General features: G+C 33.0%; 6 protein-coding genes across 6 annotated transcripts; 4 read left to right on the top strand and 2 right to left on the bottom strand.

The window, feature by feature from the left end:
- Nucleotides 1–28,560: 28,560 nt before the first annotated feature.
- LOC147068167 (larval cuticle protein 1-like) lies at nucleotides 28,561–30,746 on the top strand. The gene is made up of 3 exons (XM_085952754.1): nucleotides 28,561–28,613; nucleotides 29,938–30,065; nucleotides 30,292–30,746. The coding sequence occupies exons 1-3, from the start codon at nucleotides 28,605–28,607 to the stop codon at nucleotides 30,509–30,511; spliced, it is 357 nt and encodes a 118-aa protein (XP_085808880.1). The 5' UTR covers nucleotides 28,561–28,604; the 3' UTR covers nucleotides 30,512–30,746.
- A 2,719-nt stretch (nucleotides 30,747–33,465) lies between these two features.
- Nucleotides 33,466–34,843, top strand: LOC147068166 (larval cuticle protein 1-like). Its single transcript, XM_085952495.1, has 3 exons — nucleotides 33,466–33,513; nucleotides 34,002–34,123; nucleotides 34,356–34,843. The coding sequence occupies exons 1-3, from the start codon at nucleotides 33,505–33,507 to the stop codon at nucleotides 34,564–34,566; spliced, it is 342 nt and encodes a 113-aa protein (XP_085808621.1). The 5' UTR covers nucleotides 33,466–33,504; the 3' UTR covers nucleotides 34,567–34,843.
- A 4,756-nt stretch (nucleotides 34,844–39,599) lies between these two features.
- LOC147068165 (larval cuticle protein 1-like) lies at nucleotides 39,600–43,164 on the top strand. The gene is made up of 3 exons (XM_085952236.1): nucleotides 39,600–39,646; nucleotides 40,966–41,084; nucleotides 42,706–43,164. The coding sequence occupies exons 1-3, from the start codon at nucleotides 39,638–39,640 to the stop codon at nucleotides 42,914–42,916; spliced, it is 339 nt and encodes a 112-aa protein (XP_085808362.1). The 5' UTR covers nucleotides 39,600–39,637; the 3' UTR covers nucleotides 42,917–43,164.
- A 4,971-nt stretch (nucleotides 43,165–48,135) lies between these two features.
- On the top strand, nucleotides 48,136–49,679 carry LOC147068164 (larval cuticle protein 1-like). The gene is made up of 3 exons (XM_085952235.1): nucleotides 48,136–48,188; nucleotides 48,864–48,985; nucleotides 49,183–49,679. The coding sequence occupies exons 1-3, from the start codon at nucleotides 48,180–48,182 to the stop codon at nucleotides 49,391–49,393; spliced, it is 342 nt and encodes a 113-aa protein (XP_085808361.1). The 5' UTR covers nucleotides 48,136–48,179; the 3' UTR covers nucleotides 49,394–49,679.
- Nucleotides 49,680–53,428: 3,749 nt separating this feature from the next.
- Nucleotides 53,429–56,448, bottom strand: LOC147068163 (larval cuticle protein 1-like). Its single transcript, XM_085952411.1, has 3 exons — nucleotides 56,396–56,448; nucleotides 55,886–56,007; nucleotides 53,429–53,931 (listed from the first exon to the last, which is right to left on the bottom strand). Exons 1-3 carry the CDS (start codon nucleotides 56,402–56,404, stop codon nucleotides 53,721–53,723), a joined length of 342 nt encoding a protein of 113 aa, XP_085808537.1. The 5' UTR covers nucleotides 56,405–56,448; the 3' UTR covers nucleotides 53,429–53,720.
- A 6,314-nt stretch (nucleotides 56,449–62,762) lies between these two features.
- Nucleotides 62,763–64,169, bottom strand: LOC147068162 (larval cuticle protein 1-like). The gene is made up of 3 exons (XM_085952613.1): nucleotides 64,117–64,169; nucleotides 63,388–63,509; nucleotides 62,763–63,219 (listed from the first exon to the last, which is right to left on the bottom strand). The coding sequence occupies exons 1-3, from the start codon at nucleotides 64,123–64,125 to the stop codon at nucleotides 63,009–63,011; spliced, it is 342 nt and encodes a 113-aa protein (XP_085808739.1). The 5' UTR covers nucleotides 64,126–64,169; the 3' UTR covers nucleotides 62,763–63,008.
- Between the last annotated feature and the right edge of the window lie 7,920 nt (nucleotides 64,170–72,089).

The raw sequence follows: 72,089 nt of genomic DNA, 5'->3' as shown, positions 1-72,089 counted from the left end.
TTGTTTGTTTATGTGACTGTAGTCTGTTGTGAGTACTAAAAAGATCAAAATATATAGAAATGAGAAGACGGATTCCAATAGCTAAAATTGCAATGTTTAAACTGAAAAAGATGTGGAACGATAGACACATTTTAATGTTGAGTATTGATTTTACCATGTGACTGGGAATGGTATGGGATTCGGGTGGCAACTTAGAGAAAAGAGGAACGGCAGCCAGTCGTTGGACCGATACAATCAAGAATGTGACAGGATCACCGTTGGTGTCGGCAAGCATTTTAGTTTAGTCAAGCTAAGCTGAGAAAATATTTAAATCTGACATGTTGTTACCTATTGATCTACATATTTAAGAAAGGTGAATACCTATTACTACAGCAACACACATTCACACTTTTAACCAAAGTTTATTATAGTATGTAATATGTATGTAGTTGAAGATTTTCTTTATAATATTTTTTATTTAAAATAACATTTAGTTATCGGGTGAGATTCTATATATTTTACAACGTTTTTCTTAGGTCGTATTCTTATTTGTCCGGTGGTTGTTTGTACGGTACAAATCTTGTAATCGATTTATAACTAACTCCCCGACTAGCTAGACATTTGAAACTTTTAGAATATATCAGAATACGATGCCAATGCAATTTTTAATACTTTTAGCCATCTTTCAGTAGAATTGAATTAATTTTTAGTTAATTCTGTTTTGTATGAAAAGTTATTTCGATACCATTATTGGTTGCTAGGGGGTCCTAACAACTAAATTATTAAATAATATATACGTGCATTACTATGGGAATCAATATGAAATGACATTAAATTATTCAGTATTTCTATCAAGTAAAACTTGTTTGATCGTTTAAGCTAGTCAAGTCAAGTTTATATGATTCAACAGAAAATTTAAAAACATTGTAAGTATATAAAAAGTTCTTTTTATCTTGTAATTATTTATGAATAAATATAATTATTATTGATAATATCAGATAACAATATAAGTGCTTACTGGTGTATTGGAAAACTGAAATAATATATTGATCAGAAGCATTGGAGATTATAATCGTTAGCATAATATTTTTTTTCAAAAATGTGTAATGAATCATAAAAAAATAAATAATAGATAAAATTATTGTTGAATAGAATATATTCATACACATTGACTACAAATAATATGCATTTGCGATGCTAGGATGTGACTTTCACTATCAGATTCCCGAGGTTTGAAATGTCAAAAGGTTACGGCTTGACCCCCGAAGCATGCTATGCCAGTATTGAATGTTCATACATGTATGTAAATGTACCTCCCATTCGGTTTACAGCTCAGTAGTGTGTATACAAGACATGTTAGGTACAAATACATAAACACTGAAGATTCACGCTATTATTTAATAGTAAAATACAGTGCAGCACTTACTTACTTAGATACTTACTATGATGTTAGGGTCAATTTATTCTACGAAAACAATTCTTGACATTTTCATAAGCGTCGCAATTTATAAGACTTAATTATATAGTCTATTATATCGCCCACGATAGCCGAGCGGCTTAAGCGTCGGTCTATAACGATGAGGGTCCCAGGTTCAAATTCTGGGTCTGACAAATACACATATTGTTTCTCAATTTGTGTTTAAGTCAGAGTATGGACCTAATAGGTTGGGCAAGTAGCTAAAATCCTTATCTCGTAAAAACAAATCTGTTATTACAAACTTCCACTCTGTGGAGTCCCATATGATTTTATTAGGTCGGACATGATCAAAAAACAAAATAAATATATATATATATTATACTCATTATTCACCCCGACCATGGCCGATCCCAATAAGATCATATGGGCCTCCACAGAGTGGATGTTTGTATTAGCAAATTTGGTTTTTACGAGAAATGGATGTCAGCCACTTGCTCAACCTATTGGGTCCATACACAAATTGAAAAACAATTTGTGTTATTGTGAAACACCTCTACAAGAAAATGAGATTGTTTAAAAAAAGTAAGGATTTTGTTTAAATTACAGGACTTTCACAATTATGATAATATCACACTAGAAATCTCTTCGTGAGTCGTAAAATAATCCAAGAGTAAAGGGAAGATATGATACCAGTTTGACTGATGATATGGAGAATCAAAAACTGGGAAAAAAGGTTGTATTATACAATTTGTGTACTTGGCAGCAGCCACGGTTAAAATATGGATTTATAACGTTTTGTGTGTATGACTATATAAAAATAAATGGATTGTTGGAAAGTTGGAAAGTTGGACCGGTCAAAATGACCATACTACGCTAAGCACAAGTCGAATATATCTTGAGGAAAAATATTTTTAGATGCGATGTATCTAAAGCTCTCTAGAATTTATTATGGAATAACAGTAGGCAGTATGTTTCTGGGCCGCCCCCAGAGGAGATGTATGGACAACATCAAAACAGATGCAGAGAATCTGGTTTAACTAACTCGAGAGAGATACCTAGAGGTTTACAGATCATGATATATTGGGGGTCGTTCTGGACGAGAAGCAGACCTTTTTGAAAAATGCTAAATTGTGGCTAAGGCTCACTCAGCCTATCAGAAGGTTGCTCGCTTGGCGGGCAACAATTGGGGCCTAAAGCCTCGGGCCCTGAGAATCGCCTACGAGGCTATATTCATAGGCATCGCTGGCTATGCCTCCAGCGTGTGGCACACTAAAGCCTCGCTGACAATTGTGAAGAGGGCTCTGCTTAGCGGACAGAGAGCTGCTCTGATTGGGCTTACTAAGGCCTATAGGACCACATCTACGGATGCTCTGGCGGTCCTTGCGGGGGTCTTTCCCCTCAACTTGCACGTTCAAATTAGAGGATCGATCACTCTCCTTATGAGGAGGATCAATACAACTCTCGCCGGTGTCCGTCTGACACCGCCATCGAGAGTGGAGGGCGTGAGCTACAGAACGACTGTATCTGAGCTGGTCTACAAGACCGCATATGCGGCATGGCAGGCGAGATGGGTGGCCTGACCCGACCCCATTCAGGCCCAATAGGACACGCGGACATGGTGGCAATCGAGGCCAATTTTGCGGCCTTTACTAAATTCGCCAGAGCGTACGGGGAGCGGGACACTCTCGACTCCCCTTGCGACTCTTCAAATTAAAGTCACTCTGATAGTTGCCATATAAATTAACATCATTCATTCGCACTTCGGTGCAAGGTTGCATCACCAGTCCCGTGCGGCTCTGCTCGGGACAAAATGAGGGTTTAAATTCTTTGATCTGGCACACGTAAGGATTATGTTAGCCAGCCGCGTATGACGTGGCTGCATATACATAACGGGTGCGGAAGTGGGAGTTTGACATACCATGTTCAGATCATAATATAAGTTATGTATATATTTAATTATGAATCGATCGAAAAAATCCTGGTTATATTATATAATAATCATGTTTATAATATTTATAATATTTCATTAGCACCATCATCATTATTCGGTGTTAATACACTGTTGAATGAAGACTTCCCCAAACTCCGTTCACTCTAGTCGGTCTCTGGTTGTTTGCTCCCATGTACTTCTCTCGAACTTGATGAGTTCGTCGAACCATCTCATTTCAGAGCATTCCTGAAGTCATTCAGTGTCAGTTGGGTACTAGATTTAAATACTACTCTCATCTGAGTTATATAAATGGCGATCTATATTTCTTTTTTTTTATGCTTGCTATGGTCAACTAGATTTTGTGAATTAATATAAATTGTTTCATAGTATTTATGTAAGTATGTGATTATTTTCATGTAATAATGAAAAATGCAACTATAATCATATAAATCGTTCTGAAGATTGATTTTTGAAAATGTATTATATGTAAAATTATTCTGTTTTTGAGTTTTGCTATAATATGTTGATGGGCGAAAATTTTCTAGATGCGTTTCTGTCTGGTAATATATCAGATAATGACTGGTAATATTAGTGGACAAACCTAAAAGGTAAGCATGCATTTAGGTTGAGAGGTAATTATTATCCAATGAAATTGATATAGTCGTTCCAATTATCCAAACTAGAGGCCGAACGTTTTTGCAAGCAAATCGCATAAGTAACTATTTGATAAGGCATCTGTAGAAGTACATTAGATATATAAAGATATACTACACATATTTTGTTAATTGATATTTAACTTTTTTATTGAGTTTATGATATTGTTAACAACCACAAAGACAATTTATACGCGAGGATGCTATTTATATGAAAGTATGGTAAGCTGAGTAATCCCGAAGTTTAAGGTATGGTACGTTTAAATGCGTAATTACGTCCACCCTTGAATATAAAGAAGTTTTTTTGAGCCCGATTAAACTTGAAATTGTAAAAAAAATCAACTCTCAAACTTTTTTTTTTATTCGAAAGAGTGGCATTAACATTTCAAAAGAACTTCGGGCATGTGGCGTCCGCGGCTGTTCCTGACAAAGCGCATTCTGGACATCCGATGTTGGGTCACGTTTTCGAACAGTGATGGACGTACCTATATCACGAATAATACAAACAATGTTGGTTTCCAAGGCGTCAAATGTTGCTGGTTTATCAGCATAAACCAGTGATTTCACGTAGTGCCACAGTCAATAATCCAGAGGTCCAAATCGCACGACCTTGGAGGCCAATTGACTGGTCCATTTCTCGAAATCAACTTATCGCCAAATTTTGATTTTAATAAGTCGACGGTCGCCATATTGTATGTAGGGCTATCCTATTAAAACCACGGATCAATGTCATCAATATTTTAAAAAAAAATCATTGATAATGGTCCGGTAATAATTTTCATTAATTACGTGAGCCCCGACCTCATTTTTGAATAAATAAAGTTCGATAATACCACCAGCGTGTAAACCACACCACACGGTGCATTTTTGTGGATATAATAGAGTCCGTAGGGTTTTTTTCTGGATTGATCTCACTCGGATTTGGGTCAAAATCCCGAAGGCCGGAATCCCGAAGGCCGAAATCCCCAATGCCAAAATCCCAAATGCTGAAATCCCGAATGCCCGTAATCCCGAATGGCCGGAATCCCGAATGCCCGTAATTCCGAATGGCCGGAATCCCGAAAAATAAAAATACAAACAGTAATAATTCTCAACAACTACGAACTCGAAAGCAAAAAATACTACTTTTTATAAAAGAAAATGCAATAATAATAATAATAAAATATATATTTTGACAATTATTGAAATCTTAGTTTCCATTTTTCTATTTAACTATACTGATTTATACTCTTAATGTAGATGAGCGTGGACAATTATTAATCGTAGATGAAAGAAAAAGTTTTAATTCTAAGTTTAATATCATAAACATTTTTTCTATTTCGCGGTGAAAGAGTAATACTTTGGTAAATACTAAAGCTTGCGTAGCTGTCCCCGCGTCCTAGTACCAATGTAGATTTATAGATTAGATGCGATAAATGTAATATAATTAATTTATACCCATAAACCATTATTAATTTTCTTGTAGCCATTTCAACACCTACTTTTAATAATACATCAGTCATCAGATAAATCTTAGTAGGTGATAATGGAATTCTGTTTAAATTGTATGTATATTAGGATGAATATATTCCGCTTTGAATCGGCCTCTAAATTAAAATTTATTGTGTAAAAATGTTCAAGTATTAAAAATATTTGTTACTATGGAAAAGTCTAGTATTAATTATGTAGATTAGATTATTATATTGTTTGATTTGTAAAATGATAATCTCTTGTGTTAGTTTCCTTTACATTCTCACTTTTAACGAATACTTTCCTTGATTTGATATAGCTCGTGTCCAGGTGTATTTTTGTGGATATTTCAAGTCTAAAACAATCAAGTTTTTCAGGTTTTATATCTTTCATTGAAATTTGAAGTAAATGTCACTAAAATACCGGTTATAAAAAAACAAAGATGCTCTTTATAGCGCCAGATATTATAAAAAATCGTAGAATAGACAGAATAAATAATGAAGTAGTATGTACAAACGTATTGAAAATAGCAATGTTCATTGCATTTAAAACAAACAATTTATATTACCATTAATTGTGCTAAGTGAAAAAAACAAGATTTATTGGACAATTGCATAAACAGTACAATTAAATTCGAATACACGTAGGTATATTAAAATATTTTGTAATAAACTGGACATAATAATATGTAGTTAAAAGTTCAAGGATTCATAGACGGCAATCAATGGCATCATTTCTATTTTTGAATAAATATTACATTGATTCGGTGTCACTATACAATTTCTGTTTACCTCTAGCTTTACTTGATCGGTAAAGTTTACCCGGCCAGGATGAGCACGAAAAAGCTATTAATTTTAGTATCATCTTCCGGATTTGATTCATTAGGTACTGTATACTTGTTGAAAGCCAATAGGTTTTTATTTTAAATTTAATTAACTTATATCTGTGAGAATAAATGATTTATTGCAGATCCTAATAAGAATACAGAGTATTTGAAAGAAAAACCTTGTAATTGTCGTGAGAAATATGTAGGTAACAGGTGACCAAAGCTCAAGATCTGTAGCATTACATATTTTAAAATGGTACATATTTCCAATTTATGATAATCAAAAAGAAGAGTTTGAACCTTTAATTTCCCTTTGTAAATTTATAAAACAACTTTAAATATTATACAACTAACCATGAACCACATTTACCAAGTAATTGAGACCAAAATGTTGAAGGCAATGATGGAAATTGCCATATGATCCAACGTTGTATAACGGTCAGAGGTGGCCACGCAGCAGATATTATTAAAAAAGGATAAAAAATGTAAATAATAAATAAGCAACGCTCTTTCTTATTTTTCGAAATAATAGTTGACCCAATAATGCACGTCCTCAGGAAAACCAAGCCGGGTTTCTACCTGGTCGAGCGTGTGCAGACCAAATCCACAACCTTCGATGTCTTCTCCAGCAGAGCCATGAGTTGAACAGTCCGATGGCTTGCTGCTTTGTGGATTATGAGAAGGCTTTCGACAGTCCGCACCGCCCCTCCCTCTGGATGATACTGGGAGCATACGGGATCCCTCCCAAGATCATTGCCATAATCAAAAGCCTGCACGAGAATAGCGAATGCTGTGTCAGAATTGGAGACACTGTCACGGAATGGTTCGGGGTCACGACCGGAGTCAGACAGGGTTGTGTCCTTGCACCGTTTCTCTTTATCATTCTCTTTGACTTCATACTACGGAAGTCAATACCACCTGACCGAGGCATACCTGTTACCCCCACGGTGAAGCTATGCGACCTGGAATACGCCGATGATGCTGTCCTATTCGACAACTCAATCAAGGGCATTCAAGAGACAATCGACAGGTTGCATAATAACTCCTCTCGCGTTGGTTTGAAAATCAACGCGAAGAAAACCAACGTCTTGTGCAATAGCACCTGTCCTGATCCAAATTTCCCTCTGATTAGCGATGGACAAAGCATCGAGAGCGTCGACAGCTTCAAGTATCTGGGGGTACACATCACGGGAGATGGCATTTTGCAGAAAGAGCTCGCTATCCGAATGGGAATGGCTGGAGCAACATTCAACTCGATGCGAAATGTCTGGGACTCACGATTGTACTCGGTCAAAACCAAATGCCGCCTATTCGACGCTTGCATTCTGACGGTGCTGCTTTACGGTAGCGAATCATGGCACCTTACGAAGGCTCAGAGCAACCGTATACTGAGCTTCGAAAACAGATGTTTGCGACGAATACTGGGTGTGCGGTGGTATGACTTTAGGAGCAACGAGGAGATAAGAGAACGTACCAAGCAGCCTCTCATCACACTGAAAGTGAAGAGGCGACGTTGGACCTGGCTCGGCCACGTGCTGCGGATGCCAGAAGAGAACTTTAACCTGGCTTGCCTGTTCTTCAAGCCGACCGGATTCCGGCGTCCTGGAAGGCCGCTAAATACAATCTACAGAGTGTATACGGCGAAGCTACGGGATGCTGGTTTGACCTGGAACGAAGCAAGAAGACTGGCGAGCGACAGGGATTCTTGGAGGCGCCGCGTGGTGTCCATATGCTCCAGCTAAGGGGCGGATATGGGCAAAGAAGAAGAAGATAGATAATGACATTTTCGCCAATCTATTTATATTGGATTGACCCAATGGAGATCTTCTCAAAACGTAATTAAACTATAAACCTACCGATGTTGTAATGGCGAATTTTAGAGTTATCATAAATATCGAACTACCATAGATATAATATTAAAATTTGTCTATAATAACTGAGATATAAGCAACTAAAAGAATTAAATTTAGAAAAACTGCGTGTCCCTGAATATGTCGGATGTTTGTATTAATTCAATTGTGTATAGATACGTCATGTAAATGATGGTTTAATTGATTTTATAAAAAAACGTTAAATAAATATTTTATTGTTGACGAAAAGATAATGTTTTTAAATAATTTGAAGAAACTTAAATATATTTCTACAAAAATAACTTCTATAAAGCAAAAAAATGGCCTTCGAATTACCTCTCAAGGCATAAAGGAGTAATATAATTATCACCTTATATTTATTAATTAAATGACCAACTCATACTTATGCTAAACATCTATTTTTTGTACAAATACTCCTACGTAAATATCATACAATACAATTTAATGTTAATTATTCATTATATCGGTAAATTACAATTTTATGTTCCAGCGTGGAGCCTTCTTATTACAATTATTTTACCAATACTAGTTTTTAGTGATTCTTTTCAACCCATTTGCATATTTATATTTTTAAGGATTACATTATGATGAATAATTACAAAAAATCACTAATTAATAACAGTACCTACGACGTCCGAACATTTCAATACGCACATAATACCTACTATTATATTATTTTCTATGGCTACCAACTCAAACGTTCTGACATTGTCATAAACTATAAAGAATTGTAATAAAAATATTTTAAATAAATTTCTCTAAGTATAGTCCAAACTTTGTGCTGCCTGTGTATATTTATGGACCCGAGAGCTGATGTGACTTCGTAACAAATGCAAATTTTTCAACAGAGGTGACAAATGACATTACATAATGTTTCATTGTTTTTCTTCGCCATTCACTTATACAGCGTTAAAAATGCCGGCCTTTTACATGTAGGTTACCTTGTTAGATACGCATTAAAAATGATTTGATGCGCGTTTTAAATGTTAGAATTTTGTTTTTACTTCAACTGAAAAAATAGGATTTTGATTGAACTCACATTATCTGTCTATTCCAGATTTATAACCAGGAATCAGTGGCGCACCCAGGGGGGGGGGGGGGGCAGGGGGCCTTGCCCCCCCCATAATTTGAAAATCATCAGAATGATTTTACACATTGAAATCGAAAGCCAATAAACTGATGGTATTCACTGATTATGTGTCGTCAGTACTAGATAGAGGCAGCCAGGTTGACTGTTCTTACAATGATTTCTCGAAGGCATTTGACAAAGTCGATCACGATATTCTAATGGAAAAACTCCAACTTATTGGATTGTCGGATCGATTTTTGAAGCTATTCGGGAGTTATTTTAGGAACCGTCAACAATACGTTTCGTACGGCCTTTATCAGTCACAGACCTTTTACACATTTTCTGGTGTCCCCCAGGGCTCAAACTTAGGGCCATTGCTGTTCACGATTTTCATAAATGACATAGCATTGGTAATTAAAAATGCTTTGTTTTTGTTGTTTGCTGACGACTTGAAACTCTTCATGGAAGTTGTCACCTTGGACGATTGTCGTCAACTCCAACTTGATATAGATAATATATTAGATTGGGGCAGGCGTAACAAACTGGACTTCAATTTTGATAAATGCAATGTTTTATCGTTTACTAAAGCCTCACGAGTATTGCTTTTCCAGGACTCGATGCATGGCAGAGTTCTCTCGCGAATATCATCTGTAAGAGATCTTGGAATTACGTTTAACGGTAAACTGACGTTTAGTGGTCATATAGATACCATTTGTACTTGCGTACTTGCGTACTTCCCGAGTCTTTTCGGATGTTACGGTACTAAAAATTCTCTATAACTCCTTAGTTAGAAGCAGACTTGAGAGTGGGTCTATCGTTTGGGCCCCGCATCAGTTGAAGTACGGCCTTATGGTGGAGAGAGTCCAAAAGAAATTTTTAAGACTCCTTTACTTTCAGCTGTATGGATATTATCCGTGGCTCTATCCGACTGATTTTCTCTTAGCGATGCTTACATACTGTAGCTTAAAATTTAGAAGGGATCTTTATTTAGCTACATATTTTTTCAGACTTATACGCGGCGTAGTTTTGAACTCTGCCATTTTTGGTGGTGTTGGCTTGTGTGTCTCTGAGAATTACCTTAGGAATCGAGGGCATCCGTTGTTTGTTCTCCCACGGTGCAGAACTAACCTGCCATTAGTAATGCCAATTGGGAGGGCAATAACCATGTTTAATGAAATCGCTTCGGATATTGATATATTCCACTTACGTGAGGGTGAATTTAGGTGGACGTTGTTTTTTAAATTATTAAAATAGGGTCTGCTTAACTCATCCGGTGTACTTCCTTGTACCTATATACTTAATATTTTTTGTATTTACACATTTATACTGTAGAATAACTTAATACTGATCTATCTCTTGTGTTATGTACATAAAACTGTTTTAATAATATTTCTTTGTTTCTAAATGTCATGTTGTGAACGTCTTAAACTTATAATTTGTAATGTCTACAATATGTAATATAAATTAATTGAAATTGGCTTAGACAAACAACACGGCAAAAAATGATTTGTAATTCTCCAGCACCCTTTTTAGTAAAATTTCTTAGATTTTAATTTCTAACACAAAAATTTCGAAACACTGATGTCAGGTTTTTTTAGAAACCCGTTCCCTAAGAAATTCTCGGTGTCCACCCGAATTCTGGAGTGGTATAGGTGATGGCTGGGGAGGGTTGACAGGGCTCTAGCCTGGGAGTCCGGGCTGTGGGGGGCCGGCGTATCGGGTTGACCAGATAAGTGAGATAAACACACATCATAAATTATCTTCAATAGTAAAAAAGTCGCCTGCGGCGCTATTACACTTCATGACTATGAACATTTTAAATTATATAATTGTCCAATATATTTTCAGATTATTATGTGTCGATACTCGACAGCTCCATTATTAAAGTAGATGTATTGAAAATCGCCAATAATTCACTGTATAAGTACCTTCAATTTGAACTAAAACACAATTTGACAAATGTTAATGTAGTGTTTTACACTGCCTTTAATCTAAGCGGTGGATAGGGGGCTCGTCAAATACCCTAGCCTAGTGGTCGGCAAACTCATTAGTCAATAGAGCCAAATATCAACAGTACAACGATTGAGATTTCTTTTGAGAGCCAAATTTCTTAAACTGAAATTATATGCGTAGGTAGTAAGTAGGTACACTGATAATTTACTTAATAAACTTTAGTTCAAGTTTTAAGTCCTAATTAAATTATAGGTAGGTACACTGAATAAAACTGAATATCATACGTAATAATGATCTTATTTATTAATAAAAATTAAATTGTAAGTCAGGTATCCATAAAATTGAATCATGACAATGACTGATAAACTCAATGTGAATAATGGCCTTGCATCTCCTTGTGAAGTTTGGGTAAGTCAGGTTCGTATGTTGTTGATTTAATTTTAAGCACGATTCCAGGTTCTCACCAATAAATCGATTTTTCAATTTACTCTTGATTTCCTCCCTTGGAAATCTTTTTACTAACCACAAAACTTGCAATATTAACATTGTTGATATATTTTATTCAGTACATAATTAAATAAAGAACTTTATTTTTCGTGACTCTTCTCCTCAGCTGCTTTCTTCCTTGCATCATCGACAAAATATTTAGCGCAAAATTACGAGTTTTTAGTTGTAGTATCTCTCTAAATTTGAATGCGCTAATTTTTCCCGACACATAAATAAAGGTCGGTAAGCCATTTAAGTTTTGAATAAACGCGAAGTTTCGGTCTATTCAACATTACGTTTACGGTTATCATCTTCCATTTTCTTTGCTTCTTCTTTGTAGTCATGTCAAATATGGCAGAGAGCATCTGTGGCAGAGCCGCACTCAAGGGGCCAAAGAGCCGCAGTTTGCCGACCACTGCCTTAGCCTGAGGGCCCGTTTCAGTGTGTGGGGGCCATGGTGTAGGTACACCGAGTGCAATAGACAAAATACCGATAAACGAGATATTAGGCTGTGTTGTTTTGAGTAGGTTAGGTTGTGTATAATTTAAAAGCAATAATACTTTTTTTTGACCATTTTCAATTAATATGTTGAAACCTCAATATTAAAAAACCAAAAATCTGCGATAAACATTCGGCGAAAAGAACGACTACACCGACTACGGTGGTGGTGTAAATCAAAAGAACATTTTTTTCGGTGGAATTCGGCATAAATATTGTAGCTCTCTAGACCAGTGTTCCCCAAACTTTCGACATCTGTGTACCCCTTCTATAATTTTCGTAACACTGAGTACTCCTCGTCAAAGAAAAATGCATATAAGTACTTTAATAACAATCAAAATATATTCCTTTTGTACTACATAATCAAAATAATAATATACGAAAAATAAAATTCATTCATAATAAAATATAAATAAAAGTTATATTTAAAAAAAATAATATTCATTATAAACCATGAGAAGGATGAAATTATTTATGTTGAAACGACAGATCATCATAATTTGGTTCCCTGGTTATTAATTTTAATCTGAGATGCGGTTCCACACCCAAAGGCTGTTCCTTTTTTTGACTTAATGTCTACAAATGCTGAAAAAGCAACTTCACATAGATATGAAGTTGAAAAATGCAATGTATTTCAGGAATTTCTCTGTTAAAACTGGATACACATGTTGCATTTGCAACCTAAATGATGTTTAAGTACACTCCTTATATTTATTTTGCAAGAATCCGTCTGAAGCTAATAATTCCAACAATTGCTCTTCTTCCGCATGCGATAAACATTCTAGCATGGATGTTGTATTAATGCTTGTTGTACCAGGCGTAGCCATAACCCGGTGCAGTGCGTACCCCCACCAAACTCTTCCCGTACCCCAGGGGGTATGCGTGCCACACTTTGGGAAACACTGCTCTAGACAAAGCGGGTAGCACAGCCGATATTATTTAAGTAATGTTTAAGCATACTAGGTACACATGTCCAGCATGGTCGCTGTTCACTTCCAATCCGCCAGTCGCTGATGACACGCTCAACGGTTACCGCCACTATGCCTCCAATTTAATAAAAACTAGGAGAAACTGTACAATAATATATCGCCGTGTATTGTGAAATTATGTAAAAATATTTATATGAAGAAGAAAAGAACCTATGGGACTAATTTCCATTCTCCTTCTTCGGCCCCCCCAATAATAAATCCTGGGTGCGCCACTGCCAGGAATAATACAAACAAACGGTTTATTAAAATATAAATGCTTGCCTAATTGTCTCGGTACACCCGGTAGTCGAGTTGGTAAATTGGCCGTGATAGGAAAGGACACATCCGTTAATAATAATAGGAATACTGGATCACTTAGCACTTCCCAGTAGGGCTACAACCACAGCAAATATAATATTAAATTTAAATGCATCCGCATACGTTTTCGCCACCATATAATGCGAATTTATCGTTTAAAAGTTTTCCTCCATTTTTGCATCACAGATAACCTGCCGCCCGATTAACAACGGGTATGATAAACTATAATAATTACGTTTTGATATATAAGAAAACTCAATAAACAAGATAAAAATAATATATATGGATTTGGCGCTGCGGTTTGCCAGGATCAGTGTGTGATATCAGCGCTATGAAACAATATCACACAATACAACCTATAATTAGTATTATTGAATCGTGCACACGTAGAAAGGCATATACGTTTTTTAATATTTACGATTAATTCGCAAAAAAACTTTTTTGTAAAGAATCTATGTTTTGGTATAAAATACATTATCGAAACAAGCATATAATATGTATTAGAAAAAAATGCAGGCGAAGGTAGATAGATATAAGTCTAAAATATTGTATTTTTCTTTCCATGTATTCTGTGTATATATGATCCAATTTATTATTTAATAAGCCTCTATAACATTTTTGTATATTTTATACTATCTTAATATAATAATAATATGCAGATTTGTATTTATTGAGTTCATTAACAGGGTTATAAAATGAAATATGTATGACAAGAAAACTATTATGAAATACCTTACGCCAACTGTTTTAATTAAAGTATAATATACATAATAATATGTTGTTAGATTTCTAAATAAATTGAACTATAAAATTATTCATTCATTATAATGTGAGATTATAATATTATAGAGTTATGTATAAATGTACGCACAGTGGAGAAGCGACAAAAACGTCCTCTTTATCCGTCGGTCCTCTTTATTATATTCTCGAACAAAATTCATACGTGGTTTTTACAATTGAAGGCGTCCCCGGAAAAGGGTCTTTATGCAAAAACAAAATTGTTCAGGAATAAACGTTTTATTGGAGCATGCGGACTTTTGGAGTATATCTGTGACAATAATTATGTTCATGAAAACACTCTTTATCATTGACAATTTTCTTTTACGGTAAGCATTTTATTGTTGCTAATATCTCAAAAAGTGTAGCTGTTAAAATAATAAAACTTTACAATATCGTGAGCAATGCTATATATAGACCCGACTTAGTTAATAAAATCACTTTTTGACATGATGCATTATATAGACCCCTTTTCCGGGGACGCCTTCAATTAGAGACAGCTTACATAGTTTCTATGCATGCAAATAAGTGATATTTTCTAAGGTATTAAAAAAATCATTTATTGCTGATAATAAAACTTAGTTTGACAAATATGTTTAGGTACATATTATATAATATATTAATTATGTAAAAAGATGTTTTCTGTTTTGAGAATATGGAGGTCCCGCGGTGGAATACTAGCAGAGAGCTCGTGGAAAATGACAAAAATAACGTAGGTAGGTACTTTAAAAAAATGTTTCTTTTGTTTAAGTCAAGGACCCAATGGGTTGAGAAAATGTCTAATAACCATTCCTTATGTAAAATCATTGTCGAGATGACCTTCACTATATGGATGCTCATTAACATTTAAACGACTTGTAATAAAAATTATTTTATAGTGTAATATTATGTACCTGAAAATGAGAAGTTCACATAATATATAAAACAAATATAATTCTATTGTAATATAATATAATATTTAAGAGAATTAAAAATAAAATAATGAACTTGTGCCTGACTACTTGTTATGTAGCTTTAACGTAAAATAATGAATATGCTTCGTTATCAAGACATTTAAAAGCAAGGACAAATTATTAACGATCGACAATACAATCAGAATTCATCTGTTTCTAATATATTCAATTTATGATCACTGGGTAAGATGTTTTATAGATCAGTACTTTCAAACCTTTTTTGTGTCACGACATGGTAATTCAAACCATAAAAGTTTTGTGACACAAGTATATTTAATAAAATCTATGAGGTTTTCTTTTTTTTTTATTAAAAAATCGATATTGAAAAAATTAGCAAAAAGATTTTGACCTTCATAGATCTTTTGAAACTTCTCTGTAAACATGATCGCCATTCTACATGAGTTGGAATTAAAATAGTTATTTTTTCAATAATCAGCTTACCTACGCTTAAATTCAATGACTTTATTTTATTGGTATTATGTTATGATATTTTAGTTTGGTGGTCCAAAAATATAATGACGATGTCATCGCACCATATATGGAATGTTATGTCAAATATACATTTAAATTTTACTGTACGTAACAATGTCTTTTTGGCATTGCTCGTAGTACAATGCTTTAAGTGATATTGATTATAAGACTAACATTACAACTTTCTTTCAAATAATATTACAAATTATTATGTTAATATTCACAAAAATAAAAATAACTCCAAGATAAAAACAAATGCGTTAGTTTTAATTGATATCACCAAAACGGAAGTTCCTAATCTAAATTTATGTGTTCACAGATGAGTTTTACTAATTATTTTGAGGACATTCAGATTTCATAACATCACAAAATAGCCTCAACTAGGATGTAAATCAAGTTTTATTCAAAGTAAACGCAGTATGTATTTTAAAACATTTTAATACCTGCTTAAATGAATTATTTTAGTTATAGATACTAGCTTAAATATTATGTTATATTTCATATTGTAACGTGATTTTAATAATCAAGACGTGATCGCGATTTAGTTGAGGACATGTTTAACCAATTAAGGATATTTTATGGTTACGAAAATACTGGCGCACACTGATATAACTGCACAAAAAGACACCAGAGAACATACCCTGCATGCGGTACACAGAAGAGATTAATAAATATAATTCAGATATGCTATAACTCAATACACTACATTTTGCAGCAGGGTTTTGAGTTTGCGAGTGTCCTACAAATTATAGACATGCAATAGTGTGTGTTACATACTTCAAATACACCAATATTGAATGAGCGTCATCGCATAAACCGAGAGCAGTTGTCAGAATGAAGAAAAACCTTAGAATGATGTATTATTGACACGTGTTTAAGGTTATCCCAAATTCTTCTACATGCGAGATCGGTTGCCTGTTAATCCACACCCGTTAGGAATTTCAGTTCCCATTAATTTTGTGTTCCCTGGGTAACAACAACTGTTTTGAAAAGTAAAAGGTAAGAGGGTGATTCAAGTCCATTAATGAAGTGGTTAGGTACTTAAAAGTATAAAAGTATAAAAGCATAAAAATGATTTATATTATTAATAATTAGGTACGTATGCATTGGAAATTCGTAAATTATATGAATATATATTATATTTTTTGCCATGACTTGAAAAACATCCTTGGTTAATTGGTTTTGTACCAGGAGGGCGAAAATAAGCTACTGTTGAGATAATTAATGACAAATAGATGAAAGATACATAAAATAATTAATAAATTATATAATTTATTTAAAAGCACAATTTTATACCATCAGTATTGAAGTTAATGGCCCCGACAAACCAGACCCTGCTCCACACTACACCCTGTTTTAATCAGACGCATCACGGTACCCTACGTTTTGTTGTAAAGCATCAGTATTTTTTTTACGACTGGAAATGTCTCAGGTCGCCATGCATTTAAGTGCGCTTTGACTGAATTTACATTACTTTAAGTTAAAAGAACGTATAGTAGAGAGGAGCACATAGAGACAAAATTTAAAAAAATGTAAATAACAAAAGCTATTACAAAATTTCCGAACAATCTAAGTAAAGAGGTCTTCACATTGACAAAATGACACCGCAAATTTTCTAAATGTAACAAATTTGGCCTTTGTAGCCATGTTGAATGGTCTGAAGGGCCCAACAGCTGATTGAACCGACTTGAGCAGCTCTTCCTTTTCCGTAAAAATTTTAGGACATTCCCAGAGGATGTGGTTTGAATTCTGTATTTCTCAGCCATATGGACATGTTGAACGGATAAGAAAACCAAGCTCATTAACCTGTCAGTGAAGTCACCATGTCCAGTCAAAAATACCATCAGTTCACTGATAATATAGGACAATAACAGCCAATAACAGCCAATATTGTATCAGTTGACGTATTTATTATACACTTTTCAGAGTGGGTCAGAGCGAAGTCTGCTGAACAATGATTTTCTCATAGATATTACATCCCTTTGAATTCATGCTTGATATACCTATAGCCTATAATACGAGTACCTACATAATATATTGTTTATTTTGGTAGGTACCCTATTCAAGTATTATATAGTACATTCAAATTTATGGTGAGCTTTCTATATCAAGCAAGGTAAGGTTGTCGGTATTAGAAATAATATTGCGACCACGAGGGAGAGATGTATAAACAGCAAATCGCCACAAAGGACGGTACCTACATGATATATGAAATTTGCAGAATTTTGTGGAAATCTCATAGATAGCTTCCACTCATCGACTATATTATAGGTAATGTCAAAAACTTCTGTAATATCACAAAAAATATGACAACATTAAAGTAGCACATACTTATGCCATACTTAATAGGGGACATTTTTTGAGTTAGTGTATAGGTATCTTCTGAATGGCATCCTCTGTTAACTTCCCGTACTTAAGGCCGAATTAATTTTCACATATGCATTTATAACTCTAAATGTAATATTAATAATCGTATTCTTGATCTCGTAATTTCTGACATTAGTAACTGCGTGGTTACCTCGTGTATTACACCTCTTAATCCAGAAGATGCACATCATAAATCCCTTATTATTAGTTTTAGTATAACCAAAAATATAACGTTACAAGCGGGTGTTCGTGAGACATATTTATTTAAAAATTGCGATTATACCGAACTCAAAAAGGATCTTTCCGCAGTATCGTGGGAAACTATTATGTTACAGAACATGAATATGGAGGATGCCTCGGCTTGTTTTGATGCTAAACTTTGGGAGTTAATTGATACTAACGTACCGAAAAAATACACAACTCCAAGCCATCGTTATCCTCCCTGGTTTTCTAAACCCTTAATAAAAGTTATAAATGAAAAACTAAAGTATCATAAAAAATGGAAAAAGTACAGTATGATACATTTGTCATTTTAAGAAAAAGGCAAAAACGCCTTGCTAAAAAATGTTATGAAGACTTCATTTTACGGGCAGAAAAATCCATTAAGCGAAATTCAAAATGTTTTTGGTCATTCGTTAAATCTAAATCCAATGGGTCCAATATTCCCGGTGAAATGCTCCTTGATGAAAAAATTCTTTCAGATGGAAAATCTATATGGAATTTATTCAATGACTATTTTAAATCTGTATTTATTCCGTCATCCTTACAAACACCTGTTTTGCAAGATGTTAGCACTATGATAATTAGTTCAATAATATTCACTCCCTCATCAGTTCTTTCATATATTAAAAACATAGACATAAATAAAGGCGCAGGTTCTGATCGTATTCCTCCCATTTTGATTGCTTCTTGTGGAGAAGAATTGGCCTCGAGAAGAATTTCTGTTAAAAGCGGATGTTTTCCTAATGTATGGAAGAAAGCATTAATTACTCCAATATTTAAAAGTGGGGACAAAAGCGTCATTACTAATTACAGGCCGATATCCAAACTTCCTATTTTAAAATTGTTAGAAAAATCATTTCCGACCATATTTTTGCAGCTCTACGTAACATCATCACACCAAATCAACATGGTTTTTTCAGGAGACGGTCCGTAGAAGCTAACCTACTCGAGTTCACTGATTTCATACTTAAAACACAAGTGGACGCTATATATACGGACTTTTCTAAAGATTTCGATAAAATCAATCATTGTATTTTACTTGAAAAACTCTGGGCCCTGGGGATTCACGGTGATTTATTTCGTTGGATTTTTTCATACATCTCAAATTGGTCGCAAGCTGTTGCAATTAAAGGATTCGTTTCCAGTTTTATACACATTCCATCTGGAGTACCGCAGGGGTCCCACCTTGGTCCCTTATTATTCATCTTATATATTAATGATATGAGCACCTGTTGTTTTAACTCACTATTTTCTATCTATGCAGATGACACAAAAATATAAAAAAAATATCTCTTCAGTCGATGATTGTATTGAGTTACAATCTGACTAATATAGACTGTATAGATACTGTCAATTGAATCACCTTTATTTAAACGTCAACAAATGCTCGTTAATATTATTCTCCAGAAGTATGAATCCCATCAACACAAAATAAAAACTAGGAGTCGAACCCTTGAAACGCAGCTCTAAAATACGTGACCTGGGTGTCATAATGGATAATAAGATGAATTTTAACGCACATATCAATGAAACTATCAATAAAGCATTAAAATTACTAGGTTTCATTCTTCGGGTCTCTAAACCATTCAGATCACTCTGAAGGTACTTTACTTCTCATATGTTAGATCCACAGTTGAGTCTGCTTCTGTCGTGTAGAATCCACAGTACGTTACATACATAAATCGTCCCGAAGCGGTACAAAAGCGATTTCACGTCAATTTTAAAGCTTACTGTTATGATTTATCTAATTCTATTTCGACCGCTGCAACTTTTATGGTACCATCTTTGGAAAGTCGACGTTCTATATCTGATCAATATTTTCTTTTTAAAATTATCAATGGCTTTGTTGACTCGCCAAACCTACTCGAAAGGGTGGGTTTCCATTGTCCATCAAGATTTACGCGAAACCAAACTTTGTACCATATCAGTCGTAGCGGTTCTGATTATGCACAAAACTCTTTTATTCGGCGCTCTTGTTTAAATTATAATATGTATTTCTCCGCCGTTGATCGTTTTAATAATTCACCTGTTTCATTTAAACGCGCTATCTCCAAAATTTTGTATAAATAGATATATATATATATATATATTTATGTTACTTTTTTTGTATATAATTTAATTATTCATTATTCTTCCTCATTTTTCTCATGTAATTTTCTTATGTAATTTCTTTATATTTATGTTATTCTTAATCTCTATCTTGTTAGGCTTAACTATAAATTATAATGTATATATTATGGAAACTTTGCTGGTTGCAATAACTTTTCATTATTATATTTAAAATTTTTGTAATCAATATGTAACTGTTTGTTTCCTTAATAAATAAAAAAATGCAAAAATGCATTGAAAAAATACTCGATCTAGGAAACTAGATTTTCTAAGATCTTACATAACATCTATGTCATCTTTGAAACTTCCTTGAGATATAATCGTAATAATATGTACTTCTTGTTATATCATTATGTTGGTACCGATGTCCTTTTAAGTGGACAAAATCGATTAGTTATCGTTAATATTTTTTTGTGTTGAATATTACACATTTTGTTTTATTTTAATTAATATATAGTGACATCTGAACAAAAATATTGACAGAAAACACCTGTATTTATTGACTCAAAATAGATATGGGTATACTGTATTATAGTATTAAAATGTTGTATACCTTGTAGCTATCATGCCAAGATTTAAGCGATGAACTCATCATGTTTCGATTTTGATATAAATGCTTCGAATCCGTCACATCAGAGCTAAATTTAAAGCATTTTATATTTAATATTTATAACGGTGACCATAATTTAATGGAAACACTTTAAAAAAAAGAGTGACGGATAAAAATTCAGATAGTGCAAATTAATTGAATATAAAAGTGAAATTATCATTTATTTTTATAATACAACTTGTAGTTTGAGGCGGTTGGATTACTATGGTGGTGACGATGTCAATGATTCACGCTTAAAAAGTAAAATATTTATGTTTTATTGTATGGAAATATTGTGGCGTCGCGGTTTTGCCACGATTTACAACAGTAAAATTACTACCTAGTAAAAAAATATTTTTCATTATTGATTTAATAAAGAAAATATTTTTTCCTGCAACTACTACTTAAAAACACATTTTATGTTTGGGCCTTAGGTTTAAAACAAACATACCTATATTCTATACAGGTTAACAATAACTGGTAATGTATTACAATACAGCATTGTTTAATGTGTGGCCAAAAACTACTGCGTATATATTATATTGTTTGTCCAGAAAGTCAGCAATCGTTGAATGTCTTTTTAAACCAGACTTGTGTAGTACGTACTTTAAATAATAACAAAAATAATAAAACGCAATTTTTATAATAAAATAAATCGTACAAATCTTAACATTCTAAAATAAAGAACTGCCATCTATATCTAAAGTAAAGAACGTGTGGTCACCGTAGCTATGGTTAAACCTGTGTGAATTTGTCAGAAAAATTAAACGTGAGCCGAAAAACGATTGACCTTTCCTTACTTATCGAGCGAAGAAGATTCTCGTAATTTTTTTTTACATATCATTATTGTAACGTTAACGATTGCCTCAATGGTCATTTGACTAAATGATTTTTGGCCGCAAAAAAACTAGTTTACATCGTTAAGTGCTGTACATTAGTAATGGTATTGAATTTTAATTCAAAGTCGTCCAAGAAATACAAATGCACGGAAGCAATCTCACTCGCACGATGCCGTTCTTTGGTATACATCCAATTATTAATGGACGCATCATGTCAAAAATAAAACGTTAGAAAAGTAAAGGACCTACTCATGCACACCTGAAGCATGTTTAGAAAGGTAAATCAATAGTTAGAGTGGATTGTACCTTGTATCCATTACTATTGAACGCAGGATGTGAAAAATACGAGGGTCCTCGTAAACGAACCTGCCTATAGAATTCTAGGCATACAACTAGAATTTGGACAGATACATCACACATATGCAGACTTATCTAAGATATCTAAGACATTTACATATTATGAAACATATTATTAAAGAAGCAACTGGGTTTTTCATAGATGTTGTTAAATAAATATATAGAATATCCCATCAAAAATCAAAAATTCTTTGAATACATATTGTGTAGGCACTAACTAATATTTATGATAAACGATAATATGATATTTAATCATGCCTTATTATGGAGTTCTCCAAACATGAAAGTAATGCCTGACACCCTTCGTTTAAAGTTTAAACGTACATCGACTGATCAATGAAGAGGTGATCATTAATCAACTATTCATTTTGAGAGACGGTTTGTGATGACACAAAATTTTTTTCTGCAATATAAAAATATAATTACACAACCAAATTCTAATACTCCGCAAAAAAGGTTTTGCAATGTACCAGCTATGTAAAAACTACTGAAAATAATATTTAAATTATCATTATAAGGAGGTATATTAACGTGATAGGTAATTATTACATTTTTTGATAAAACAGACAAACCAGGATGGCAATACTGGACTACAGAGATTAGCATTTTTTAACTCCTCGATCTCTGGATTAGGCAAATACAAAGTTAAAAAAAACATAATTTTTCTCACTATGTGTATGATAATAAACAAAATCCTAAAAATATAATATTTTTTATTGTGATATATTGATCACGTAGGTAACCCAAATAAAATAAATATGTTCCTAGGGGGGTCTGATTCACAGTCTACATATCGGTATGCACATTTTTCGAGAAAGCTGTAATGCTAATTACCCCTGTTATCACATTGAAGTGTAATAATGTCAACTATTTATTAGATAATCTAACGTATTAAGAAAAAAACATATAAATTTCCCACAAACACAGTTTTCATACATTTTTATAGGTAAGTCCTACTACTCAATATTTTAAGCTAGTCAGTTCGGTAAGTTATATTTAGAAAAAATAAATAGGTACTTTCGATCGATTTAATTATAATTATTCTAATCTATTTATGTTTTGTACTTTTCTTTGATGAGAGTCCTGGGTTGCAAAAAACGATTCATATAAAAAAGTTCAAAACATAAACTAATTAGAATTGAATTAATATTTATTTAGTTCATAAAATACATACGTCATTTTGGATAAAAAATTAATTAAATTAAATTTTGAAGGCCCGGGATGCCATCATGTCAAATAGTAGGATTTTGATGGCATGGAATTGAGCGTATCCCGGAAATCAGCGTTTCATTCCACGATTGAAACTTTTAATAGTGGCGTAATATGCCGCCATTGCAGACGAAAAATGCTGATCCACACTAGTCTAAATTATTAATGCTAAGTGTATAAATTTAACAAAAATATTTTGTTACATATTCTTAGCTATCTTGAATGTATACATTCAAACCTCAATTCTAATATTTTTTTAGATTTACTGACCTTTAAAGTTTGCATATTTTGGTGAAAAGCTTTCTCATTTCCACGAAACCATATACCAACACGTAATAATCGCATTCCTTCCCCAACTTTCCTCTTCTAAGAAGTGCATAGACTGTATACTCCCATGGGACGTTATTTGATAGAGATTTGCACTTACGATCTATATATATTACGAGAGCACGGGTTTGAATTTATATTGGGACAACAGTTCTTTTAAAAGTTTTCTTCACTCATCATATTAATGTATATTTAGAAATAGGATACGGTTTTGGTCATCAAGCTAATGAAATTCAGTTGGTATATAAGTATAAGGCAAAGAATAAAATGGAGGTTAGACTGTTACAAGGTTACGATGGTTATTAGCAAATTGGATATCCTGTCAGTTATATGCTCTAGATACAAACACACATTGGAAACAGCAACACGTAAATTTGATCCAGTCGTGAAATTACAAGTCGCGATATATGAATTTGAAGGCGGGCGTTCTATCTATTACGTTTCCTGAGGACATACGATTCTTCAACAGCTGACAAATAAAGCTCTATTGGATTTATTCTGCGTCATATGATACCACTCAAGCAGAAAGAAGTAAGAAGGCAATCAAACGCCCTAAACCGATAGTACCTATATTTTTTTGTTATTGTATTTTATGTAATCCATTGATTTAAACATGTTAATTAAATCCACATAATTTAACGATTAAGACTGGTTTGATCCGCTGACGCCAGACAGCATGTGTATTTCTGTATATTTTGTTTTATTTTAATTATTATAAAACATTTTCACAAATTAAATAAGTAAAACACACTACGTATTTTATGGTTTAATATCCGGGATTTCTGACTATATAATTTTTGAAAAAAAAGAAGGTGTTCGTCAAGTAGATATATAAGTGTAATTTATAGAGCATGGTCAGACAATAATTGCAAAAAATAGAATCCTCCATTAAAATACCATTAACCTTCTAACGTTTATGAGATTACAAATATTTACTATAACCGACCATTATTATAAAATGTCTAAGCCTACGTTTTGTATTCCCTTAGCGCTCAAATGGGGAATGGGACGATTTGGCACCGCGAACTGGCCTCCGCCGATTGGCCTCCGGTAATTGGCCGCCGGTACAATCGGACGCCGGCCCAATTGGACGCCGACCCAATTCGACGCCGACCCAATTGGCCTCCGGTAGGATTGGACGCCGCACAGTTGAATTAAATGCGCAAAGGAATAGACGTACGTTACGATTTGTTGGAGTAAATAAGCAAGTCAGTTTAATATGCTTCTATCTTCTCAGTAGTTGTACCTTATACATTTCGCGCTTGACACATTTTTAATATAGATTGAGAATAATTATTATGCCTTATGATGTTTATTAAAAGAAAATAATTCTTCCCTCGCTAAAACTTAAAGATATGCATAATCAATTAATTTATAGTCTATACATGGGTACTTATTTATATTTACAACAAATATTAAAAATAATGTTAGATGTTAGAATGAAAATTACATTATATTTCAGCGTTCTATCGACTTAATATTATAATAAAGCTTAAACATGTATATTATTATGCATAAATGCGTATTTTAAGATAGTATGAAATTACAAACAAAATATTAAGTAAGTTATCTGCTAAGTATAAATGTTTCAGTAGTTTGATTGATAAACTACTTAGGTACTGGGTGCCGGACGAAATCCCGAATGCTTAAATCCCGAAAAATAAAAAAATACAAACATCAACAATTGCGCAATTTTTGCAAGAGAGACAAAAATTAATTTTTTGTGGAAATATAAAAAAATGTAAAATACAAACATCAATAATTGCGCAATCGTGAGCGCAATTTTTGTAAGAGAGACAAATCCCATTTTGCGGAAAATGGGTTTTTCCGATTGCGCAATTTTTTTCAGGAGAGACCATTTTGTAGAACGAATGGATTTTGTGTCTCTTGCAAAAATTGTAAAATTTGCGATTGCGCAAATATTGATGTTTGTATTTTACATTTTTTTTATATTTCCACAAAAAATGGGTTTTTGTGTCTCTTGAAAAAATTGCGCAATTATTGATGTTTGTATTTTTTTTTTATTTTTCGGGATTTTGGCCTTCGGGATTCCGGCCATTCGGGATTTCAGCGTTCGGGATTACGGTATTCGGGATTTTGGCCATTCGGGATTTCAGCATTCAGGATTTCGGCCTTCGGGATTTCGTCCGGCACCCAGTACCTAAGTAGTTTATCAATCAAACTACTGAAGCATTTATACTTAGCAGATAACTTACTTAATATTTTGTTTGTAATTTCATACTATCTTAAAATACGCATTTATGCATAATAATATACATGTTTAAGCTTTATTATAATATTAAGTCGATAAAACGCTGAAATATAATGTAATTTTCATTCTAACATCTAACATTATTTTTAATATTTGTTGTAAATATAAGTACCCATGTATAGACAATAAATTAATTGATTATGCACATCTTTAAGTTTTAACGAGGGAAGAATTATTTTCTTTTAATAAACATCATAAGGCATAATAATTATTCTCAATCTATATTAAAAATGTGACAAGCGCGAAATATATAAGGTACAACTACTGAGAAGATAGAAGCATATTAAACTGACTTGCTTATTTACTCCAACAAATCGTAACGTACGTCTATTCCTTTGCGCATTTAATTCAACTGTGCGGCGTCCAATCCTCCCGGAGGCCAATTGGGTCGGTGTCAAATTGGGTCGGCGTCCAATTGGGCCGGCGTCCGATTGTACCGGCGGCCAATTACCGGAGGCCAATCGGCGGAGGCCAGTTCGCGGTGCCAAATCGTCCTAGACCCCTCAAATGATGGCTTTAAAATTAATTAATGAACCAATACATTTAAAATACCTACGTAAAAAATGTAAATTATTGCTAATAACAAATAAGATATTCATATGGCTCTATAGTTTTTTGGTTCTATTTTTTTGGTATTCATTAAATTTTATTATCGATCTAGCGTGTCCGTTGCATTTGTATTTTTTGTTACGTCAAATAAACGAAAAATTATTGTTATATAAATAATTAATGAATTATAAATATCGTGATGTAAATATCTAACCATACTGCCTTTTAGTGGTGTGAGTATGTAACACTAGATCTACTAGGTCTTGTATAGAATATACTCATAGATAAAAACTTGTTGTTATAAAAATAATTTACTATGTATCTATATAGATGTAGCTAGAGGACAAAAGTATAGCATTCCCAATATGTCATCCAAGGAAAGATCAATGGTAAACTTAGCAGAGGTTGACGCATTTCGTGACTTTTTGAGAGTTCTGTGATTGGTAACACTGCAGGTCCACCGAACTGTTCCGGATAGCAGATGATAAAGTAAAGTTCGCCCTGATGATGGTCGACCTCCGTTAGGAGATAGCGCGATAAAAAGTCGAGTAGAAAAGAATATTTATTTTATTAAAGGGGTTTCGAGATTGATTTTTTTTATCCCAACCCCGGAATCGGTAATATTTGCCCATTTGTTTCCAGTACTAAGCTAGATAGGTACCAAAAATATCTCACATTTCGAGACATCTTTTTTATTATGATTGAGTACGTTGGGAAGAAGTTTTATAGTTAGGTACAAAAATGGTGATTCCGTATTCTCTAGAAAATAAATAGAGATAGATTTATAATCTTAAAGCAATCTTCTATCTATATTCCCTTTTATTACAATGAAGAGTAATAATTTCTGTTAAATTTTACGTAAAGATCTTAAGTAAATCTTAAAATATGATCGCATTTTTTATAGATTATAATATTGTTTTTTATTCAGAAACTCTTATTTTCTTGAAGCTATTTGTATATCAGTAGTAAATAATATGTTTTTTTGTATAAAACAATACGTAATATTAAAACTAGTCGTTATAGTAAAGTTAATAAATACTTTGCTTGACCGATATCGATAGTGCATATTGTTCATCTAAAGTCGACACAATGATATGACGTATTGTATTTTGTATTTTAAAGATAAAAGTATGTATTATGTATACAGTTGTTGAATAAAACAGAATTAATGTATTTTTTTTTATTAATTAGTTCCTTGAACTTGGATATGGAATTTATACGATGGCATTGTTTGAACTTCCGCTGTCACGATGCAATTAATGGTTAAGTTGGCAAGACCGCCTCGCACCAATCCACAAGTGTATGTCACAAACCTCGGAGCATACTCCAAATAATTGTGACCATTGGGAAATTTCATTAGGAAGCGAAAGAAATTGTCTTTGAGTACATAATTATACACCTTGATGATTAGTTCGTCTGTTATCAATTTGTTTATTGTTTTTAATTTTTAAACTTTGTTAAAAGTTTATACTTTTGTTTATGTAAAAAAAAAATGCCAGTTGATAAAATTAATGGATTGAGACACAATCTTTTGACGCCAAAACGATGCATATCATTTTAAGGTATCTACTAAATTATGCTGTGTGTAGCGACATTAATTTTATTGAAGGTCTAATACATTTTAAATTATTATATAAGATAATGTGCCCCGGATTATCCTTTACCATGTGAATAATTACTGATAATAACATAGACTTCCGAATTGCGGGCTGAAATGACGGGGTGTTTCAGAAATAAGAAACGCGACTGATAAGAAACAAGGAATCTTGAACGGGTTATGTAATAACAAAATTTTGAATTAAAAAAAAGCTGATAGTAGTTATAAAAAAAGGAACGAGAGTGAGCAGTGAGAATTTAGACCAGTATGTAATTAAATAATAATTTATCTCAAATTAAAACGAAATACTTACAAATAAATATGTGTGACTGAACATAATTTATTCATCTGTCTGAAATACCCAGTCTGGAAATACTACTCCAAACTGAAATTAATAATGGTAAGTAACTCTGTAGAATTATATTATTTGATGGTAAAATATTATAATTTATTCAGGATAATAGACAAGGACCAGTATAAAAAGAGATGTCACCAAAAGGATTTTATCAGTTCAGTATCTGACTTCTTAGAAAGATCAACTCAATCAACATGCAACTCGTGAGTGTTTTTCAATTGTAACAGTTAAAAAAAATAATGCTAATATTCCATTGTATTCATTCTTCAGGAATATTGAGCCATTAATATTATCGAAATAGTGATAATCAAAGGCATACGGGTGGAAGTCGTGTTTGTGACGGATTCACACCACTCCATGCTAAGCCCTTGGAAAATTGGACTATAGATTGAAAGGAAGATTAACGCTTAATATTTTTTATTGTGATTATTTAAAATGGATGATTACCTACTAAGAGCTAATTGCAAATATGTCGATGTTATGTAAAACTAAATAATTATAAACCCAATCCACAAGCTATAGTTTTATAAAAGATTAAATAATTACTTAGTTCAATTAAACATTACATATTTTAACGGCCTGCACTGTCAGTGGTATATTTAGATACGTCATCTACCTATACGCTGCGAATACAGTGTCACAAGCATTTTTGGAAAGTACTACTTTAATAAATTACAAATATTGTAACACTACGGTATCAATAATTTGAATATTATAATAATTTACGTTAAAAAATACACCGTTCGTCTTTTGTATTTGCGTAGATAATCGGTAGTCAATTTTTATTTATCAGACACAACTAAACGACATGCCATAGTATATGTAGGTATTTAATTTTTACCTACGATACATAATAATCATTTTTGATACCTGCCACTTGTTATAGGTGTATGCACACAAAAATCGGCTACATAACGCACACGAAGACTTATTTACACAATAATGCCATTATGTAGAGCTCAATATATATATATATACAAACCTCCACTCTGTGGAGGCCCATACGATCTTATTAGGAATGGACATGGTCGGAAAAAAAATAGAGCTCAAAGTTTTCAATGTGAATTAAAACTATAATATATAATATTATAATATTATTCTTACCTGATTATTCCGTGGAGGTTGTATTGGGAGATTTTTGTTTTTACGAGAAATCGGTGTTAGCCTATCTATCAGGTCCATACTCTGGTTCACACACATTGAAAAAAGACACGCGAATTTACCATACCCGGCATTCGATCCCGGGACACTCGACGTTATAAGCCGACGCGGTAACCGTTCGGATATCGTTGTTGTATGCATAACTAATAATTTATTAGCACGTTTAATAATATAACTATACACCTACTCATTGAAGCATAATATTGTAAATAGATATATTATTACAAATTAAAGCATAATATTGTAAATAAGCTCAACTCTCATATAAATATTATATACGATGATCATAATTTACTGCTTTATGCGTTTGTCATAATAATACAAAAGCAAAATGTAAAAAAATAACTCGTTATTTTTGTTTTTCAGTCAATTGTCTTCTTCGCCGCGGTCGCTGTCGCCATTGCCTCAGCTGGACCAGTAGACCCAAAGAACCCTACCTACCACACCATCAAATCAGACTTCAACATTGAACCCGCAGGCCAATACAAATTCGGGTAAAAACTATTTGTAATTAAACTTTTTATTTAAATACATCTTGAAACTATCTAAATACTCGTATAAGTATTTAGGAGGGTAATATTTGTAAGAAAAAATACCATTTAACAATAGGTGTTTAAATGATATTTTGAGATGCATACTCGATAATTATTACATGACGGCCATAGCCATTATTAGGTTATGTAGATAAAATAATAAAATGCGTTTTCTCATGAATTTTAGATTCGAAACCGAAAACGCGATTGTCCGCGATGAAACTGGTGAGCTGAAAGCCTTCAAGAACGAAGAAGGTAAAGATGATGCCCACATTGTTGTTCGTGGATCATACTCATACCCCGGAGAAGATGGCAAACCCCTGACCGTCACATACGTTGCTGATGAGAATGGTTTCCAAGCGCATGGTGATCATCTTCCCGTCGCCCCCCATCATCATCATCATTAAGAAGTTAATAGATACGAACTCTTCAAAGAACCGCAATGACAATGGAACGCCTGAATGAATAATAATTACCAATTTATTGTATACATTTTTAATAGTTTTCACAATACGCAGTTGTCATCTGACTGAAATTGACTATTTGATAGGGTTATTGGTCTGGTAGTATTGACCCTTACAACCAAGCGCCCTGAAAAATATTAAAAAAAAATATATATATATCAAAGTTTAAGTTACAAAATATCTTTTATTACATATATTTTCTAATACATAATATACCTGCTTATATGTAAACCATATTCAAAAGAATAATACATAAAACAATAGCACATTGTTCAAGAAGTCGTAGACATTTATATAACACACACACACACGCACATACATATACACACATATTATATCAACAACAATTTTCGTCGGAAAATACCTACCCCAAATAAATACATTACTTACACAAAATTTCCATTCCCCAGTTTACGATATAATATAGAACACACCACAAATATAGAAGAAATGAATTCAAATACAATAAGATGATGCAAACTTTCGGGATTGGAAATATTATCTACAAACGGTTGCTTGATTAATGGAAATGTGGAAATAGGGTTTCTGGCATAGCATACCTACTAGTCTTCAGATTTGTACATGCAAATTAAAATGTTAGAGTTGCTGTTGTGTATTCCAAGTAAAACTAACTGCATTAAATAACATAATAGTAATATTTACATATTTCGTTATATACATATTTTCAGATTGAAGTATATTAAAAGAGAAATATCGTTGTAAAATTATTTTGAAAAAAAGCATAACATAAGTTAATGGTAAAGCCATTGTAAATACGCCCTCGTTATAAATGAGGGTTATTAATTGTTTTGCTCATTGCATTAATGATATAATATACAGTTGTGGAATTGTTTGCTTCTGAGGTTTTGGTCTGTTTAACAGTGTATTGCCAAACCCTATTTATCTCACATCCAGGGAGCATAGTTTTATGTATGTATATAAATGTATTTATTGTTTGCGAGTGAGTGCCTACTTACTTGTACATACAATTTTTCGTCAGCGGTGCACTTAATATCAGTTATTAATCCACTTGTATGGCGGCAGGCTATATGACAACATAATAGCAGGCACACTAATAAAGCCACAGGAAGGCGTGTCTTGTCGAAAGAAAAAATATAGACAGGTACCTGGTATCAGTACCGTATCGGGAAAAAAATATCGATATTTGGTATCGGTATCGAAACGAAAATAATAGTGCCTGTACACGTGCATGGGTTTACTTGCAACAATAGTATGTATTTTAAACTATCGCGATAATAACTGTTTACACGTAAAAGTAATGACTGTCTTTAAAATCTCATTCTTAAAGCGTAAGCGAGACGCTTTGTTGTCATCGTATAGTGCTATTTGATAGATTCAGACAGGTTCTGACAGGTTCGGACAAGTTCGTAGATAATTGGTTGACGTCAAAATATTCTGTGCGATGTAGTTCGTATTTCTAAAGGCAGTTTTACGACTGGACATGCAAGTACATGTAAGTATTGCGTGAAAATTCGGAAGCTTCTGAATTTTTTTGATACATGCATGCAATCTTGCAACTTGCACGATAATATGTATTTATACGTAAATTTTCTTGTTATGGTCGCGATAATACGTACTGTCAGCCGTAAATCCATGCATGTGTTAACGCGTTATAACGTCAATACTTAATATGGCATCGAAAGAAAATGCAGCTACTTCTTGTCGGTATTGAATACAAAAAACATATCTATACCAACTTAGTCATCAATATCGACAAGAATATCGATATTGTATATGGTATAGTATATTTATATAACAAGTACCTATTGACGCTTTTATTGATTGGATAAAAATACTCGGTCTAGTTATTTTTTTTTTCAATATAATAACGATAGAAGCTATAAGTATTTTTTTTTCAATTCTATACCGATGCAAAGTATTGATTGATAATTTTTCGATACCGATTCGACATCTATGTCATGTAGGTATCGATACGTTTTATGATTCGGTATCTATACCAAGTCGATACAAAAAATCTATTAAGAAGCTTGGATACCCTCGGGTGGCAGAACCATAGAGATTTCGGAGCCACCTGAACTACCAATAATGCATGACTACGGTCAATTAACAAATAGGTAGGTATAAAGTTATTACTAACACGATATTCTAGGCGACGATAGTGTGAAATAATAATAATCTCGAGAAATAGTGAGAAAATAATATTTATTATGTATTATTCTATATAATTTTTCAAAATTTCTCATTTTCGAGATGTCATCAATGAGAATCATCGAGAAATTGTAACTAGGAAAAATTATGATAAAAAGGAATTTGAAACGGAAAAAACTGATTTTTTTAAATTCGCCGGTAAAAAAATAGGAGACGAAAAGCTAATTAAAGGTTTCGATATTGATCTCAAATTCGTTCGGCGCCAAAAATCTGTGCCGGATGAGATAAAAAAAGAAATAAAGATATTCATCGAGAAATCAATGAACCAATCTCGAATTCTCGAGAAAAAAATCTTGAATTCGAGAATTCTCGAACCTCAAGTAATCAGAAGCTCAACATTCATCCACCAGTGGGTCAATTTCGGCTGATGATGATGTGGCGTGTTTATTGATATGTTTTCGTCGTATGTGAATATTGTTAATGGAAAAGTTTATACGTACCATTATATTAAAAAGCCACGGAAATTATAAAATTTAATGAATAATACTAATTTAGCAACTAACAGTCAAAAATATTCGACCTTGCTTACATAATTTATTCTTCTGCCTAAAATTCCAGTTTGAAAATGCTAGACCAACAGAACGCACTAAAATTAATTCAGTAACTATACATTATAATAATTTTCGACAAAATAAACGTTATACTTGTTTTCGAATGATACAGTAGAATCAGTATAAAAAGAGATGTCACCGAAATGATTTTATCAGTTCAGTATCAGACTTCTTAGTAAGATCAACTCAATCAACATGCAACTCGTGAGTGTTTTTTCAATATCGATATAGTTAAAAAAATTAATAAGTTAATGCCAATATTTTTATATAACCAGTGAAATGGATCATTGGTATTATTATACTTGTGTTATTCAGTAGTATATTTCCAAAGTAGTATAGTACCCTTAAACAGAGCATTGAGGATTGTTAGGGATGAGTAAATACCAAATCATTCTTATTGTGTCGTCGTAATTTTTTGCTACATGTTGATAACTGAAGAAAATGAAATTAGCATTAATCAGCTTATTAGATACGGGTGATATTAACCTAGGGACTTATTTTATTTAAATCACAAATGATTTCCTATTAATGAAAGATTTAATAATTCATTATCAAATAGGTAATATATGTTTTTTATAAGACCGATTGAATTTAAACGACGGACGAATACTTAAAAACGGAAACATTATATTTTACACAATTATTATCAAAATTTGTGTAAATAATATGAACAAATGGAATATTTTTTACAGTCAGTCGTCTTCTTCTTCGTGGTCGCTGTCGCCTTCGTCGCAGCTGGACCAGTAGACCCAAAGGATTCCAAGACCCTGAAGGAAGATTTCAGCATTGAACCAGCAGGTCAATACAGATTCGGGTACGAAAAGATTTTATTTTATATTTTTATGAATATATATAATGATTTTTTATCTAATTAAAAATATGATTTTAAGTAGGTTTACTCTAAAAAATATACACAGAACAAGTGTTAAATTTTATATACAACACTATTAATTAGGTAAATAAAAAACACAGTACATAGCGATCATTATGGTTAACAATATATTTTTATAGAGAAATAAAATATCTACTTTCTACATGAATTTCAGATTCGAAACCGATGGCGCTATTGTCCGTGATGAGTCCGGTGACCTGAAAGCCTTCAAGAACGAAGATGGCAAAGACGATGCCGTCGTTGTTGTCCGTGGATCATACTCATACCCCGGAGAAGATGGCAAACCCCTGACCGTCACATACTTCGCTGATGAGAATGGATTCCACGCGGAAGGTGCTCATCTTCCCGTCGCCCCAGTCGCCTAAGAAGTTAACACTACTAACTTTTCAATGAAACGCAATGAAAATGGAACGCCCTAATGACAATGACCAATGATTGTATAAAGCTGTAACTACTTGACTGGGGGCTACCGGATTCCTACATTTTATTAGGAAAAACGTGCCTTTAATAGTTTTCACAATTTGTAGTCACCATCTGATGAAAATTTACTATTTCATAGTATTTTTTGATCGGGTGGTGTTGAGACTTTCGACCAAAGCGCTCGTATAAAATAAATATATATTTAAAATATTTAAGTAAAAACCTCTTTTTATTTCAAATACCCACTAATAATACCAGAAATCACTACACTGTCGTGAATTAAGTTACACCAGATATTATCCAGGCTTGGTTAATATAGATTCTCAATTACACCATCGATACCATAGGCCCTAGGACCTAGTTTAATATGGAAACAACCTAAAAACCTTTATCACACACTGGTATAAATGTTTAATAGAAAAATGTGTACCTGGTATCGGTAGCATACCGAAAGAAAGTATCGATACTTGCTATAGGTATTGAAACGAAAAACAAATATTAATTGTTTCTCTCAGTATAGTGTTGAATAAATAGCGACACTTAGTATTGGTATCTTGTTTTTAGGGATTGCAATACCAAATGAAAATTCCAATACCGGTATTTCGGTATTTCCAATTGAATCTCGTAATACCGCATTCGTGAAATTTATGAAAAACAGAAACCAATTTATTGATATAAAAATAAAAATCTCTTTAAAATAATAATATTTTATAGCAAAAATATCTGAATAAGGACATATGAAATTTTTAAAATAGCCAAAGGTAAGATAGTAGAGATGCCGATATTTACAAATACCTATACAGTATGTAGTTGAACTATTGGCACTTTCTTCCTCAAATGATATTTCAAAAAAATTGTTAAAAGTGTTATTGGATGTGTATGTGACCCACTGCTAATTCCACATAATGTTTTAATGCACTTCTTACATTTAGCTACTTCTTTATTTTTATCCCGTTAAATGTAAAACCAAACACAATATTGCTCACCTTTTTGTTAATTTTGATTTATTTCTGTATTATTTATTATATACTATGCTACTATTGAGTAGATAAACATCAAACAATAATTAGACACAGGAAAGTCCATTATAGTATAATTATTATTTATATTATATCATAATATAAATATTTCTCACTAGGGCTGAGGTTTTTATCAATAGGTAGGTATTTTAGCGCAATTTTAGATACATATTTGGATAAATTTAAAATTAGGGAAGTAGATTCCTACCTATAATGTAAATGGATTTCGCAAATCTGCACGTGTAATATTACTGATCACCAAGGTCGAACGGCAACGGAAATAAACCAGACAGGCGTAATCTGATAAAAATACAGTCCTGCTAAACCTTTTATATTGACTAATATATTTTATATCCACTTTCAATACCGAATATATCGGTATTATTGATTAATTTAATAAAACGCAATTTTTTTTAGTAGTTACTCCACCTTAAAAGTTTGATTAAATTAATCAATAATACAATGCAGTTCCACTGTGAATTGACAGTTAACACAATGAAAGGAATATATCGGTATTGTATGATTTTTAAAACCGGTATTTCGGTATCGAAAAATATTGGTATACCTACCGGTTTTGAAATACCGGTATTGCAATCCATATTTATTTGTATCCAATCAATAAAGTATCAATTAATAGGTACTCGGTATACCAAGATAATTTCTTTCGATGTCATACACAATATCGATATTCTTCTCGATATTGATGTTAAGTAAGTTGATATAGATATTTTTTTTATTCAATACCGACGCGAAGTAGCGACATTTCCTTTCGATGCCATACCAGTGTTGACATTATTTTCGATTCGATACAGATACCGAGTATCGATATTTTTTCCGAGGTACTGATACTGGGTGGCTATCTATATTTTTTCTTTCGACATGACACGCCTTCCTGTGGCTTTATTAGTGTGCTCGTTATTATGTTGTCATATAGTCTGCCGCCATACAAGAAAATTAATAACTGATATTAAGCTCACCACTGACGACAATTTGTATGTACACATAAGTAGGCACTCGCTTGCAAACAATACACAAATAAATACATTGTATATCGAAGTTTTCTTTATTTTCATAAACATATTGGTGGTATGTAAAATCGACACCATTTTTTGTAATAGTTTATTGTTCAAATCACAGGGGAAAAAATTAATATATCTCACTGATGGGGAATAATTAATACTTTTTGTCATAAAATGCCATCAGATCCATCTAGTAGGTAGGTAGGTACTTATAAAATTAAAAGAATTAAAATATTATTTAATTTTGCTCGAATACGTATACGTAGAAATTGGCATTATACATTGTATGGGCGATATTTAAGCAAAAACTACTTTTCCAAAAGCTACATCGATGCAGCCGCGAGAATTACGCTATCTGGATGCGATATAAGTAGGGTATGGCAAACGCTATCAGACATACCAAAACCTCAAAAGCAAAAAATGCTACAACTATAATTTATATAAAGTTATAATATTACTTAACTTTAATGCATTGAGCATAATAATAGCCCTCATTTATAACGGGGACGTATTTACAATGGGTTTACCATTGATATTGATACTAAGAGCGGAATGCAGAACCATTTGTCATAACTAAAATTTCCTTAGCAGAAACACTATGCAGAAACATTGTCTTTAGTTACGATCATTTCTATTGAAAATAATACCATATTTAAAAATTGTCTGTCCTATAGTTTAGGTAAATTATTTTATAATTATTAAACGATGACAAAAATATGACAACTGCAATTAATAAATGCAATAACTATAAATACATATTAATATTTAATTATAATACTCTTATGTTTCCATTATAACCCATTATACGTGATTCCACAGACACCGCAAGATATTTTTTTAACATGATAACACTAGCGTCAAGTGTCATTCTATCACTTGGCATCTTGTATTTCTGCGTACTGGCGTATAAAAGTAAAATAATATTCTGCAAGTACATGCCAAACGAATTAACACTATCAATATCCATATTGAGATACATTGTTAAATGAATTTGAGTGTATGGACTGTTTTATAGACATGCGAATTTATTTTGACAGCAGCTGTCAGTGGTAAATGGTAATACAGAAGGGGGCGTGTTCATAACAAAAGTAGTCTATGGTTAAGGGTTTCTTAACTCTATACTCAGGATTGTCTATAGTTAAGTCATGCTTTTCGGCGACTTATCCTTAGGATCGAAATCTTAGATTGTGCATGCCGCTCTAACTCTATATTAACTTCACTTGGGATTTATATATTTTAAAAATTGACCGATGATTGTATGAAAATACTTTTACAAGCGATCCCCTAAAACCCTTTTCGAGCTGTCCTCTTTTTGTGTAATTTTCAAAATAATTAAAAACAATGTAGCTGTGTTCAATGTTTCATTGATATTATATAGGCGTATAATACGTCAGAATTCTCCAACAATCGTGTGGGTAACTAATCGAACTTTTGTCCGAACTCGTTTCCATTCGGATATTCAGACGTAAATGACAGAAGATATCATGCCCAGATAGATAGATTTTTTTTCTATACTCTGGATTCGAGAATATCTGATTCTTGGTGAGATTTTTTTAATTTAATATACCTATTACAAAATATTTTTTTTTAATTTCCTTTAAATTTTTATTTTGCGTCCGGATTTCGTCATTTATGTCAAAAGATTTTTAGCCAGCTAATTAAAGAATGTCCATTCCGAATTAAAATCACCAGCATTTTGTTTGTTTAACCGGGAAAAAAATATAAGTAGTAAAAATAATATTATTTTAGTAAGGTTTCAGTACACTGCCGCAAACTAACGAATTCTATTCGAATATCATATTAAAAAAAATATTCCTGGCTTGGCATTAATGATTTCGGAGAAATGAGAATTTCATAATTTCAAATGAATAATCTTGAAAAAAGAGTTTTTTCTCATTATTACTCAAGAATTATTCTCAATCACAACCTTTATTTTGGTACCGATAAATGGTCGAGAGAGCAAATAGATATAGTCAGAGCAATGTCAATTTAAAACAATAAAAAGATTGAATTTATTATGTCCATTCTGAAAACTTTTGGCAATTAAAATGAACAAAAAGATGTTGACATGAGTCTGGGGAAAGACTTGGAAGCCAATAATGAGCAATTTTGATAGACGGAAAATCTACGATAGAAACCTATAGATTAGGAAGCAGATAAGAGCTGATCTATCTTATAAAGATCACCAAGATGATGAAATGAAGTAGATATCTGCTGGACAAATACAGTGGCACTAACATAACATCATCAGCCTGAATCTATCCACTGCTGGATGAAGGCCTCTTCAAGCTGCTTCCACTTCTCTCGGTCCTGTGCATTGCGTTGCCACGTACTTCCGCGGAACTTTCATCGATCCAGCGGCCTTTAGGTCTACCTTGCGGACGTTTTGTACTTCTTGGATACCACTGGATGACTAGATTTGTCCAACGATTGTCTCTTCTTCGAGCTATGTGTCCAGCCCATCTCCATTTAAGGCTAAAGCTAATATAAGCAGAAGGAAATACTTAGGGGCTAAGAAGAGTAGAAGAAACTAAGGGAGGTCTTCATCCAGCAGAGAATCAACCCCAGCTGATGATGATGAGGTATAATACTAATCTATATTGGTGGCGTATTTGTTAACATGTATGAGTATTATGTGAATATTGGCAAATGGTACACATATAGTAAAATATTATAAAACGACGGATATTATAAAAAAAATGTAATGAATACCTAATACAAATTTATTGACGCTGCGTTGCCAGGTGTGAAAAAGATTTAAACATACATAATTTATATGCCGAAAATTCCAGTTTGGAAATGCTGGAGCAATAAAATCACACTAAAATTAATTCTGCAACGATAAATTATAAGGTTTTGACGAATAAAATGTTATACTTGTTTTGAATAATAGACAAGGATCAATATAAAAGGAGATGTCACAAAAATGATTTTATCAGTTCAGTATCTGACTTCTTAGTAAGATCAAATCAATCAACATGCAACTCGTGAGTGTTTTTCAATTGTTAAAAATAATGCTAATATTCCATTGTATTCATTCTTCAGGAATATTGAGCCATTAATTTTAAAAGTATTTTTAAGCTAGAAAATAAATAACAATTAATATCAATATTTTCACATTTCCATATAACCACTGAAAAAGTGGCATATGCTGTTGAATATTACATTTGATGATATCACAAGTTTTTTAGAACTTTTCAACCCTCCACAAAATATTTTACCCACTAGTCTAAATTACGGTACATTTTTGAGCATTCGTTAAAAATATCGATTTCAATGCAATGTTTATATTTTATTGGTTTTATGATGTCACATTTCCTACAACCTCCCTTTCCATCGTCCCATATCAGACCCTCTCTCCCTATTATAACGTCGCGTCATATATGGGTGACTACTTATTGTAGGTACACGTGTTAATTGGTAGTCGTTTCTATTGTGATATTTTTGCCAATTTTTAGCTACATAGAGTTAATAAATAATATTTATATAATTTTACCCGCTTAATAGGTACCTGTTCATTTTTGAAGTTATACTTTTTAGACGCGTTTGGGAAATCAGATCAGAGTGTATTTTTGGCGTGTGACATGTAACACATAATTTATTTTTTCACACGAAATAAAACGCACTCGATTGGATTCGAACCACCGATTGTTTGGCTATCAGCCGAACGCACTACCTTTACGCCACAGTATGGTACTGCAATCGTGACGATTATATAGTATAATATTATAGATTAGAATTGTTCCGTTGCCTAGGCAGCGGAATTTATTATTGTCGGCCATTTGCAATTCTTTACGTAAACAAACTATTAAATAATGTCAGAGTCACATTTAGTACTTTAAAAATAAAAACAACGAGAAACCATTCTATAATTTAGTAATATAAGTTAAAGTGTATAGAAATAAACCAACGGCGTTCCAATAAGCTGTCCTTTTTCTTGAGTGTGTAATTTAACAAGATAATTAAGAGCTAGTCGAAGAAAGGTTATCACAAGTTTTGTTTTTGTTTTGTTACGATAAAGAAGTATAACTTCTAACGCGCGTACATAAGTACACACATCGATTTTATTTTATTTGAATCATTTCAATTTAGTTTATTTCATGAATATATTGTATGGATAAAACATTAGCATTCACTACGTTATAATAGTGATTTCGATTGAACTTAAATTAGTACGTATATAAAAGACGAATAATTAAATTTATTGACTTATACTATTCTTATAGAAATATGTGTGAATAATAAAGCACTATTAAAACTGTCCCATTTACAACAAATAATAAGGAGGATATTATTTTTCTTCCAGTCATTCGTTTTCTTCTTCGTGGTAGCTGTCGCTATCGTCGCAGCTGGACCAGTGGACCAAAAGCATGCACAAATCGTCAAATCAGACTTCAACGTTCACCCATCAGGCTACAACTTCGGGTAAAAAGATTTATTGTTTTATTTTACATGGAAATATATCCTGTGTTGTTAATAATTAATATTGTAATTTCATGTTTGCCACAAAAACCATAACACGACTAAGATTGCATTATCAACAATTGCAGATAAATTTGTCGCAAACTTTACATTGCTGTGGTCTGAGAATTATTTTATGCTCTTCGACTGAGTTTAAAATGAAGTGTAATATTGATACAAGGGCAACACAAGTTTTTACAATGGACGATCATTATATAAAATATTTGATTATCAATTAAAAAAATGAAAATAGAGAATTCCATACGTCCACTATAACAAAATGTGATGACAGGCCGCAATCTTGGTTGTGACTCAATATTTAAATGCTGTCATTGTCACATGTATTTGGCTATCAATTCAAGCATATGAACATTTTTTGGTATCGCTATATAGCTATATAGTACCTCTAGCGCATCTATTCTGTACACAAGGCTGCTATCGGCGGGTATCGAGGGTAGTTTATTATATTTATGTATTGAGGCGGTTAATTGTTACAATTAGTTAACCGTCTGAACTGTCAAACAGTGTTAACAGTACCTCTCTTGGCTGTGTTAACTTTTGGAGCGAGATAGACAGTTTAGACGGCTTACTTATTGTAATAATAATTGTAATACCTTAATACATAAATATGATAAACTACCCTCGATAGCCAGTGATAGCCGCCGATAGCAGCCTTGTGTATAAAATATATGCGTAGGTATAGTTTAAAATCTGCCTAAAATGGGTATTTTACCTTATTTCGACTTTTTAACGATATCTTAGGCAAGGTCATACGAAATGCGAGGCCTTATTGGGTCAAGCCGCAAGGGTTAAAAATAGAATAATTCATTTGAAATATAAATTTTAGATAAGACTCTTTTGAGCAATTTTGAAATCACTCATCATGCATATTCGGTATAAATTTAACTAGCTTAGACCAAGTAAATAATGATATCTTCTTCTCTTCTGCATTATTAACTGAAAGTAAAAATTTTGTAACTTGTCATATTCTAAAACTAGGGTTGCGATATATTTATTAAATGCTAACTGTACTTTAGAATCATTCTTTTAATTATTCAATTTCAATTTCAATTTAATTTATTTATTTTTTACATATTGTGGACATTACAAATTATAAGTTTAAGACGTTCACAACATGACATAAAAAAGAGATAGATAATATGTTATTAAACAAATATGTACATACAAAAATATTAATTATATAGGTACATGGAAATACACCGGATGAGTTAAGCAGAACCTATTTTAAAAATTTATAAAATAACGTCCACCTATACTCATCCTCACGTAGGTGGAATATATCAACACCCGAAGCAATTTCGTTGAACATAGTTATCGCCCTCCCAATTGGCATTACCAGTGGCAGGTTGGTTCTGCACCTTGGGAGAATAAACAACTGATGTTCTCTATTGTTGTACTTGACAAGCGCGAAGCCTTTTAGAGTGCGAGGTCCGATTGAACCCAATCGGCGCAATCGCCCTAAGACCGGACCTGTGATCACTAATTATTATTATACGGTAAATTGTGATAGATAACCTATTTTTGAACTATACAATAATAAACTTACATTTCTGATGAATTTCAGATTCGAAACCGAAAACGCCATTTCCCGCGCTGAGACCGGTGAGCTGAGAGCCTTCAAGAACGCAGATGGCAAAGAGGATGCCGTCGTAGTTGTCCGTGGATCATACTCATACCCCGGAGATGATGGCAAACCCCTGACCGTCACATACTTCGCTGATGAGAATGGATACCACGCGGAAGGTGCTCACCTCCCAGTTGCCCCAGTTGTCTAAGAAGTTAACTTGTACTGACTTTTCAAAGAAACGCAATGAAAATGGACCGCCTTAGTGAATTGTGCAAAACTGTATTTACTTGACCGAGGGCGATCAGATTCCCATGTTTTATTAGGGAAATGTGCCTTTTACATTTTACACAATATCTAGTCGCCACCTGATTAAAATTAACTATCTCATAGTATTTTCTGGTTTGGTGGTGTTGAGCCTTGCCATCAAAGTGCTCGTATAATATAAATTAATATATATATATATAAAATATTTAACTAAAAAAACATCTTTTTATTACAAAATTCCCATAACACATAAAAACTATATTAAGAGTAACTATACATAAATACGCATACGGAATGTTATAATAATTCATATTTTCTTCTTCGTATCGGATCTTCCATGAGATTACAGGAGTTCCCTCCAGATGTTGGCAAATGTTACAACATTCTATTTGTTGTAATATGTCATTGAAGTTGCATTTCAGTGGGCTTGCCTCAAATGTCAATAGGGATTCCATGATTTGAGCTACACCGTATATGAAAGATCCTATATTATATTATCACCATAGATATTATCTTAGTTTAATACAGAGACAACACAAAAAAAGTTGCCAGATAATATCGATTGAATATTTTGCATACATTTTTATTTCAATATGAAAACACTGATTTTTTAATCTAATATTTAATAAAGCACAATGAAATCAGCGCTCGAAATGGAAAAAATTTACGAACCGGAGCACTTGACAGTTTTCTGAAGATTTTTACATAGTAAAATTATCAAAGTTTATGTGTTTTTTCCATAAAAATAAGTGTGTTAGATTTTCTATTATATGGCCTATCCAGCTCAGTCGGTCAAATTATTTATTCCACAAGACTGAGCTATAATTTTACCGATTTCACGAACAGGAATGGCGCTACGATGCGTTCCGGTCTATTTCAAGCCCTGAATGAAATACTAAATGTAAAAAATAAATACATGCAGATATAACGGTAGAGGGTTAAAATAACGTATATTCCTAAAAATACGATTATCCAATTTTATGGCGTATTAATAATATTAATACTATATACCTATCTGAATATAAATAAAATATCTTTTTACGTCGGATTAACACAACATTTCTAATTTTTAGTTGTTTTCGTATAAGTAAACATATTGTCTCGATTGTATGTATGAACAGTGATATTGAGGCAATCTGGGCTTATCATGTTCGGTACTTGTGGCTAGACCTGGAGGGAGATGCTTTACTAACCTCAACATTTACTTCCCATACGGGCAGTCGGTTCTCGTCGACTGAAACGGTCAAAAGTGTGTTTTGCCAAAATACTGATGTATCTCTTTCTCTTGGTCAATCTTCTTAACACGACATGTAGTTTGACGTCATATAAAAAGCGTTAATTCTAGACAGGCGAAGATTTCAAGCATTCCGTCGATGTCTTTTTTGGGTGCCTTAATATTGGAAAAATAGTTTATGATAATAGTTTTCCAAGTTTCCCTAAACTCTCCGCTTAAGTAAGCAACTAATCAGTAATCACAATTATTGAACTTATTCTGAGATCGAAGACGTGGTTTACCTACGGTAATAGAATTATCTAAGATCACCGAATGCTCGTCCGTTTCCGAAAATACCAAATTAAAAAAAACTAAGTGGTAAATTTTTTTCAATTTTAATATAAATAACCATTTTTTGGGTGCATAATTTGATATATATTTTATAGAGGATAGCATTATGATAAAAAACCAATGAATCCACTGAACTGACAAACCCTTTAATTAGGTCTTTAATAATATTATTAATGGAAGAATAACTCCATACCAACGTACAATATGAGTGTAAGTAAATTAAATTATATCGATTACTAAGCCATTTGTTTACAGTGAAATATTTAATTGAAATCGTTTAACATTTTTGTCTTTGCTTATCCTAGACGAAGAAAGTTTTTAATTTTAAGGTAGTGGATAGATAGGTAAGTATTTAAAAAAGTATCAATAACTGCAAGTATGACCACATATAAGTGTTGGGTCACTACTGTGGTGTTCGATGTGTGGGTTGAGGATGACGATAATGAAGTCTAAGATGTAGCAGGGGTGGTTTTATTAGCAGCGCATCGATACAATAGTATATATACAATGCCAGTACATAATATAATCTACTGAGATAGTTACGAGCCAGGTACTTGGATTCGAGTGACATTTAGATAAATCATTATTCGTTATTTATACAATCAAAAGTAACACATAAACATTATATTCTAGTAGATAATTATATTGGACTAATTATAGAGTCAGCGGTTTAAATCGAGTAGCTTGTGGAATTTTATTTATTATTACAGTCATAAGAAAATATGATACTATGGGAAATGATTATTCGGCTAATTATCCATTGTGATACCGTATTTAATATCGCCAATCAATCTTTTGATCCAGCTAAGAGCTGTTTACTAGAATATGATTCGCTGGGAATATATTATTGCAGAATAATTTGATACATTAAAAAATAGATATTTGATCGCTACTATACTACAGCTACATAAGCATGATTTTTCGTGTAGGTTAAGAATGTAATGCTAAGTGCTTCTTCGTCGTGTCGGGTCATCAATGGCTACAATGTGTCGCTCCAGAAGTTGGCGAAGGCAACACCATTTTCCTCGGCTTGTAAGATCTCGTCGAAATTGCAGCTTTCTAGGCAAGCTTTGCATGAAAACAGGTGTTCCATGCTTTGCATTTCATTGCACTCGCAGGTTTGGTCATCGGAGAACCCCGACTTCACCATCTTCTCTCGGGTGCGCCCTACCATGGTTATCAGTCTGTCTAGGGTTTTACATGTACTGTACCCGAGACTGGCTCTGGGTGGGAGATGCTCTGCTGGCTTTACCCAATATTCGAGACCCTCAAAGGTTAGGCTCCCCTCCCATGCTGGTAGTCTATCTTCTTCGGTTGTGACGCTTAGAGTTATGGTTGTCGCCATAAAGGTTTTTCTGGATTTTAGCCTTGTTTTGCTCATTTGATACCTACGCAAGATGTATAGTGGGTCCCTCTCTTGGGCTGCCTTTTCAACATGTGCTGCAGTTTGGCGTCGGATTGGTGGGAGGGATTCCTGAAAGCACGCGAATTTTGGTGACAGGCATAGGTTTCAAAGCACCCCGTCACGATCCGGCAGGTCTCATTGAGAGGTGTCCATATGTCTTGTGTGCGCAGAATTGTGCCATACCGCATAGTGCAAGGGCTGAGACCCTGAGTGTATGTGGTTGAACTCCCCATGTATTGCCGCTTAGGTTTCTCCAGATACTGTTCTCTGTCAGTCTCTTCATTTTAGTATTAATGCAGTGTTGCTTATAGTTGCTAAGTGGACGAAACTGATTCTGATCTTTATTAAATTCTGTGGAATAAGTACTGTACCTACGATGAAATTAAGTATTATACATGTAAAATATTTACACCTATTCACAATAATTTACATTTCACACCATTAAAATTTGTGCAACATAACGATGTATTAAGTTGTCTCGTACATACGACTGCCATGCCCTACGAGCATAGTAGAAAAGTTAGTTTTTATTTTCCGTGATTTATAATAAAATTGCATATGGACCGGAATAACCAGAACCAAGGATAACACGAGGAAGCAAGAATCTGATGATCCACAAACTGCACACACGGCGTCTGTCCACTTACTGCGTCTAGCGGTAGGTATTATAAGTAGCATGTTGTAAGTCAATTATGTCGCTATAACAGAAGCCAATGCACGGAGAAAAAAAGTTTAGGCGTATTTCTTATGCGTACACAAGAAATAAATACTATTACAATGACTAAGTACTCGTATATTATGCATATCGGTAGGTAGGTACATATGTGAAGTGACGGTGGTAGATGTGAAGAGATTGTTTACAGAACTAAACTGGCATGGAATGCGTTTGGGCGCATGAATAGTATCTTCAAAAGTGACCTTCCATTTTATCATAAACGTGTTCCACCAATGTGTGTTACCATTGCTGACGTATGCGTGTAAAATACGGATTATTAATGTAAGAGAAATCTAAAAAAAATCGAGTATCAATGGAAAAGGAAGGAGTACACAATGTGATAGAGATCGCCTTTGCAGATGAAATGGCTATATTCTGGACATGTAATTCGTAGGCAATTACTGGACAAATGCCGTCATGCATTGGTACCCAAAAGGCACTAACCGACTTCAGAGATGTCCTAGAATCCACTGGATAGACGAACTCATAAAGTTTGTTGGCTGTATGTGGCTGGAGTGTGGAACTGTGTGGAGGAAGCTATTAAGAGGTATTCATCCAGCGGCGAATTGACCCTGGCTGATGATGATGCCAGGTACATATTGTGGAGCATAATTAAAGTTAATATACATTATACAACATATATTATAGACATTAGCTACTTTTGTAAGGAAAATTAAAGTTATAGAAACAGTCCTTGTCTGTAGCAGTACGACAACCATTATACACTGACAATAAATAATTTAATGAACGAAATATAGTTATATTATATCTCTATATTCACGTAGTAAAGTTAAAATGAACCAATATTAAAATGAATACCAAAAATAATATTTTTTAGAGGAATTAAAAAGTTCGGTAAATGAAAATGTCAACATGTATCCTTGGGTATAAGTAGTTGGAAATATCTCAATTATTATTGTAACATAAAACTAATACAATAAAATTTAAATATTCAGCATTACCATAATATACTCGTATTACTGAAAAGTACTGCAGCTGACCTTTAAATTTTTCACTGGTGATATTCGAACACACATAATCGGATATTGATACATTCCACTTACGTGAGAGTGGATTTAGGTGGACATTGTTTTATAAGTTTTTAAGATAGGATCTATCAATTTAGTTCACTCTGTGTGCTACCATGTACGTTTATTTTTCTTATTATTATTGTATTAATACTACTCGTAATAATTGAGTAAAACTCACTTTACTCTGTATTTTTATTTGAAAATTTTTAACACTTAGATTATGTCATGTCATGAACGCTTTGAATTTATAATTTGTCTTGTCCATTATTTGTAAAATAAATAAATTTGAATAATTATTTCGCCTAAAAATCCAGTTTTGAAATGCACGATGCTGAATTAAGTCGGTAACAATGTAGAATTTTAATTTAAACAAATCAATGCTATACTTAGTTGTTTTAGAATAATAGATTTGAATCAGTATAAAAGGAGATGTCACCAAAGAGAAATTATCAGTTTAGTATCTGACTTTTTAGTAAGATTAACTCAATCAACATGCAACTCGTGAGTATTTTTCATTATATTCTAGAAATAATGCTAATATTTTGTTTATAACAATTGAATTAGAGCACAGTAAAATTTGGTCATGTACATTGTAATAGTATTAATCAGAATTAATTGTTCATTATTATGCACTTAAAATACCATATGAAGGGTTATTAATTATGATTGAATACCTGATCAATATTATTATGTTTTAAAAAATATAGTTAGTTAATAACGGCAATAACTCGATTTAATTTAATTGATTTGTATTATTAATGATTTAGTGTATTTTAATTAAAATTTAAATTGATTGCACAATTGATAAAAAATAAAATCATACTCAAAACATATCAGCTATGAATTATTCATTATTATTTTTGTTTATTAATTGAAAATTAAAGGTCTTTAAACACGTAATATCATTATTTTATATTAGCGTTTACTTGATAATTTATATTGTGATGTGATAGAAAATTAAATATTATTTATCATATAATACAATTTATTAATACAATAATAATTATTGTACATACGTATTTTAATTGCATCATAAAGCATTGATAGCATAATAGTTGCATTCCATGACAGATTGATAATAAATTAAATAACTCTAAAAATATATGAAAGTGTAATAATTTATTATTTTTAAATTACAATTTAGTACAATGAATAATGGGTATAATATTTTTGCAGTCAGTCGTCTTCTTCTTCGTGGTCGCTGTCGCCGTCGTCGTAGCTGGACCAATTGAATCAAAGGATGCCAAGACCCTGAAAGCAGACTTCAACATTGAACCCTCAGGCCAATACAGATTTGGGTAAATTATTTTCTGATTAAAATATGTTATATGGACATATTACATTCTGTAAATGTTCCAATAAATAGTTTAAAAAATATATTATAATTGTAACATAAATGCCATAAAACTTATGTCCCACAAATTTAAATTAAGTGTGAATATTAAATAGCATAATAACAAAAACTAATTAAAAATACTTATTTCATGATTTTCAGATTCGAAACCGATACCGCTATTGTCCGCGATGAAACCGGTGAGCTGAAATCCATCAAGAACGAAGAAGGCAAAGACGAACTCGTCGTAGTTGCCCGTGGATCATACTCATACCTCGGAGAAGATGGCAAACCCCTTACCATCACATACATTGCTGATGAGAACGGATTCCAAGCCCATGGTGATCATCTCCCCGTTGCCCCAGTCGCCTAAGAAGTTAATCTTTATCAACTTTTCAATGAAACGCAATGATATATATGAACGCCTAAGTGAACAATGACCACGCATTATGTAAACATTTATCTACTCGACTGAAAGGAACGCAATTTCTATATTTTAGTAGAAAAAACGTTCCTTTGATAGTTTTCACAATAATGTAGTCGCCACCTGATAAAAATGACTATTGAGTTATTTTGGTTTGGTGGCGATGAGCCTTTCGATCAAAGGGCTCGTGTAAAAAATATATAAAAAAAAATAAACATAATATTTAAGCAAAAAACGTTTTTTTTATTACACACACCTACTGATATATTGTAATAATGTACACTATTTAAAAAAAAAACATGTCCGATTCTAAGAAGATCATAATATCTCTATCCATAGTCGTACAGTCATGTACTGAGAAAAATATTACAAAGATATACGTGAAAGTACCAGTATTAAGAATAAGATTGAAGCCTTTTTGCATTTAAACATTAAAACAAGTATCACCCAATAAAGTAAACATGAAATTTGGTGTTTCTGAAATAAAATATACCGGACAAATATTAAAACATATTAATTCAGCTTGCTTATCGATTTTTTCGTTTTCAAAAACCACCTTATTCAATAATTAGGTAAATTAAAAGTGATTTGAAAAAACCCAACTTGTTGTATATATTATATTGTTTTGTTTAAAAAGTTGGATTCGTGAGTACAAGATTTTTTATATGAATTTAAAAATCAATATGTAACTTCATGTTACATGAAAATTTGGAATAAAACATTCAAAATGTTTATAAACATCAATATATTATGTAAAAACAATATTTTGAGCTTTCTTTTTAAAAATAGTTTCAATCAGGTATGCGAAAAAAATGTTTTCAAAGGATCAAGATAAAGAAAGGTGGTCAGTAAGTTTAGTATAAGTAAGAGAATAATTTTCGGGAAGTTATACAAAAAAGTAAAAAAAAAAAAACATCGATAAACATCGATAAAAATATTAATAAAAATTGCATTTAAAAAAATTGTAAGTTGGTTTTTTAATAAAAAAATACTTTTAATATTTTTATATACCTACGTTGTCATGGTTTTAATATGAAATTAGAGTAGAGCAGATAGCCGAAAAAGTGAGCAATGATTAGAATTGACTCTTAAGATCAGGGCGTGTGATCGTGCTGTCACGTGGATTTGACTATTAGTGAAATATGAATCTATAGGATTTATAAAAAATGGATATCAGTGTAATATAATAAAGCCTTGTATGTGTACATTAGTAATTAGGGTGCCGGGTGTGATCTAAATAAATGTACATGATGGAATACTGCAGATGTAAGGAAAACACTGTAAATTCAATAGTTTAAAATTGTTTTTTGAATAATAAAATATATATTATTCCAATTAAAATAAATGAAAAAAGTAGAAACATGGTATTTTCTAATAACAGAGCCTCGTGTTCAGTGTTTGCAGGAATATATAAATTATAAAAAAAACATTATAAATACATAGATAAACATCTGTATGTCCTTTCATATTCACTGAATCTATTAAAATTCCAAATGAAGCTGCTTATCACTATGAATTAAGGTTGGATGCCGTCCGAGCGGCAAACATCAAGGTAAATTATTTATCAAAGAGATCCTTCCCTCTGTGAAGTCAAAGTTAAAGAGACTGAATCAAAGGATCTCTCCCGCCGCAGCATTGCAGTTAGTGTAAAAGACAAAATTAAACTTGTGTCTTTTTCTAATTGCTCATCCATATACTTCTTTATAATTATATATATGTAACGTGACAACGTATTGACTAATTGTCTTAATTAGCATGTTGTACTAAAAAGTTACTCTCACCATTAAGACGATGCCGGGACATAGCCCATATCACAAGCTAGACTCTTTGAAAGCAAACATTCATGGGTAAATTCATTATTATTTATTGTTTTAGTCAATTTAATTTCATGATAACAGTAACAATTATACTGTCTTAATTTTTTCGCCGACTAAGTTAAAGTCACCAAGTCACCAAGCTAAAGACACCCAGGAAACATTTTGTTGGATAACTTGTCATTCGAAAGTACCGTTATTTTTAAGTAATTAGGAAACAACATCTCCCAAATGAACGAAATGAACCTCGAACTCGCTATCAGAATGATGACTGGAAACACAGCGTTATTTGTACTTAAAGAGTATAATTATTAAGGTCTAAGAGCGGAATGCACAATCTAAGGTTTCGATCCTAAGGATAAGTCGCCGAAAAGCGTGACTTAACTATAGACAATCCTGAGTATCGAGTTAAGGAATCCTTAACCATAAACTACTTTTGTTATGAACACGCCCCCTTCTGTATTACCATTTACCACTGACAGCTGCTGTCAAAATAAGTTCGCATGTCTATAAAACAGTCCATACACTCAAATTCATTTAACAATGTATCTCAATATGGATATTGATAGTGTTAATTCGTTTGGCATGTACTTGGAGAATATTATTTTACTTTTATACGCCAGCCCGCAGAAATACGAAATGCCAGGTGAAGAATGACACTTGACGCTAGTATTACCATGTAAAAAAAATATCTTGCGGTGCCTGTGGAATCACGTATAATGACTTATAACGGAAACATAAGAGTATTATAATTAAATATTAATATGTATTTATATTTATTGCATTTATAAAATGCAGTTGTCATATTTTTGTCATCGTTTAACAATTATAAAATAATTTGCCTAAACCATAGGAAAGAGAATTTTTAAATATGGTATTATTTTCAATAGAAATGATCTTAACTAAGGACAATGTTTCTGCATAGTGTTTGCTGCTAAGGAAATTTTAGTTATGGTAAATGTTTCTGCATTCTGCTCTAAGCTATTACTCCAGACAGACAACATTCTGGTTACACATCTTGTAACTAAGCATTATGTAAAGGTTTGAAACCTCTAGCCAAACAGAGAAATAAGTGAAGGTTATCCAAATATCCGAAAACAAAAATTTCCGATGAACACTTGGACCGAATAAATAAAATAAATGGTGGTAGGTACATTTGTGTGAATGCTGAGCACTTCAATCAATTTAAAACCAATATATTTAATGTACCTACTGTGCTGTGTCGAGAATTTTCTATATATATTATAAGGGGACCTCGGTAGATACTCGGCCTTTGGACTACACCCAGAAGAGACGGGCGGACAACATCATGAGGGACGCAGGCATAGAGGCTGAGTATGACTGGAGGAAGTTTGTACTTTCAGCCATGGACCTGCATGGCTTGTAGCGCTAGCTTAAGTTAGTAAGTTGTTTTTATTAAGTAGGGTGCGCATTACTGATTTTCAAATAAAATACCATTTTCGCCTCATAAGCCGAGACCCTCTTACACATACAGTAAAAGGTATTCACGTGTTTTTAATGGTTGTTAGCTACTTGTCTAATTCACTGGATTCTTACTCCAATAAAAAACAATAACATAATATAATTTTAACTGGAACAATCAGATTCAGTTAGAATAAAAGTCCGTACTAAAAGAAAAACCATAGCGCAAGCCTACATATCTACTAGGTAAAGTAATCAAGTGAATGCTTGTTATAATTATTAGATTTATTGCATAATATTATTAAAATCCACCACTGTATGGTCAAGATGTCAAGCTAGCTGCAAGTATCAATTGGCAAGATTTAATATCACGCTCTGATCATAACATAACACCTCGTAGAGGTTTAAAGTAAATAAATGGAAAGAGTGTTTACTGCAAAGCTGTATGGTTCCATACAACGTCGTACTGGATATGTTATTTGATTTATTTGCACAAATGACCGGAACTGCCTTTAAAAAGAATGGCTGAACAGCAACTTTATTGTTAAAAAAACACTTTTTATACTTTGACTGGTGATGGATAACTTTGAAAGTATTTTTTTTACCATTTCCTTTCAATAGTTAATAGTAGTGGTATACGTGGACCTAACTATATAATATTTTTTCTATAATTACTTATGTAATATTTCTCTGAATATAGTTTTCTGTACATATTTTTTTATCAGTGGGTATTTTAAATAAAATAAACTTTTTGTTACTTAAATATTTATTACTTTTTTTTTCTATTTTACACGAGCACTTTGATCACAAGGCTCAACGCCACCAGACCAAAACAGGCTATTTAATAGTCTAGTCTGATCAGATGGCGATTACATGAATTACACTGTGAAAACTATAAGAGCACGTTTTTCCTAATAAAATATAGGAATCCTGTTGCTCTTATTTGGGTAGTTAAAGATTTATACAATTCGGTGTCATTATTCGTTTGGGCGATCCATTGTCATTGCAATTTTGTTTGAAGAGTTAGTATTATTAACTTCTTAGGCGACTGGGGCAACGGGGAGGTGATCACCAACCGCGCGGTATCCGTTCTCATCAGCGACGTATGTGATGGTAAGGGGCTTGCCATCTTCTCCGTGGTAGGAGTATGATCCATGGACAACTACGACGGCATCGTCTTTGCCATCTTCGTTCTTGAAGGCTTTCAGCTCACCGGTTTCGTCACGGATGATAGCGGTATCGGTTTCGAATCTGAAAATTGTTGAATATGTTGTTATTTTATTATTGTGTGAAAATATGCTATTTACTATAACTTCACACGAGAACAGTAGTCGATAATCAGCGATCGGTGGACCTCGTGCGACCCAATCATGTTTTGTTTGCGATCTATAAATGTTTGACTATACTTAATATATAACATGCGGCCCATATATTAAATTAGGTAATATTTTCCATTCGACTGATTGAATACATCATTTTTAAATACTGTTTCTAAAATTATTAAAAATTAACAAACTAAAACTTTAGAAGATGGTAGAAATACGAATATTTTTAACCACCAACAGCCATCAATTTTGAAAGAATATTATCATATTTAGAAATACCAAATTTTCTTCATGGCAAATTCATGAATATCTGCATATTTCATTTCGAATTTTTACCTTAGGTTTTGAAGTGGATATAGACAATTGTTTTTGAAGAAACAGCTGCATAATTTTCATTCATTATCCATCATCCAGGGAGTAAAATCAAAACATGTACCTAACCGAAAAAAAATCTTTTTTTTAAACGGTACATGTTCAAACACGCGCGTTAACATGATCTTACTCCCTACTTCAGTTATAGTTTGTCAATTTATGGCTACGGCCGTATGTTGTAGTTTAACTGGCGCATTTCAAAAAAATACGCGAAAAAATAAATAAAAATACGCGAGTTTGAACATGTACCGTTTTAAAAAAAAATATTTATTTTCGGTTAGGTACATGTTCAAACACGCTCGTTAACGTGATCATACTCCCTACTTCATTTATTGATCGTCAATTTATGGCTAAGCCATATTATGTTGTAGCTTAACCACTGGGGAATGCCAATAGAAATGGCGTATTTCAAAAAAATACTACCTTATTCTTAGGTCAATAATTATTATAAAGCAATCATTATTCGTAGGATGTTTATCACATTTGAATGGTCAAAGACATTATAATTAGTATCTTTATAATTATCTTCAAATGTGTTAATCTTGCCCATTTTTGAATAATAAAATCCCTAATTCTTGTCAAATTTGGGGTCACAGAGATTATCAATTTAATTTTTTATCGTAAATATTTCACTATAATAATGTCAACATAAATTATACTAATGGTTTTATAAATTAATAAATCTAAAAAATCTTAACACCACTGCACATGGATTTACTAAAATATTACTATATTCTAAAACATTAGAGCGAGAGGTTTAAAAGAATATTATTTTATGTAATAAAAATACATTATGTAGTCATCAAATGTTTAATACAAATATAGAGGATAATAAGGCTTCAAAATTATATAAATAGATTATCTACAACGTGTAAGGAATATCCAGGATCATGCTTTGAAAATACCATAAAAGCTCCATTTTGACCTACGCGGAGCACGTGGGCCGTTAAGTCTTTAGAAATCTCCTTAGAAAGACAGTGATGCATTAATTGTATTTTGATACATATATTAGTTTATTTTTACCCAATATATTCTGTTCATTTGGTTTTTCACGTTTATTTCATAGTTTGCATCTTAAATATTTTTGTAGTTTTAAAAAGAGATATATTGTTTTTATTTATTTTCAAATATTGTCGACGCCTACATTACATCCTAGCCTTAACCAATATTTCTATAATTAATGATTTAAATAACTTATTAGAACATTTGTCTCGCTAGATTTCAAAATCAGCCAAGTCCATAATAGATAGATCGGAGAAAAACTGCTTTTTGTTTTCTCAAATACACAGTCACAAGGGTGAAAGTTTATATTATTTCGAGTATAGAATATTTAAAATTAATAAATTCCACATTTTGATAATGCAGAAATGTTAGAAAGCAGTAGTTCTTCAGCAATTCACAAAAAAGTCAAAAATACCTAAAGGTGGACTTGGCTGATTTTGAAATGTAGCGACACATTTATAGAATATTTATGTCCATACAATGTGAAAAAATAGTAAATCTTTTACCCGAATTTGTAGTGGCCGGATGCATCAAGGTTGAAGTCAGCTTTCAGGGTCTGGGCATTCTTTGAATCAATTGGTCCAGCTGCTACGATGGCGACAGCGACCACGAAGAAGAAGACGACTGACTATAAAAATATCACATCCATTATTCCTTTTATTGGTGTAGTTGAATCATAATAAATTATTTGTCTTTCATTCAATCAATGAATTACGTTAAATGATAACTACTTTTCTAATATTTTTTCATTTTCGATAATTTATTATCATAGACGAAATATAATTCAAAAAATATCACAATATAATTAATGATTTGAAGTAAGTCATCTTTAATATTCCGTTGTGCATTGTATTATTTATGCGGTATGAAGGGATATTTTTTTCTGATTAATACTAAACACCAATGGTCCGAAACTACTGGGCAATAAATAACACAGGCCTGTGTTATTTGATTATTATACTTCAATACTGGTAAATTGTTGCTTGAAAAAGTCTAACAGTTAAAAAATCACTTACAAGTTGCATGTTGAATGAGTTGATCTTACTAAGAAGTCAGATACTGAACTGATACAATATTTCGGGTGACATCTCCTTATATACTGATTAACATCAATTATTCTAAAACAAGTATAGCATTTATTAGTTAAAAATTCTAATTCCGCGTTGTTACCGTGCAAATTTACTGACTATAAATTTGATATTAATTTTTTTTATCTTTTAAACGACTTGAATTATTTTTATTCGATGCTTACCCAATATGTTTTTTTTGAAGATAGATTTTTGAAGACAAACGTTACACGAAAATGTTTTTTTCTAATATGGATAATTTGAATTTATGAATATAATTTTTTGCCTAATATGGAACAACAAATATAATTTTTACTTCAACATTAAAGGTAATGGCCCCACGAAATAACACTCGCCCCGCACCATACCCGGTTAACAGTAATAGGCTTTCAAAGATCGTTGACAAATATCTTTTACAGTGTAATAGTTTATAATTTATAAAACATGTCTTTCATGAAAGATCTTTTATAAAATGTAGTAGCGCAACATTACCTTTTATCAAAGACTAGTTAGTATAAGGTAAAGAGTGTTTTGCGCTGTTGCTAGATGAAAATTTTCAAAACTCAAAATTCAAATTCAAAAAAAATTCAAAACATGCTATTGTTATAAGCTCAGAAATCTTCTAAAAAGTCACAAAAGTGTGACTTTCAATCCAATACTAAATATTAGTAGATCTTAATTATCTTTAATCATGATTATTATTCTTATTATCTTAATTTTTGTAAACATGACACTGAAATCTCTTTTCAAAATGGTGAACTGCTTGAAATTAACCAAAAAAAGTGTTGATTGTAGAATATGAATAATAAAAATGCTCTATAATAATAGGTACCTAGGTTACAAAAATAATAATAAAAGACTGGAAACTTACAAGCCATCATACAAACATAGTTATTTTTTTAATAAGTACTACACTTTTATAAAATATTTTAAGTAGTGTAAAATGGAATATCGTGTTTTATAAAAAATGCTCTTAACGGCCCACATGCCCAACGTAGGTCAAAATGGAGATTTTATGGTATTTTCAAAGCATTAGCCTGAACATTCTATAAACGTTGTCGATAATGTATTTTTATCATTTTGATGCCTTATTATCCTTTATATTTATTTTAAACATTTGATGACTGCATAAAGTATTGTTATTACATAAATAGTATTCTTTTAAACCTCTCGATCTAATATTTTAGAATATAGTCATATTTCAGTACATCCATGTGCAGTGGTGTTAAGATTTTTTAGATTTATTAATTTTTAAACGCATTTATAAAACCATTAGTAAAATTTATGTTGACTGTAGTGATTTACGATATAAAATTATATTTATAATCTCTGTGATCCCAAATTTGACAACAATTAGGCATTTTATTATTTAAAAAATGGGCAAGATCACCACGTTTGAAGATAATTCTTTGTAACAAGAAATACCATTACATAAAAGTAGGTAACTATACTAAAAATTGAAACAAAGTTATTTTATCGTCAACTCCACTTCATTTGAATCATTTATATTGTAGGTTATAAACCTACCTTTGGAACGATTGTCTACATCTGTCATATTTCACGGTTGACACTGTCTACTGACACTGTCTGACGAAATCTGTTGTGGTTACTATATAATTATAGACTTAATACTAAATTGTCAATTATTAATTTAAAAACAATATCATTTTACGAAGAATCTACAGTTAACACCATTAAAAATATATATAAGGTCTCGTTCAAGAATGTTAATCTACCAGAGCATAACAGATTTTATTTGCATTTTCAATTATCATAGTTTACTTGGGGGTAGGTATGGATACCTATATTATATTAGTTGAAAGGTAGGTATAATTAATTTGCTTAGCCTTTACCCTTAGGGGTGCTTACCCGTAGTAGTTAGTAGGTCACTTGCTTATGCATTATTTCAGGGAAATTTCTAGCGCTCGAAGCGCCTGCAAATTTCCGTACGTAAATACATACATATTTTACTTTCTTAAGTTTAAAAACGCGTGAAATTATTTATTTAAAAACCGAGAATGCATGAATACAAAAAGACTGTAATTCTTTAAATTTATAAAGAAAGTACATAAAGCCTGAATTGCGTCAATTAGAAATATTGTTCATGATGAATAATTAATAAATATTGAGTTTTACTTACACTCGTTGTAAATATTTTTCTTTCAATACAATGCACCAAGCCTTGCCCACTATTTTCCGACCATTTCCGATCCTAATAGGATCATATGAGCCTCTACAGAATATAAGTTTGTGTTAACAAGTTTTGTTTTTACGGGAAATGGATGTCAGCCACTTGCTCAACCTATTAGGTCCATACCCTGGACTCACACACAAATTGAGAAACAATATGTGTACTTGCCAGACCCATGATTCGAACCTGGGACCCACGGCGTTATAGTCCAATGCTTAACCCGCGCGACCACCGTGGGTGTCTTGCCCACTATGAATTTAGCATATCATTTATATAGCGGCAAATTATATAAATAGATTATCTACAATGTTTAAGGAGTATTCAGGCTAATGCTTTGAAAATACCATAAAAGCTCAATTTTGACCTTCGTTGGGCATGTGGGCCTTTAAAGGAAATGTTATTAAACGTTTGATAAAATATCTCTGTCAAAGATCTTTAATAGTTTAATTCTGGCCTTAATCGGGTGTATCACGGGACCCTTCGTTTGATGTGAAGCATCAGTATTTTTTGACTGTGGATGTCTGAATATTTCATTGATGACAATCACCTTCCTTATGACGTCTTCAGTCAACTTGCCTCTTCTGAAACCGAATTGATTTCGTACATTCCCATCTAGATGGGTTTCAATCCTGATACCTACACCGTAGCTTCTCCATCGCCTTACAGAGAGTCGGTAAAAGTGTCAGAGGCCTGTATGCTATGGAGTTCGATGGTGCTGAACTACCAGTTTAATGGATCTCAGTAAACACTGCTTCCAGAAGTCGAAAAAAATGTTGTCTGGTGTGGTGAGAGCCCGTGTGCGTTTGACAAGTTTTAAGACACGTATACTATGATTGATCCTTAGTCAGAAGGCAGCGATGATATCTCCGCGTTGATGGGAAGTGTAGCCTTGAAGGCAATTATAATGGCGTCATTGTCCTTGAACTTATCATCCTGAGAGATATTTGCCTCGAAAAGGGCCGTAGCTATTTCAAACTCAATACAGGTGTATCTGATCGTATATAACAATAGCATCATGTACGGCATCGAGGGCCTCTCGATGGTAAACAAATTTTTCCTGCAGTCCTTTTGGCGTCAAAAAGTTTAATTGAGGCAGGCGGTTGCTTGGTGCTGCATGCGTGTTGGTTGTCTTTCCGTATTTGTTCTGAATAGTGTGCGTAGATCAACAGTCTGAGCACGGTGGTTTCAATACCGGTCGTCTATTGGCGGAACAGACGCAGTAAGCGCTCGTCCAGCGTAGGCGCATTCGCCGGAGCGTTGAGCGGCGCGCGAAACTCAACTGTATAACGGTATAACCAAAAAAGACATTGTCTACGAACATTTTCACACACGGTTATACGTTTGAGTTGCGCTCTCCGCTCAACGCTCCGCCAAACGCGCGTACGCTGGGGGAGCGCTAAAAGTTACACGTATATCCGCCCGTGTCCGGAAATTTGTACGTTTGCACTTCGCCGTATCACACTTCACCGTGAAATGTTTATCGGAAATATAATATATGGTCGTATATTAAAGACCGTTCCGCCTCTTTGGATCATATAGTATCTACCTTCTAAAATTCATGTCTAAATAAAACACGGTTCTTGTCGGTTTACAGGAAGCCAACGGCAAACAAATTTTAAAAATAGCCGATATACTGGATTATTTGCTAGGTTATGTTAGGTTAGATCAGTGGTTCTTAACCTTGTTGGAGGTACTGACCCCCACCAGTTTCATATGCGCATTCACCGAACCCTTCTTAATTAGAAAAATAAAATATGATTTTTTTCAAATTCAAAACATAGGTATATATTTTACTGGTGCACAAAATGAACCGTACATCAACATCACTGTGTTCAAAGAACAAAACCATTAAGAGAGGACATGCTCAGCGTACGTCAAAATGGAGCTTTTATGCTATTTTCAAAGCATTATCCTGGACATTCCTTAAGCGTTGTAGATAATCTATTTACATCATTTTGAAGCGTTATTATCCTTTATATGTAATTTAAACATTTGATGACTGCATAAAGTATTTTTATTACATACAATAGTATTCTTTTATACCTCTCGCTCTAATGTTTTAGAATAAAGTCATATTTAAGTACGTCCATGTGAAGTGGTGTTAAGATTTTTTACATTTATTAATTTATAAAACCATCAGTATAATTTATATCGACATTATTATAGTGCAATATTTACGATAAAAAATTATATTGATAATCTCTGTGATGCCAAATTTGACAAGAATTAGGCATTTTATTATTCAAAAAATGGGCAAGATTAACACATTTGAAGATAATTATAAAGATACTAATTATAAGCTATGTCTTTGACCATTCAAGTGTGATAAACATCCTACGAATAATGATTGCTTTTATTTTAGCATTCCTCAGTGGTTAAGCTACAACATACGGCCGTAGCCATAAATTGACAAACTATAATTGAAGTAGGGAGTAAAATGATGTTAACGCGCGTGTTTGAACATGTACCTAACCGAATTTTTTTTTAAACGGTACATGTTCAAACACGCGCGTTAACATCATTTTACTCTCTACTTCAATTATAGTTTGTCAATTTATGGTTATGGCAGTATGTTGTAGCTTAACCACTGGGGAATGCCAAAAGAAATGGCGTATTTCAAAAAAACTCTACCTTATTCTTAGGTCAATAATTATTATAAATCAATCATTATTTGTAGAATGTTTATCACACTTGAATGATCAAAGACATAGCTTATAATTAATATCTTTATAATTATCTTCAAATGTGTTAAACTTGCCCATTTTTTGAACAATAAAATGCCTAATTCTTGTCAAATTTGGGATCACAGAGATTATCAATATAATTTTTTATCGTAAATATTTCACTATAATAATGTTAATATAAATTATACTGACGGGTTTATAAATGCGTTTGAAAATTAATAAATGTAAAAAATCTTAACACCACTGTACATTTATGTACTGAAATATGACTATATTCTAAAACATTAGAGCGAGAGGTTTGAAAGAATACTATTTTATGTAATAAAAATACTTTATGCAGTCATCAAATGTTTAAAATAAATATAAAGGATAATAAGGCTTTAAAATTATATAAATAGATTATCTACAACGTTTAAGGTATGTCCAGGATCATGCTTTGAAAATATAAAAAAAGCTTAATTTTGACCCACGCTGAGCACATCCGCCCTTCATTTTTGAATAAGAAAATAATCAAAATAAGAGATATTAAACAATCAACTGCTATAGATATGATGTTTTTCAATAATATTTAATATAAAGTAACATAACCGAACAATTATTATGTTAGTTAGGTATGTATCAATGTGCATTTTTCAAATACAAATTATGTTAAATAAATTTATTCAGCCGCTTTTGGTTAAAGTATAACTATAAATGATTTTACTTAGTTTTTTTAACAATGGAAAATATTTTACGTTTGTCTTAGCTCGCATTCTTATTTGTCTAGTGGTTCTTTGTCCGGTACAAAACTTGCAATCGATTTTTAACTAACTTCCCGACTAGCTAGATAGACATTTGAAACTTTTAGAATATATCAGAACACAATGTCAATGCATTTTTTAAACTTTTAGCCATCGTTAAGTAGAATTGAATTCATTTTTAGTTGATTATGATTTGTATGAAAAGTTAATTTGACACCATTATTGTTTGCTAAGCGGATGGTCCTAGCAACTTAATTATTAATATACACGTGCGTTACTATGGAAATGAAAATGACATTTCCGTATTATTTCTATCAAGTACACATTTTTTTGATCGTTTAAGCTAGCAAGTCAAGTTTATTTGATGACAATTTAAAAACATTGTAAGTATATAAAAAGTTCTTCTTATTTTTTAATTATTATCTATTTATCCAGTAAATTTAATAATTATTCCAAAATATCACATTTAACATGTTTCGATACTAAGGGTTCATCAATAATTGGATTTTTACCTTTTTTACCTGCTGACTATTCACGTAGGTACCTACCTTATTATATTATACATGTTTAATATATTAATTTGTGTAATACTCGTATTACTCTGATTACAGTTTTCATGTACGTACATTTTATATTATTATCAGTGGATATTTTTTAATAAAAGACATTTTTTAGTTAAATATTTTTTTTTCTATTTTATTCGAGCACTTCGATCGTATAGCTCAACGGCAACATAAAAACAGGCTATCAAATAACACAAATGATATTTTAATCAGGTAGCGATTACATAATGTAAAAACTAGTAAAAGCAAGTTTTTTCTAATAAAATGTAGGAATCTTGTTGCGTTTACTGGAATAGTTAAATATTTATAAGATTCATTGTCATCATTCACTTGTACATTCCATTATCAATAAGTTTTTTTGAAAAGTTAGTAAATATTAACTTCTTAGACGACTGGGGCGACGGGAATGTGAGCACCAATGGGCTGGAATCCGTTCTCATCAGCAACGTATGTGATGGTAAGGGGTCGTCCATCTTCTCCGGGGTATGAGAATGATCCGCGGACAACTATGACGACTTCGTCTTTGCCTTCCTCGTTCTTGATGGATTTTAGGTCACCGGTTTCATCGCGGACAATAGCATTATCGGTTTCAAATCTGAAATACGATACGCAAATATTTTATTATTCTACCCATAACAAAAACTTTCATTTGCAAATAATATACCAATAACTACCTACTTAGTGATTAATTTGTTATATAACTTTGTGGAACACCCATTTTATGGAAATTATATTATAATATATAAAATAGTAAAACTTTTACCCGAATTTGTATTGGCCGGAGGGTTCAATGTTGAAGTCTGATTTCAGGGTCTGGGCATTCTTTGGGTCTACTGGTCCAGCTGCGACGATGGCGACAGCGACCACGAAGAAGAAGATAACTGACTGTAAAAATATCATATCCTTTATTACTGTAGTTTTAAAATAATAAACTATTACACTCTCATATATTTAAGGGTTATTTTATTTACTATCAATCGGTCATAATACGAAATGTCACTAGTATGCTACCAATATTCAATGCTAAGTGATTCAAATACTTATGTGCAATTGTATTAATAATAAAATTTTACTCTATGATAAAATATTATTTAATTTTCTATCACATCACAATATAAATTATCGTACATTACCACCAAGTAAACGTTGATTTAAAAAAAAGATATTACCTGTTTAAAAATCTTTAATCTGCAATATTTATTTTTATATGTACGATATGGAGGCAATTATTACTGATTAACACTAGACAGCAACGTGAATAATCCAAAACTGCTGGGGAATAATACAACACAAATCAGCGTTATTCAATGATTCGTTCCAAAATCTGATGTGATCTTGGCTGCCTCGAGAAGAGGTTTCTTAACACTTTTTTGACAATTATATAAAAATCACTCAGGAGCATACGCCAATATTTCAGTGGTTAGTTAGTTATCTATAAATATTGGAATTAATTGTTTTTTTAAACTGTAATAATTAAAAATAAAACACTTACAAGTTGCATGTTGATTTAGTTGATCTTACTAAGAAGTCAGATACTAAACTGATAAAATCATATTGGTGACATCTCCTTTTATATTGATTAACATCTATCTATTAACCTACAATATATATGGCATTTATTCGTTAAAAATTCAAATTCAGTATTATTACCTTGGTAATTTCAATGTGATGAATTTTATGATAATAATATATGTGAATTTTTTAAACGTTGCAAAATATTTTTACTCAATGCATGTATAATTTGGAAGACCTCAAAATCGAACGTTTTGGAAAATATTTTTCTAATATGGAAGGAGTTCGAAAATGCCACATTTGATTTAAATCGATCGTGTTTTGTTTATTTTATATTTTCAATGCGACAAGTTTTTATTATTGTTTATTTCAATATGAAGGATGTTTCAATAAGCACTGTTTTGATTTTTTTTGTAAAGGAAATTAACAAAAATATATAATTTTTATCTATTGTAACACTTATACATGGGAATTATGTACATTATGTAATACCTATTGTTAAAATAGCTGTCCCGGCTTCTTTGATAGATGATCAATATTTGGCCATGTTTTACATGACTTTTGTGCATAAATCCAGCTCTATATTGACGATAAAACACCGGATATTATAAGTGAGATTTAGAATTGTTTCTCGCTTATAAGTGTAAACTTTCTTTTTGAAAAAAAAAGCTTCAACGGAATAACTTCAACGTTAAATCACACTATCTAGGAGGTCAGATAACGTCGCTAAAATGGTAAATAACACGACCAGAAAACAAAGTTTGCAATGACTCTAATGATTAACGCGTATTATGATAATATGTGGTGCCATCCTAATTAAGTCTATTCCGTTCAATTCCTGAAAAAAATGTAGTTATTTCACGGTCATGGTTGCCATCCACCATCAGCGTAATTTCAATCATATTTTCAAAAAAAGTACGGTCATAACCTTATCAAGATGTATTTATTGGTTTCTCATAAACCACTTGATTGTCAAATCGGGAAGTTTTGATTATAACGTGACCGTTTTGTTCAATTTATGGCACTTGGTTTAATTCAAATTTTTGCGCTGCACAATAATTATAGTTGAACCATTATTATAATATTTTTTTTCGATTTGTACCGGTTTTAGTACTGTATAATTTTCCATAACTAATGTCCCACATCTCTAGATATTATTTTAAATGACAAATTGACACCAGTACAATATAATTTTATTGATACCTACACCACAATATACTATCTTCGATTTGATATTAAATTAAAATGGATTTATGTTTTGTGCTATTCCATTTAATCATATTGTACGACAAAACTAAAATCAATTAGTTTCTTTTCTTTAAATTTCCCTATTGCTAACCATTGGCGTACTTTTTATTGGTACGTGGTACGTCATCTATATATTATACTCTACTTTTGAGAATTGAGAATCGATTTATCTGGCGAATCTTAGGGGTATGTTCGAGATTGTTAGCGGACACGTCAGCCTTCCGTGATTGATGTAATCATGAAGAAATGGTTCACGTGAATTGAACATGTGTTCCGGATGGTCCCAGAGTACAAATCTTCGTACCGTTATACAATAGTTTCAAGGATTCCGCCGCTGTAGTCAACCTTCCCTAATCATGTAGCGATGTCATAATCCATGCGAATCTCACATGGAGGAATGTGCGAGACGTGGCGATGGACCGAGGACAGTGGCACGATTTTGTGCTCCAGTTTTGTTGAGTAGCAAGTTCAGAGCAATATTACATACACTACATAAATTATAGAAAAAATAATATTAGGTATATATATATAGGAAATAGTTAGGTAGTTTATCATGATAATGTGGACACACCGGAAAAAAACACTAATTGCTACTTACATGCTACTTAGGACCATATATTTTTTTTTATAGCAGCTATCTTAAATATTATATCTATACTATAATTTGAAGAATATATTTGGATGTGGCTACCGTCGCTTCGGTTTTTCTTTATAAAAATCCACACGTGCAGTCGGATTTCGACAAAATTTGGAGGGTAGAGGGAGTCCGACGAGCCTGAGTGCGTGGTTGGGGTCTAGAATTTCAGATTTAACCCGTTGCACCCCGGGGGCAGTTTTACGGTTTTTGCGGGAAAAGGCCGCTGCGTACAGGTCCTTGAAACGTGGAAGCTAATACTGCAACCCCCATTTTTATTGAAAATATCGCTAGAATGTGTACATTTAAAAAATATTGGCGTTTATTTCAGCTCGATCGAAGGTCAAATGGCAAAGTTAGATGCAAATAATTGTGTTATTAGAATACTTAATTGGTAGGGAGCCAACCATGTTGGCGCGGCGCGGGCGACGCAGTGCTGCCAAATTTTCTAATGAATCCAATTCAAAAAGGCTCAGCGAGACTCACCTTATATGCAATTTTCAGCTCTGACAGATTGCATATAGATAATCTGATGATTTAGCGTAAAAATTTCCATCGCGTTTCATTGTTTTTTTTTAATTCAATCCTTTATACTCTACGAATTGAATTTAGAATTTTTAGTTTTCAAATATTAAACCATTCAACTCCCGGGCAGCGGCGGGTGATACTGTTAGTTGAATATAACAGGGTGCTGGACGAAATCCCGATTTCGTCCATTAGGGATTTCAGCATTCCGGATTTTGGCCTTCGGGATTTATTTAAAAAATATAAAAATTATCATCACATGTGAATACAAATTGATAGGTTTGTGGCAGCAGAGATGGCAACACCGGCGACAGGCGGAAAATATAAAAGTATAAAACCATAGCAACCGTAATCATAGATAACAGACGTATATATATATGACCATAATATACAAGATCGATCGCAAAAAACACGAAACGAATTATTACTGTTATTACTATTATATACAACCAAATATAAAGACATTGAAAGATTATTCTAAAGGTTCATATCACCATGAGTGATCACGATAAAACATATACCAAGCCGATCATCCACTTACAAGATGTGTTTCAGAATAGGAGTACTTGTATGGAGCATCCTGTGAGTATTAGATATATGGTGCTCCTTCTTGGTAAATTCCATCACTTGATGACCTTGCAGTGGCAAAAAATTCGTACGACGCATTTTAAAAGCAAACCTTCGTAAAAAATATAAAATTAAATAACCGAAAAACATTTCATAGGTAAAAAATACCAACAGAAATTTATATATTCTCTAAGCAGCAAAGCAGTTCGTCCTAAGAAAATTCACATACATAAAGATATACTGTATCTATATCGAATCATTTATTTTACGCGCTGTAGGCAAATTCAGGATGGCCTACTGTACAAGTCCAATTATTATTAACGAAGCCGTTTTTTTAGCGCAAATTCGATTTTCGGTTCGCACCTATATCTGTTTTAATGCATGTTGTCTTTTTTGTACCTATAGGAACAATAATTTTCACTAATTATATGAATGCTCTCTACGAGAAGTTAGAGAGAAAGAAATTACTATCTCTCCCTGTCTTTCACGGTTTTATGGGATGGAATCTGTATTTTTCGGACGACGCAAGAAAAAATCTTTAGGCATTATGGAATTAGTATCCTGATGTGGCACATGATTTAACTATGTACCTACTACAAATTATGCATACAATTTTAAGATTGGTGGTAAAAATTTAAACTTTTAGAGCGTTTCACCGTTTTCTGGTACGATAATGTCAGTGAGATTTCATCTTCCTGGTTTAATTGATTGAAACCAGGATAGACCTGTATATAATAAAATGGAATAAAATCCTACAATTAGGAATATACTACTGCAATAATGAAAGCTGGTTGCATATCGGGCTAGATGTGGTATGGTGCACTAGTAAACATACTGCCCAGCGCGCTCTTGTCCAAATATGGAGCAGGACTGTATGGAGATAGTATATCAAGGATTCCTGTATGGAACATGTTACCTATCACATTGGTGAAATGTATTTGTAAAAGTCAAAATAGATGTTGTAATAGATGCATGCAGAAAAATAGGTTGAAAATGCACAGAACTCGACGGATGTCAATTTTTGAATAATCAATGGCATCTTTCATTACGAGGCATGTTTCATAATGGCACATAATGACATCTTGTGTATGACAACTTAAAAAAGGTATGTCTTTAGTCATTTAGTGTATATTTAGTATGTAGATATTATGTATTTTGTCAATTTATAATTTTCAAGGCAAGACATTGGTGTATATTTTCTAAATGATACAAAAGTACACCAGTACATATGTCATTTTGGTGAATAAATAAATCGTCTGATGCATTAATAAAATATCTCTTTATCATATAGTTGTATTATATTTATAGACGGTCGTTATAAAAATCAAGATGGAGGTGGTTCCTATCAAAAATTGAAATCTATGGCACAAAGTAGCTCGTAGAAAAAAATGGTGCTTTTATCCGGTGTGTTCATGATAAACTGTACTTATTCTAATATAATCAATATATATATAGATTATATATGTGTGTGTTTTATAATATAACTAGCTGACCCGGCGAACTTCGTACCGCCTCAGAATCAATAATCTTGTGTTAACTTATTAGCTGAATTAAAATACTCAAAATGAATTAAGTTCAATAAATGTGCAAAAATTAAATCAAAATGAAATAGATTACATAGTTTTGGTTGGTTCAGATTTCGAAGCATGATAACTACCAAGTTAATCTTCAGTTGTAAATTGTGCGGTGGCAAGCCAGGCAGATCCAATACGTTTAAAAATTCAGTTGGATAGTTGGTTGCTCTTCTTCGTTTATTATACGGTCGATAGATTTGAAGGAATGCATTGGACCAACGATTTGATTTTGAATTGTGGAGTTTAAGTGATCCACATCTTTGTTCTTTGCCGCAAAAATTGCTCGTTCACTCAACCAATTGTGATTTTTGTGGTTAGCAATGACGTTCGGGAACACTATGTTGATGAGGTCGTCCTTCGCTGAGACGAAATTTCAAAAATTCGGCGGAAACGAAATCAATCCGTTCGATTCGTCGACAGGAACACGGCAGTTACCGATAGTCAGCAATTGCTTAGAGAAATCGTCGGCAGATGGATCGCTTAGCAATGCAACTCGCATGTTCGTCGTCAGCCAAAGTTTCTTCACATAGCGCCACAGAGTCTATGATTTGAGGCAAGCGTTCATTTCATCGGCAGCGGTCGATCTTGGAATGACTGGTAGTGTTTGGCAGAAATTGCCAGATAGTAGAATCATTGCGCCACCAAAATATCTTGAGTAATTGCGCAGATCTTTCATAGTTCGATTGAGTGCTGCCAATGCGCATTTGTGCGCCATTGTGCATTCATCCCAGGTGATGATTTTACTTGCTACCAAAACTTTGGCCATTGCTGAGTGTTTCGCAATACTGCTTGTCGGTGTTTCAGTCATTTGAAGGTTTAACGGCATTTTCAACGCTGAATGAGCCGTTCGGCATCCTTCTAACAACGTGGCCGCTATCCCAGAAGAAGCAACTGCTACAGAAATTTCGGATCTCGCACGAACAGTGGCCAAAATCAATGTCATGAGAAATGTCTTCCCAGTTCCAGCAGGCGTATCGAGGAAAAATAAACCACCATTTCCATCATCAATTGCCTTCATTAACGTATCGTACACTTCTTTCTGTTTGGGGTTCAACATTGGTACATTCGATCGGACCGATAGGTTCAATGCATCTTGATCATATTCACGTTCACGTTCCAATTCTCGATTAAAAGCGTCATTCATTCCACGATGTGGCGTTGGCATTCCTAACTTGACTAACAAACTGCCGCACATGAGATAACACATGTCTTCGATCAAAAGCAAAGCCTGGTTATGTATTTCCTCATTCACTTCGAGATCGGGATTCTCTGAACTGACACGAATTCGATGTAAAATGTCTTCTGACATGTCATCCTTGTACTTGTTCCACAGCTCAACATGTCGACAAGCATGTCGAAATAATGATAGCAAATAATGGGGTATCTGACATGGAGATGCAGAAACAAATGCTTTAGCGATTGTCATGTCCCAATGAGTATCATTTTCAAGCAAATTGAGCTTTTGACATGCAGCACGAAATGTTGGGCACACTACACCATTGACAGTTCGAAGTGATTCAAATGATGTCGGCCCACGAACATTTACCAGCAACAACCGCAAGTAGAATCGTTCGCCATTCTTCGGATGAACTGTGTAAATGCGACCAAGAGCATCAGTAGAATGCACATCCGGATAATCAGGAACCGCATCGCCTTGCTTCCGACGTTGAAATTTCTTCGATGAAGCGTTCCAAGTGTAATAACGTGGCATCTTAGAGTAGAACAACGTTCGTGCAAACGGATCGTTTTGGCAAATCGAAAAGAAACTGGTCAATGTTGGCGCTGGAGATATTTCAGCACGTTGAGCAACATTCGATGCGTTGAAATAAACTCGTTGACCATTCTCCAGATGCACCGCCAAATATACAGCAGTGGGATGACGTTCATGAATGGGGAATGAGAGAATACGCCAAATTGCTTCATTACAGCTCACATATCGACCAACTTGATAGTGCGTGATTTCATCGTTGGTATTGGGAGTTTGAACGCCAAAAACTACAATATCGCTGTCTTTGATGACATATTTGCAGACGTATTTGATGGACTTCACTGAATTGCAAAACTCCACGTTGCAATGCGCCTTGAATATTTTGGAAAGAAGTGGCGAATACGGAACAATCCAAGTGTTGTCGACCACGATATCGTTTCACTTCATTTTCGTTGTGAAAGTTCTACCGTTATCATTGGGTGATCGACGCCGATACAGTGGATAACCATCATTGGCAGTGATAGTCTCCGCCGTTAAACTTCATGGATAACGCTTGGAACACTTGCCGTCGACCATGCACGGTGATTGGGGGTTGATGGCGCCACACTGTCCATGAATCATGTAAGTAATTACAACATCATGCAGGTCTGGATCGGTTTCGGGATCAGGAATCTCAGCACATATGATGTCATCTTTTTGGTCTGGTCGAATTATTTCGACTCACCAAATAAGAATGTGTGTATGCGGCAAGCTTCGTTTTTGTCATTCAATCGAATACATCCAGCATCGAGTATCCCCAAAGACGCGATGATTAACAATGTAGTTCATCAGCGACAGGATTTTTTGTTTAAACACACGTGCGGTGATGTCGTGCCGATCACTTGATGTTTGTCCGGGGAGTAGCAGTTGAACAATTTCTATTCATTTCGGATTTCATGTAAAGGTGATGAATAGATCTGGACGACCGTAATGACGAACATATGTCATTGCATCTTGCGCATATTCATGCATATGACGTGGGCTGCCAATGTACATCGCCGATAGAATAGTCAATCGACCAACATTAGCTGCATCTCCTACGGTGCTGATTGCATCACGTAAATGAATATACTCTTCCGATCGCAGTTTGGCTTGGTTCAACCGAATGAAAGTGATGCGCTCCGTCTCGATTTTAAGCAATCGACGAAATCGCAGCAAATAGTTGTCAGCATTTTGACGAATCATCAAATGATAAACACTGGAAAATTAATCACATAATTCAAAATTACATAATGAAGCAGTTATCGATGCACACACAATCACAAATTTGATAACCTCACAAAGTGAACATCTTCGAAGGCAACTTACCGTTTGAAATTCACGATCGAAATAGCTATTTGCACACCTAGCTGGTAATCGGCTCGATTATTCACGTAGATCGATTGTCGAATGAAGTTCGAATGATGGTTTTTGAAATTGGTAGGTAAATAATGAGCAATACCAGCAATGAGATCGTGTAATTTTATCCTTGGCTTTATTTTTGGACGCTGTCGAAGAAGTAAAAAGATTCAGGCAGGACAACTTCCTCCAAAATTCGCCGGAGTATATGTTATGGGTTGGTTTTAATTAAAAGATATTATTAATTATATTTAACGTTTCTTTTATTCCCGATTTATAACACAAAATCACATACAATTATTATTTCTGGTAAACTAATA

The sequence above is a fragment of the Rhyacophila brunnea genome, unplaced genomic scaffold, assembly GCF_057557595.1.
Source record: "Rhyacophila brunnea isolate RB1 unplaced genomic scaffold, BYU_Rbru_1.0 scaffold_3, whole genome shotgun sequence".
Lineage (NCBI taxonomy): Eukaryota > Metazoa > Arthropoda > Insecta > Trichoptera > Rhyacophilidae > Rhyacophila > Rhyacophila brunnea.
Note: the sequence above shows the minus strand (reverse complement) of the source record. Positions and strands in the feature narration are given on the sequence as shown.

Excerpts from the sequence above, each read along its gene's own strand:
- LOC147068166 (XM_085952495.1), top strand. Across the intron at positions 34,124-34,355 it reads GCAGGTCAATACAGATTCGG|ATTCGAAACCGATGGCGCTA; the intron begins GTACGAAAAGAT and ends CATGAATTTCAG.
- LOC147068167 (XM_085952754.1), top strand. Across the intron at positions 30,066-30,291 it reads GCAGGCCAATACAAATTCGG|ATTCGAAACCGAAAACGCGA; the intron begins GTAAAAACTATT and ends CATGAATTTTAG.
- LOC147068164 (XM_085952235.1), top strand. Across the intron at positions 48,986-49,182 it reads TCAGGCCAATACAGATTTGG|ATTCGAAACCGATACCGCTA; the intron begins GTAAATTATTTT and ends CATGATTTTCAG.
- LOC147068165 (XM_085952236.1), top strand. Across the intron at positions 41,085-42,705 it reads CCATCAGGCTACAACTTCGG|ATTCGAAACCGAAAACGCCA; the intron begins GTAAAAAGATTT and ends GATGAATTTCAG.
- LOC147068162 (XM_085952613.1), bottom strand. Across the intron at positions 63,220-63,387 it reads TCCGGCCAATACAAATTCGG|ATTTGAAACCGATAATGCTA; the intron begins GTAAAAGTTTTA and ends ATCGTATTTCAG.
- LOC147068163 (XM_085952411.1), bottom strand. Across the intron at positions 53,932-55,885 it reads TCCGGCCACTACAAATTCGG|ATTCGAAACCGATACCGCTA; the intron begins GTAAAAGATTTA and ends AACAATTTTCAG.